The 72089-nt window shown below is 41.5% G+C and overlaps 1 protein-coding gene and 1 long non-coding RNA gene across 2 annotated transcripts; one reads left to right on the forward strand and one right to left on the reverse strand.

Annotated features, from left to right (window-relative positions):
• The first annotated feature begins 8013 nt into the window (after positions 1-8013).
• On the forward strand, positions 8014-52778 carry FAM83B (family with sequence similarity 83 member B). The gene is made up of 5 exons (XM_083730094.1): positions 8014-8186; positions 21203-21706; positions 43227-43391; positions 46938-47062; positions 50026-52778. Exons 2-5 carry the CDS (start codon positions 21263-21265, stop codon positions 52451-52453), a joined length of 3162 nt encoding a protein of 1053 aa, XP_083586220.1. The 5' UTR covers positions 8014-8186; positions 21203-21262; the 3' UTR covers positions 52454-52778.
• On the reverse strand, positions 47642-49588 carry LOC310840714. The gene is made up of 2 exons (XR_014562032.1): positions 49217-49588; positions 47642-48973 (listed from the first exon to the last, which is right to left on the reverse strand). It is a non-coding gene; the product is annotated as an uncharacterized lncRNA (long non-coding RNA).
• Positions 52779-72089: the final 19311 nt, after the last annotated feature.

The following is a 72089-nucleotide window of genomic DNA, read 5'->3' on the forward strand; positions in this document are numbered from 1 at the left end:
TTAAAGGATTTATGTACCACCTTTCAGAAAAACTTCCAGGGAAGTTACCAAAAAACCCACCATGATAAAATACAAAATCTTCATGTTTACAGATTAATAAAAATCTAGGAACAGTTACGGTTTTATTTCAGATGAATAGTCCAACATGTTTTTTATTCAGTCGATTCTATATCTTGCATATTTTAATGGCCTTCGATTTTCAGGCAGTTTTGAAAGATACAGTTGCATGGTATTTAAATCCTTTCTACCAACTTGACATTTTCGTATGGTCTTGGTGTTCTAGATTTATTGATGTAACGCTGTTTAAGCCCTACAGCAGAACTGTAGCTGCTGCATTGTATAATACCCCTTTTAAAATGTCTGTTTCTTTGCTTATCTATCTTATTTAAAAAAACTAACAACTGGATCTTATGATTCACTTATTATCCTGTTTCTCTGTGGCCACTTATTTACCATGCATTGAATAACTGGTGGAACATACCAATATAGTTTTCTGAATGAACAGAATGTTGATCCAGCGAAGGATCTTTTTTTTTTTTTTTTTTTGCCTTTTCCAAGGACCAATGGAAACATTACAGGCTCATAAAGTGCTCTTGTGTAGTGTCTCAGAGCCACTTAAATCATTTAGGGCTTTTTAGTTTAATAATAATAATAATAATAATAATAATAATAATAATAATAATAATAAATAATTTACATCTCGCCCTTCCCGGTTTAAAAACCAGGCTCAGGGCGGCTAACAGCAAATATAAAACATTGATTAAAATGTGACTTAAAAACAGCATAGAATACAACATAAAATGCAGCATCAATATCAATAAATTCAAAAATTCAGGGGTCATTTTTTGAAAGAAAAAAAACCCCAGTCAGTAGACATCGAATGATCACCAGGGCTAACTGGCCAAGTTGGTCCTACTAGGGCCAGCGAGGAGGTGTGTGAATAAGAATTTAAATGTGGGGTCCCAGAAAGGGTTTCTTCATAGAAGAGGAAAGGGAAAAGGGAATAGAGGATCAGTCTAATTCAAATCGAAGGCCAGGCAGAATAGCTCTGTCTTACAGGCCCTGAGGAAGGAGATCAAGTCCTGCAGGGCCCTAGTCTCAGGGGACAGAGCATTCCACCAGGTTGGAGCCGTCACTGAAAAAGCCCTGGCCCTGGTGGAGGATAGTCTGGCTTCCTTAGGGCTAGTTTAGAGAAAAGGTAAGTGGTGATGGGTACAAAATTATTCATGGCAGGAAAAAAGAACGTTTTCCTCCATCTCTCATAACTGTAGGAGCTAATGCACCTCCAAGGAAGCTGAATGTCGGAAGATTCGGGACAGACAAACGAAAATACTTATTCACAGAGGGCATAAATTATGGAACATATTTGCACAGGAGGCAATGATAAGCACCGACTTGGATGACTTTAGAACCAATACTTTGCCTTCATGGTTACAGGCAGCATGCTTCTGAATACAAGTTGCCAGAAACTACAGGAGAGGGTAGTGCTGTTATGCTCCAGTCCTGCTTGCAGGCTTCCTATAGGCATCTGGTTGGCCGCTGAGAACAGGATACTGGGTTAGTTGGGCCACTCGCCTGATCCAGAAGGACTGCTATTATGTTCTTCTGTTGTCCCAGATGTCAATTAGATCATATGTCTTTTTGTAGTTTTTTTTAGTGATTGAATTAAATGGGGGAATTGTAGAGTTGGACCACGAGGGCTGTCTAGTCCAACCCTGTCCAACGGGGTATTTTAACCACCATGGGGCTGGAAGCCAAGACCATGAGATTAAGTCTCATGCTCTACCAACTGAGCTATCCTTGAATACATAGGAACCAACTTCTAGGGCCCAAGGGGACTTCGCCCCCCCCCCCGAAAACATTTGAGGGGGTCACCCAGCCTAAAGTTGATGGGCATTGCCATTCCAGTGGTGTGCATGCACTGCATTATGTGATCAACTAGGGAGGGCAGGACCTACCTCCCCCCCCCCGCCGCCGCCACAAATATTTTATTCAAGTTGGCACCCCTGCTTGAATGCATGATATTATATTAATTTTAGTTCTTTCTTGGGGAGGCAATAAAATCAGACATCCATCGCTATTGACCTTATTCACTGTGGATTGTACAACTCAAACTCTGTTATAAAAACTTTGTGCTAACATTTTTGATTCTTTGATGATCATCTTGATCAGTGCTTTTCAAGGGTATGCAGTACTGGCACCTCTTTCTCTCTCCCCCCCCCCCCCAATTTTAGAAGTGTGGCACTTACTGTAACAACTTCATGAGGAGTACAGGCTTCTTTATAAATGCTTGGTATGTAAAAACCGACTATATGGCGAATTATTCTTCAGATGCATGGGGTTGTAAATGTTGTATCTAAGAAAAACAAACTGTTGCATGTATAGATTAGCACAGGGGTCAGCAAACTTTTCCAGCAGGGGGCCGGTCCACTGTCCCTCAGACCTTGTGGGGGGCCGGACTATATTTTGGGAGGGAGGGGGGGATGAACGAATTCCTATGCCCCACAAATAACCCAGAGATGCATTTTAAATAAAAGCACACATTCTACTCATGTAAAAACACAAATTCCCAGACTGTCCGTGGGCTGGATTGAGAAGGTGATTGTGCTGGATCCGCCCCCCGAACCTTAGTTTGCCTACCCATGGGTTAGCAGTTTCAGACCCCTATAGCTACGTCCGCCTGACCAAATAAATAAATAAGCATAAATGGCAAATCCATACTCAGAATATGGGAGGAGTAATTCGTTTCTCTGACGCATTATAGAAATTCATTAACTCAGCTTCAGGCAAAAGTAAAAAGGAATTGTAAAATGTTTGGAATTTAGTAAAACATGTCTGGGCCAATATATTGTGTTGTCAAGAAGGAGGTATATGTAAGTGAAGAAAGCCAAGCAAAACTAATTATGCCGCCTATGAGGACAGCAGAAAAACAACCCTGAATGTAACATGAAGAAACCTTCAACTTCATTAACTGTGTTTAAAATAGAAGTGAAAAGGCAGCTTTCTCAGCAACTGCTGAACAAGAATGGATTATGAAATTTTATGCAGCCTAAAGGCATTTTTTAAATACAGGGAGGTTTCAGAATTCCGAAGGTTTAAAAAAACACTTTGGAGAAGTTTGTTTGCAAAAGATCAAACAAAACTGCCATGCCCTGAATGATGATAATGGCACCGAATTCTGAACCTAGGCAGGCTTGCTGTACGTCAGGAAAATTCCTGACATGTCCTGGTTTTCAGGTGCAAAAATGGCATGGGGGGGATTTTGCTGAATCTGCAAAATGTCAGGGGAAACCCAGATTTATGGCAACATTATGGAAAAAGCAGCGGAAACAGTTCCCAAAGCTCAGAATCACTGTTTTGAGGGTGTCAGGAATTTTACTTTTTGAAATATGACAATTCTATATAAACCTGACCTCACTAGGAGGCTAGCAACCATCTTATATGCATATAAAATATTTAGCCTAAACTAGCACACAGTGATCTCATCAATGAAGAGTGAAGCCCTACCGAAACAATAAAAATATCAAGAAATGAAGGGAAAACAGATGTCATCCACAAGCAACAGACTCAATATATAGTTTAAAATATCTGAATTTAACTAGAAACCAATTGAAATGTCATCGCTTGTAGTATTCTGTAACAAGCTCCCAGCTCATAATAATAATAATAATAATTTTTTTATACCCTGCCCATCTGGGCGACTTCTAACAAAATATTTAAATACAATAGTCTGTCAAACATTAAAAGCTTTCCTAAACAGGGCTGCCTTCAGATGTCTTCTAACACATATTACATTTGATGATTCATTTAGAATGGCTTTTTTTTAAAAAAAAAAATCCCTGCCCTGTTTGTTGTGGCATATTTCAGTGTATGAGAGTTCCCAAGATGGCGGTGGGGATCTTTGCCTATGTTTGGCCACCAGACACCAATTTAACTTAAGATGGAAGATCAAATGTGACTTTGGCGTGACAGTTAAAAACAAGGCTTCCTGAGTTGGAGGAAATGGCTTTTATGTATGTTTGGATGTCATCAGGTACTATGCGTCAGTTTGTGCGTGTGTGCACAGCTCCAAGCCTCACAAATTACATTTCCCATTTACACATTTATTTTATGTTTCTTTAAATTCTTGTATTTTTTTGAATTAAGCACACCCTGCTTAAAGTGCAATATTTCAGGAGGCACTAAAGTGGCAGGAAGCAACATTTTCTATCAAAGGATAACTGCTAGAATAAGAACGTTCCCATACAAAACCAATCTGAAGGAGACTACTAATTGTGACCTCCTAGCCTAGAGATCAAGCAGAATGGAGGGATCCTATTGTGTCCATTTTGGAATTGGCCATGCTGTGCCTGCAGAGACCTCTAGTTGCCTGTACCACTATACGTTTATGATGACATCTGCCAATAGCAATACACCCTGATATTATGAGCTTTTGATAGACAGTATGCTAGAACTGATGGACCTGCAAAGGACCTTGAGCCCCTACATAGGCTGTTTTATATTGTCGTCCAATTTTACTTTGTAAAATGCTTTGAAAACATTTTTTTACGGATATTCTTCCTAAATTCATGTTATGTGATTTACATTTTAGCCTTTAATATTTACTGTGTTTTGCACACATGTTTGAAGTTCCAGTGAAGAGGGAGAAAATTGTCAGTGTAGGCTGCTGCCGAGTTAGCCCAGATGCCACTATTGGTGGAAATATTGTTATTTATATGACTTTGTAATGTCTATTTTATCTGCTTTCTTTTCCGTTTGTCATGCCTCTGCCATGTGCTTCATTCTCTAAAATGTGGTCTGTTCATCACTGTTACTGTTTAGCTTGGTGTTTCCTTCACTGACTGTGAAATGGGCTTTTGAGACTGTTGATAACACAAACTTTTACCATACCCTAGGATTGCTTTGAGGCTACTATTTTATACCCATGTTCCTGAGAAGAAGCCTTACCAAACTAAAAGGGATTTGCTCCTGAATGAATGCATAGCAGTGCACCGTTACAAATTCTCGTTTGCTTGTTTTTTAATTAAGAGAAGCGTTTGCTCATCGTGGACCAAGAGACATAGAAACTGTAATTTATGGCTTGTGTGTCATCTTCTGTGGCGTGTAAGCTGAACACAGAACAAAGAGAGAAGGCATATATCATTAGAAAAAGGAGGAGATGGAATATAAAAGGTGTTCAGGAAAGTAAGCTTATTAGTCCACTGTGTTTTGAAAGACTCTTTGTAGAGCAAATAACATAATAGAACTCTGCTTCTAGTTGAATAATAAACAACCCCTTTGTGTGCTGGCCATCCTTCCTAAAGCAGAGCAGAAGAATGTCGATCAGATAACCAGGTAAACTGTATCATCTCACAAAGGGTTTTATAAACAGAAATCCTCCAGAAGCATATCCATAGTTTTTACCTGCCACTGCAAATTCTGAATATTCATCCCTTAAAACTGTTAAAAAATCATCTGCTAGAAGCTTCTTAGAAAACCAGTAACACAGCTGAAAACCTAAGAATGACTGCCTTGCCTCCTGCTCATTGAATTGTTAAGCACCACTTCCTGAAATTGGCATTGGAAATGTTACATATGCATTTAATTTAATTAAATGGTGCTAGTGTTTTTAATTGGATTGCTATAGATTAAATGTTCCTCTTCACATAAGAATTAGACTGTTAGTAGAAAGTTGCTTTTCATTTCAACATCCTCAGAACTACTGAACTCTTCAACCAAATAAACTTTAAAAAAAATCAAATTAAATATTTTCCCTATTTCCTCCCCCTCTTCTTATTCCCCCACCTACCCATTGTTAGCTTTCACTTCTTTTTCTGGTGTGAGAGGCATCAAGTACGCTTGTAGAATGTAACTGTTCTAGAGTAAGAAGGAAGTCCTTTAAAATAAATCAGTTTGATGGAAGTGTCTCCGACTTCCTTAATCCAAAACATAAAAGCTTCTATTGAGAGTCCATTTCCCTTGATATATGGTTTTAGGAATGTCATTATCTTTCAGCTTCAGTTTCCCTTTTGTAAAATGGAAATAATAATAATAATAATAGCCACAAGTGGTTACAGTTCTCTAATAAATAGAAATAATATGGGCAGCCTAAATTTCAGACAGTTAAAATCCACATACCAACAAAGTGCTTTCTAAGGTCGCTTTTTTTGCATAAACTTTAACTCCGGGTGTGCAAATCACTTTCACGTTTTGTGTACACATTTCAGGATTTTCACATGAAAGAGGTTTTTGAGCAGTACTTACATGTGTGCATCATGAGCACAAACATAACCTGGGAAGACAACTTGTGCATGTTTCTCCATTGTTAGTAGACACGAAAGAATTCTTGTGAGACTTCATTCATTCTTGTATGCAAATATACGAGAACTCAAGCTTGGTGCAATCATTGCCAAAACCATGATCACAGATGAGCCAGTGCCAAGGCCCCAGTGCCTTGAGAGGACCCACAACTGCCAACTTATGACTAGTTGTAACTGAAAAATGCACCATTGCTAGTGTGAGAGAACCCATTGGGAGATTTGTGCCCTCACAGCTAGTTAGTCTTCACTCCACCTCAGAGGCAGGAGGCAGGCAGTGCAGTCACCATTCACTTTGTTCACTCTTTGTTATCAGTCTCTTTCACCACAAGTCTTGGAGACACCAGATGATGAAGCAGCAGAGGTGACTTTATTTTGCCATTGGCAAATAAATTGCCATTTGAACTGAATCAATATAAACCAGCGGAATTTACAGATCACCCTGAAGTGACCAGTGGTGGCCTGACCCATTTTGCCGCCTGAAGCGAAACAGGAAGATGCTGTCTCACCTGGCAACTGCCACCTCTGCCATTCCCTCAAGCCTGAACCCAAGGCTGTGCACAGGACTTGTTTTTCAGCCAGAACTCACAGGAACGTGGTTCTGGCACCTGTCAGGTGGGCGCCATAGCCATTATAAGAGAAGAAGGTAGGAGTTCATGGTGAGTTCCGGCATCTCTTGTTTATATATAGAAAAATAGCACTGGTTGCACAGCTTCCAGCGGTGAAGACACCACCAACACAGGAGGAGTGATAGTAGCTTCTCCTTGCTTCTCTTATGACGCTTCTCTTATGGTAGCAAGGAGCATCTCCACCCCCATCTTTCTGCCTGGACACTGAGGTCCAGCTCCGAGGGTCTTCTGGTGGTTCCCTTCATGTGAGAAGCAAGGTTACAGGGAAGCAGGCAGAGGGCCTTCTCGGTAGTGGCACCCACCCTGTGGAACACCCTCCCATCAGATGTCAAGGAAATAAACAACTACCTGACTTTTAGAAGACATCTGAAGACAGCCCTGTTTAGGGAAGTTTTTCATGTTTGATGTTTGTTGTGTTTTTAATATTCTGTTGGGAGCCACCCAGAGTGGTTGGGAAAACCCAGCCAGATGGGTGGGGTATAAATAAATTGTTGTTGGGGAGGGAGGCAGTAGAGGACTTCTCTGGCACCACTATAGGTGCCTCCTGCCCACCCACCCTCACCAGAGAAACAAGGAGAAGCACCTGCAGGTGGCCAGAACCTAGAACTTCTCCAGTGAAGGGGGCACTAGGAGGGTAGCCATACGTCCAGAAATTTGGCAACCCTGGCAGGAGGCACCCATCGTGGTGCCTTAAAAAATAATGAGATGAATGACTGGACGGAAGCCAAATTTTGTGAAAGCTGGCTTCTCTGTGGGAGGGGGGCGCAGCCTGAGGCAGCTGCCTCGGTGGGCCTTACCCTGGTGAGACCTTAAGAAGTCTCCCACTTCCTCTGAGGCCACCTTCTTGCCCTCGGCGCCCTTCCAGCACCCGCCCCTCTGAAGTCGCAGCAGCTGCTGAGCTGACAATGGAAAGGAGGCATGTACTTTGCTCGGGAAAGGGCTGGGTCTTTTGGGTTCAACCAAGCTCTTGCTCCACTTCTGCTGCTGCTGCTTTTCTTTTCTTTCCTTTTTGGCGGCGGCCGCCAGGGCTGGGTTTGCGCTTCTCGAGCATGTTGGAACTGGTTTCCACGCCCATCCCTGCCCACAACGCTCCTGAGAGCGAGCGCGAGGAGGACGGGAAATACCTGCGAGGAGGGGAGCCGTGTTGCAACTTGAAGCTCGCCACTTTTCCCCCGGTGCGCGCAGTTGCCTCCGCGCCAATTCCCATGCTAGGCGAAGCTTCCGAGGGGACGGACGGCCAAGCGCGCGGGGACGCAGCAAAGTAAGTGGTCCCGAGTTTCTTTTCCAGCCTTCCCCTCCGCCCTCTCAGTTTGGGCGAGTTTCTCTTGAAGGTGTACGGCAGGCAACGGAGGGAGTTTCCAGTTTGCCAAAACACCAGCCTAGTCTCTCTCTCCCCCCCCCCTCCACTTCCCCCCCCCACTCTCTTTTTGAACAGAAGCCGATGCGCGCCTGGTCATCTCACATTCCTCTCCACTGACGCCCTCTTTCTGTCGACAGGGGGGAAAGGTCTGACTCCGGTTTCTAGTGCTTTTTTGTTTGCCCAAGTGTGTAGACATTCTCATAGGTCCTAGTTAAAAAGGGATGGGAAAAGGGCTGAGGGGCCTGCTCTTCCAACGTGAGGAGAAAATAAAACCGTGGACTTCAAGGAGGCTTTTCTCACTCCAGCCCATAACGGACGCGGCACAAGCCCTGGAGTTAATGGTCTTGTAAAAAGGAAGGACGTTGCGTTGTAAAGAAAGGATACCCGGTTGTATACCGTAGAGGGACTTGGCAGGACAGGAAAATAAGAGAGCTATGCAACAAAGTTTTGACTAGGGCTGTGTTCTTCAACCTTAAGTTCTCAGGTGTTGGTGTACTACAACTCCCATCATCCCTGACCATTGGCTAAATTGTCTGGGGAACATTGGAGTTATAGTCCAAGATCATCTGGGCACCCATGGTTGGAGAGACCAAGGAGTAAGGATAAGGTGAAGAGCTACCACATGATGGGAAGGACAGAGTTGGCACGATCTCATTGTCTCCTTCTCACCAGATAAAAATCATTCCTGTTTCAAGTGCCGCAGTAATATTTGATGTGTTTCATGTGGAAGAGAACAGGGTTAAGAATTCCAGGCTATTTTCACCTATGAGGCTTACATTTGTCTTTTTTGTTTTGTTTTGTTTAACTGATCTGGAAGGCAAATGCAAAACCTACATGGTTTATGGTGTACATTCAGGTTGTAAGGCTACCTGGGAGTAAGTCATTCAAACATGGTGAGCTTGCTTTCAGCATCTGAGTCTAGCTTTCAATCAGTACTAGTAGAAAGACTGGACTGGTGGAAAGCAACCCTCGCCTGTACATCAGAAATAAGAGCCCAGTGGATCAGGCCAAAAGCCCATCTAGTCCAGCATCCTGTTCTCACAGTGGCCAAACACTGTGCTTTTCTTTGGAAAGCAGGCAGGCCCAACCCGAGCGCAATAACACTGCCCACCTACAATTCTTAGGAACTGGTATTACAGTGCATTTGTTTTTCTCTTAAAATCAAATTCATCCAGCAGCCACACGACAGGAGCAGAAGCAGAATTAGTCGCAGAGTTCAACCTCTGTTAAATCAATAGTCTCACGAAGGCACTTTTATTGAGGTTTAGATAATTAAAAACCACACAATTAATCAACCCAAAAAATCTTTACTTGGTTGCTAGCATGCTAACAGCCATCTAATTTTGCAACACATCATTTGTTCATCTATAACCAGGCCTTTGGCTGATTAACATTGCATGACCTCTTAAATGTGTTGGGGTATTTTTTTTGGGGGGGGGGAGGGTGTTATTGGTTTGTTTTTGTTTTATTATGGATTTCGTGTTCTTGTTTTGTATTTTTATGTTGTGAACCACCCTGGATCTTCAGATGATGGGCAGTATACAGATGAAATAAATAATAATAATTTATTTTCATATTGCGTGATAGTGGATAAATTAACTTCAATAGTAAAACCCTTAAGGTCAAATGGGTAGAGCATTGGAATGCTTAGAATGCGGGGGGGGGGAGCTGGTGTCCTTAAAGTTTTTAGAAAAATAGCAGTAATGTAAAGTTTTTAGAAAAATAGCAGTAATGTAAAACGAAGGCTGTCTGATGAGAGGCATACTGTTCATTCAAACTTGCAGTCCACTTATTTTTCTCAGGGTGCCTTATGTTTTGCATACCTACTTTTAAGCCATTTCTCAAGGCGACTGTATGTCTTACGTGGGCATTTATATACATGCATACTTTTAAATCACATGTCCCAAATGTCATGGATGCTTGGAGGACACAGTCATCTGGAAGCTAAACAAGAACTGTGTTATTTTTCTCAAACACAAAAAACAACACAGCCACAGGAAACACCCAACTCTACCTCCATCCTGTTTCTTTTCCACCCGACTCTACCCCAGTACAATTAAGTCTAGTGCCTCCTAGAGAACAGAGGCAATATGACGCTGTTATGGTTATACAAAAGGGCCTCATTTATTTAAATTTTAAAAAATTGTTTGGAGGCCATCAATATGTACCCCAAATACCCTCTTTTGGTTGTTACATTATACCACACTGGACAAGACACAAAAACTAGGGTAGTGTTAGGCAGTGGCGTAGCGTGGGTTGTCAGCACCCGGGGCAAGGCAAGTAATTTGCACCCCCTAACCCGTGGATTTGCGCCCCCTAACCCTAACCCCCAGATGTTGCACCCAGTGCGGCCGGCCCCCCCTGCACCCCCCACGCTACGCCACTGGTGTTAGGCGCTGTGCTTTTTTTGCTCCTGGGTTCTTTTAATATTTCCCATATACAATATTTGCTTGCACTTTTAACCTGTAGCTAATCGAGCCCGTAACAATGAATTTCTATTATTCATATCAAAGAAGTATATGTATTAATGAGATGAAATCTCTGATTCAAAAGGTAAGTTAATATGGCTTCAGCGGGGAGAAAATGTTTAAGACAGTGATCTTTGTGTGATCTCCATTAAATTCAAATGCCTTGAGCAACTTCTCCATGAGCAGTTTGATTCAATAATACATTCCCATTAGACACCTAAGCTTCAAATAAAACAACGTTGCATATTAAATTTCAGTGCTTTCTTTGACTTTGTTCCCATCTGCTATAAGTGGTCTTTGCAGCTTGATCACCAGGCAGTAGCCTGTTGTGCATGCTTACTTGGAAGTGGGTCATACTGATTTCAGTAGGCCCCACTTCCTACTAAGCATTTAAAGAATTGGAGATTTACAGCACATTCTTGTCCATGTTTATAAAGAAGTCCCTCTGTATCTGCTGTGTTTATTCCCAAGCAAGTCTCCTTAGAACTGAAGTCCTAATATTTTAAGCTTTTAACGTACATGGATACCTGTCCCTAACAAAAATCTGATCACATTTGTTCTCCCTTTTTGTATAAATGGTAGATGGTACAGTGGTACCTTGGGTTAAGTACTTAATTCATTCCAGAGGTCTGTTCTTAACCTGAAACTGTTCTTAACCTGAAGCACCATTTTAGCTAATGGGGCCTCCTGCTGCTGCTGCACCGCCGGAGCACGATTTCTGTTCTCATCCTGAAGCAAAGTTCTTAACCCGAGGTACTATTCGCGGAGTCTGTAACCTGAAGCGTATGTAACCTGAGGTACCACTGTATTAATATATATGTTTAAATATAGGGCAGTAGATCTTTTGCATCAGTGTTTTTGATAGAATAATAATAATAATAATAATAATTTATACCCCGCCCATCTGGCTGAGTTTCCCCAGCCACTCTGGGCGGCTCCCAATCAGTGTTAAAAACAGTACAGCATTACATATTAAAAACTTCCCTGAACAGGGCTGCCTTAAGATGTCTTCTGAATGTCAGGTAATTCTTTATCTCTTTGACATCTGATGGGAGGGCGTTCCACAGGGCGGGCGCCACTACCGAGAAGGCCCTCTGTCTGGTTCCCTGTAGCCTCACTTCTCGCAATGAGGGAACCGCCAGAAGGCCCTCGGCGCTGGATCTCAGTGTCCGGACTGAACGATGGGGGTGGAGACGTTCCTTCAGGTATACAGGACCGAGGCCGTTTAGGGCTTTAAAGGTCAGCACCAACACTTTGAATTGTGCTCGGAAACGTACTGGGAGCCAGTGCAGATCTCTCAGAAACGGTGTTATGTGGTCCCGGCGGCCACTCCCAGTCACCAGTCTAGCTGCCGCATTCTGGATTAATTGCAGTTTCCGGGTCACCTTCAAAGGTAGCCCCACGTAGAGCGCGTTGCAGTAGTCCAAGCGTGAGATAACCAGAGCATGCACCACTCTGGCGAGACAGTCCGCGGGGAGGTAGGGTCTTAGCCTGCGTACCAGGTGGAGCTGGTAGACAGCTGCCCTGGACACAGAGTTAACCTGCGCCTCCATGGACAGCTGTGAGTCCAAAATGACTCCCAGGCTGCGCACCTGGTCCTTCAGGGGCACAGTTGCCCCATTCAGGACCAGGGAATCCTCCACATCTGCCCGCCTCCTGTCCTCCAAAAACAGTACTTCTGTCTTGTCAGGATTCAACCTTTCCTTGCTTTAAACCAGTGGTTTTCAACACTGTGCCGTGGCACCCTGGGGTGCCGCGAGCAACACTGGCCTCTGCCCCTCATTCCTTCCCTCCCTCCTCTGATGTCCTCTCACAACTCTTTCTCCCAAAGGCTTGCATGGCTGTTTGTTGCAGCAGCCCTGGCTCCATGCCCCCCAGGCAAATGGTGCCTCTGGGGCTGGTCAGGGGTTGCTGGTTGCCAGGAGCTGAGGCAGCCTCAGAATAAGCAAGGGAGTGGGCAAGGGAGCCCAGCCAGCCAGCCCTTGCTGTTTGGGAATGGACACACAAGTCCCAGGCCCCTGTGGGGCAGCGTGAGGAGGAGCCTCTCTTTGGGATGGGGGGAGGGGCGGGGCAGCTCAGAGACCAGGGGCAGCAGCAGCAGCTGCCCAGAGGACTCCCAAGGAGAGGGGAGAGGAGAGGAGGCTGAGGGAACACTCCACAAGGGAGGGTGTCTGAAAAAGGGTGAGAGGTTGCCAGCTTTGCATTCAAGGGGTGACATAACTGGGCTCCTGAGCCCCACAGGGGAGCTGCAGAAAGAAGGTAATTGGTCAAGGGAGCCATGGACTCAAAAAGTTAAACCTCTGCTTTAAACAGATATTACTAATCTGTTTGTTTTGTTTTAGAGATATTTTTAATGACCTATATTATAAAGAACTCTTTCTCTTTTTAAAATAACAAATTATGAAGAAAGACAGTAGGGATGAAATAACACTTAATAGTTGTGGTACATTAGTATTGGTGTTATATAGTAATTAACTCAACAGTGCCATAGGTGTGGGTAGGTCTTAGTAGACATTTATTTGTTGTGTTATTAATGGCATTCTTGTGCAACAGTGTCTGGAACAGTTATTGTTGCTTAATGAAGCATTGTTTTAGCAAGACTCATAATGTCCTAATTGGGTGGGGTATTATGTTTCAGAAGGGGATTTGAGAACGTGCTAATCTGCGTGGATCACTTACAACTGCTGCTTTTCTTGTTTGGTCTTTCGTGAAGAATAGGAGGGGATTTTCTGAGGTGTGGGTTTTGGAACAAAACAGGTGTGCTGTAAATCAGTTTTAACAGGGATGCATACATTTGTTTTCTGATCAAAACAATGGTGTTGGTCTCTGACCCTGTGAAAAAGTCCAAGTTTATTTACTATGACCATTGATCCAGCTATAAAAGTACTTATTGGTTCCGTTCAGCTTCTTCCAGGGATCAGCTACAATGCCAAAAGTTAGAAGACACTGCAATTTAACATTTTGATTTTCTATAGAGGATTTGTGGGTGGGTGGGTTTAATTATTATTATTCCCGAAAAGCAGATGGAATACTAGCCTGAGACCTAGTAACTTGCCTAAGGCCACTAATGAGCTGTTGCTTCCAGCTGTTCCACACACCTCCCAGAACCCAAAGAGGTGGCAAATGTTTTTATTGAACTGTTTTATAATGCAGCTGTGCTCTGTAGTTTCCATTTCATTCATTATTGACACTTCTGGAGCCTGTACTGATGAGTGCCTTAGAAATGACTGGTAGATTGGGTCTAAGCATAACTTGATTTTGTTGGATTTTTGTTGTACTGTATACTGTTTTGGGCAGTAGAATCTTCAGCTAATTTAGTTAATGATCCACAAATAACCAACACCAATCTATGAGGAAACTGTTGGATTTAATTCAGTGATTTTAATAACTGTCATGTAATTAATTTTTCTTCACATCCCAGTTTTTAACCACATGCAGTATAATGTGGGTAACACATCTGCCTAACAGATAATGTGTGTGGGATTGCTGCCTTAAACGTATACAAATGAGATTCATTTACATCTATATTAATATCTGCTTGCTTTTTGTATTCTGTGCACATCGCTTATTCTGGGGTGTGAGGCACAAAATACAGCCATCAGTTTGCACTGATCTGTTCATAGGCTAAAACATTTGTGTATTCAATTGCTAATAGATAAGCTGATGTTTTGAAGGATCTGTTTGATGTCAGTAATGGTCTCTATAGAGTCTATACCAAATCAAAGTGAGGTGAAATTTAAGTTTGCTAGAACTGTATTCTGTGTAAGAAACATTTACTTCTCAAACTTATAGCACAACTTTCCCCCAAGATAAGAGTGGCATTTTCACCTGTCAAGTAGGATAGTCTTGAATGTGTGTAACTGACCAAGGATTACTTTAGCAAGCTTCATGGCTGAGCAGAGATTTAAATTAGTTCCACTTAGTGCATGTCTGTCTAGGCACTATATTACACTGGCTCTAACCACTGAAAAACCACACTGGTATTAAATCTGAATTTTCAGCCTGGGTAAAGTAATAATTCTATTTTCCTACACTTTCTCACTAGGTTCTGTCTAGGGCTGGGCAATATATTGATATATCATCCAAAACTGGTTTGAAGTCCATAAGGTGTTATTGGTTTCGGAGTTTTGGACCTGGCAATATATCACAAATCATGATATTCGGCTGGGCGATATTATTGTCCAAATCTGGTTTCAAGCCCATATCATGATAATTGGTTTCATGATGTTCGTGTGTGTGTGTGTGTTATGTAAAAATCACAATGTGAGAAAAAATGTGAAGCCAACCAATGCCTTTACGTAGCTCCATCCATATTTCAGACATTGTGATATATATCGCAATGTTTAGCTGGTGATATATCACGATGTTGAAAACCAGAATAGTTCTAGTTCTATCGTAGAGACTACTAGTAGCTCTTCTCTCCTACAAATGCACACTTAAGGACAGTGGTGGGGTACCTGTGGCCTGCCAAATGTTGCCAAGCTCGCTTCCCATCATCCTTGACCCACTGGCCATGTTGGCTGAGGCTGATGAGATTTGGAGCCCAGCAGCACCTGGGGGGGGGGCACAGATTATTACTCATGGTTGTAGATGGATCTGTACTAAACTGAGCTGAGTGTTCTTATAGTTGATTGCGCCATTGACCAAGAACATAAGAAGAGCCTGATGGATCAGGCCAGTGGTTCATCCAATCTAGCATCCTGTTCTCGCATTGGCCAAACAAATGCCTATGAGAGGCCAGCTGGGAAGACCTGAGTCCAACAGCACTCTTCCCACTTGTGATTCCCAGATTATTAATAGATAAACATGTTGGTAGGTGGGAGCAGGATTGGGGAAAAGGTAAATTCCAACTAATCTACAAGTGTCCTCAAGGAATCTGTGAAAAACTGGAATAATGACCAAAAGAAACTCTCCATTTCATGTTTTGTATTTTGTTTTTGAAAAAGGACTGTCTCACTGTGGTTAGAGATTTTGTGGCTGGTGAACAAATTGAAAGTTAATCCAGAGAAAACTGATGATGTGATACTACAGTGCCTGCCATGTTAGGCTGTGTTTATTTAAGATAACTTTGTGCTGTCTTTCAGAGCCAAAGGTACTCTCAGGGTAATTTAAATAATAAAAAAGTTAAAAGTTAAAGCAATTAACCATGCAACATAATGCCGTAGTGAAAGCACCAGTTTTATTCAGTTAGAAGCAACTTGGAACAGCCAGGTATACCAGGTCCATTGGAAGATAATCAAAGAAGGAGCCACACAATAGAATTCCACAAGGATGGGGCCATTACTGAAAAGGCCCACTCTCTTGTACTTCACCTCTCAAAGCTACTGGGTTGTAATGGTGAGCAGGGCACCTGTGGCCAGTTTTATGGCCCAGAAAGGCTGGTTTTTAACCAATTAACTGAATTATTATTATTTTTTTTCATTTCTAGTTATGTATTACAAATCCTTTGAAGATCCTGAAAGAATGAAACAGTTTGTCTTACATGTAAGAACTCCTGATGTAACAATTAAAAAGTTGTTGCACATGCCTTTAAAGAAAGGCACTATTTAATACCGGCATCCCCAAACTTGGCCCTCCAGATGTTTTGCGACTACAATTCCCATCATCCCTGACCACTGGTCTTGTTAGCTAGGGATGATGGGAGTTGTAGTCCCAAAAAACATCTGAAGGGCCAAGTTTGGGGATGCCTGATTTAATATATCAACAGTGAAATTAAGTACCCAATACTAAATACATTTTAAGATGACATTAGTGTAAAATATGTGCTGACATTGGCTTTGAGGAATAAATATCTTCATTTGCTTTTGGGATTTATTGCTAGAAGAGACTTTAGAAGAGTTTCATGTTAAAGTCAAAAATATTTCCCAGCTTCCCAGCTTTGTAAAAAAACAAAACAAAAGCAAGACGGAAGAGAGAGAAAATCATTAAACTCCATCAAATTTGGCTTGGGGAGAAGAGAGATGGCTCTTCTTGTGTGGCCTTTACAGAAACCAGCACTTCTGTAATTGAAAGTGCTGAAGTCTTAGCTTGTTGCTAGTCTCTCCGGTTAATTGGGATGCAGATCTTAAATCTACAGCTAAAGCTTTTCCCTGGGTGAGTTATCTTCATAAACTGCCATTCTGAACCTAGCCCACCCAAGATGTCAAACAAAATAAAGGCTAAAAGCAAATAATAATAAATTTCAAAAGCTGAATGAACAAACAGTTGATTAAACCTGTATAATTATAGTAATAAGTAAAAAAAAAAAAAGCAATTGTCATATACAATACAATGTCATCAGATCATTCTAACCAGTCAATGCATATTAATAAAAAATACCTTTACCCCATCTCTTATAGAAGAGGGTCTTTAGTATTTAAGCACTCAATTTGCCACGCATGTGCCAATTTGGTTTCTTCGACCTGCAGAACTTGCACTTCTGCAAGTACCCCACATAAGGTCTATTTCTGAGGAATCTATTGCTATGTTCTGGAACTCCCTACCAATTTAAATCAGCCAGAAATCCTGGCTATATTGTTTTAGGTGCCTTTTGAACACTCTCTTTTTTATTTATTTTTGTTCCGGCAAGTCTACCCAGACACAAATATTATTGGATATTTGCTTTTTATTGGTTTGTGGAATTTCTTTACAGTTTTATTTGTGCCCTTCTTGGAGTGACCCTTTGATCAAGTGGTATAGAGATTCTCTACAGGAGTAGGGGTTGGCTAGGCTTTGACTGCAGGCTGCGTGTATCTCAGAAGGGAGGAAAGTGATGGCCATTAAGAAAATGCTTTCAGGGCAAGAGGGTTCATAAGAGAATGATTCATAAGGGAATTCTGCTGGGGCCTTTCAATATGGGAATACGAAGATTATAGTTTGAGTTATATATATGCAAAAGAGTTCCTAGTATTAGAATCAGTCAAAGCTTGCTCTTGGGTCCCATGGGTGTTTCCCAGAGGAAATGTTCTAAGCCAGTGGTTGCTGCAGTGACTATTCGACTTGAGCTCTCCTTCTTGGCTACTTGTATGTTGGCAGAAGGAAGTGCTATCTTGAGAGTGTCCTGCATGTACAGTGGTACCTCGGGTTACAGACGCTTCAGGTTACAGACTCCGCTAACCCAGAAATAGTACCTTGGGTTAAGAACTTTGCTTCAGGATGAGAACAGAAACTGTGTGGCGGCGGCATGGCAGCAGTGGGAGGCCCCATTAAAGTGGTACCTCAGATTAAGAACAGTTCCAGGTTAAGAACGGACCTCCAGAACAAATTAAGTTCTTAACCCGAGGTACCACTGTATCTTGGTATTCCACTGAAAGATGGCAGCTCTGTTAAATTACCAAAGCTAATTGGTCTTCCACAAGCACTGGATCTCATTCTCAATGGGTGCACAAGACTAGCCAATCAGATAATGCCCAATGGCCAAGGTATGCATTTACTAATGTGCCAGATCATTAGCAGAAGGATTTAAAAGCTCAGCCAAATGGACCTCACAGGACTGTTGTGAGGATAAAATGGGGGAGAGGCTGAACCATGTACACTAACTTGAGCAAAAGGTATATACAAGATTTATACAGGAAATAAATCAAAAGAGAGCAGTGTTATCAGCGATTTGTATATGTTTAGTAACAAATGTAGCACGGTGTTATTTTCTATGCATTTCTTTTTCTCAGCAATTAATATATCAAGTGTATTGTCATCATAAGGGGTGGGTGTGGGTATGTGTGGAGTGAGAGATGATAGATAGATAGATGATAGATAGATAGACAGATAGATAGATAGATAGATAGATAGATAGATAGATAGATAGATAGTTGTAGCCAACAAAGTTGCCTTGTTGGCACTTGTTCAACAGAACTTCCTCTCCCTGCTGCAAAGGCAAATCACACGAATGTAGACAATTTCTTAAACTCTATAAAAGATTAGCAACGAATGTAGGTTTTACATTTAACCCTAACTGGTATCTCTTCCTGAGCGGCTTTTGCTTGTAATGCAAGACTTAATGAACAAGTTTTGATATCGCTACAGATATATGTTGCTGCTTTCGAGAGCAATCAGGGTGGATACCTATAACCACCTTGCTGATTCAGTGTCTGATACAAGGTGTGGGAGAAAAGCAGTTCTTAAGCGTTTCTCTGCTAATTAGTCATGGACGAGATGCAGGGTTGTTGTGGAGGCAAGCAGAAAATGGATTAGATCAGCATGGGAAAAGAAAGAGGAATGTAGTAAACTCAAGGGCACGTTCTAGGGAGCAGTGATAAGTTGTATCTCCTTTCTATAAACTGTGTACAGGAGGCATGAGAGGTGGAAAGTGTTTGAAAAGGAGAAGGCAAGGATGGGTTTTTACAATGCTATTCTGTGCAAATGTATGTAGAAGTTCTGTTGAGTTCAATGTGAATTGCTCGCAGATAAATGTGTGTAGAGCTGCAACCATTGAAGAAGAAGAAGAAGAGTTTGGATTTGATATCCCGCCTTTCACTCCCTTTAAGGAGTCTCAAAGCGGCTAACATTCTCCTTTCCCTTCTTCCCCCACAACAAACACTCTAAGAGGTGAGTGGGGCTGAGAGACTTCAAAGAAGTGTGACTAGCCCAAGGTCACCCAGCAGCTGCATGTGGAGGAGCGGAGACCCGAACCTGGTTCCCCAGATTACGAGACTACCGCTCTTAACCACTACACCACACTGGCTCTCAGAGAAGGTTTTCCTTCTCACTGTTCATGACATTCAACAACAGTAATATGTGTTGTTGTTGTTTAAAAAACAGCCAATTATGTATAAAATCACAGAGACGTATACATTCAGGTGCTCTTAAATCCAGCCCATAAGGCAAGATGAGTCAGTCACCTCAAGCAGCAGATGTGGTGACTGAGGAGCATGTCACCTGCAGCTCTCTGATCTTCTTTTATTGGTGGTGTCAAATGGCAAAATGTCCTGGATGGCCCTGTCTATGTCTAATGTTTAGGGACCAGCAATAACCCTGAGGGACTTCACAGGGAATATCATGGATTGACGACAAGCACCCTCCTGTCTTAATTTTCTGGAATCTCTGCACCAAATGTTTCTTAACATACCTGTGAAGTCTCATGACACTGTCATGAACATTTCAGCCACATTAAATGCCACAACTGGGTCAAAAGGGTACAGTTATACTTCCTTATCAGTCTCTAGGTTAAGATTGACAGCCACTGCCATCTCAGACCACACCACTCCCCAAACCAGGCTGGCAGAGGTCTGGAAAGTTTGATGAGACCTGGGTGTGTCAGTAGCTGGAAGGCAATTGCTCATTCTGCAGGCTCGCAGGTGGTGATATAGTTCTCCTTGTTCCCAGCCATCCTACCCATTCCCTTGTAATAAAGTATCTCTTTCTCTATTAACCATTTCTAAAATGCCTTGTCTATTTTGTGTCCTGCCTTTTAGAAGGACACTGGTGTTTTTTTTAAAAAAAGCATTGCCCATCAGAGGGGCAACAAGTGCCACCTCAGTTCCAGACATTAACTGGATGCTATATACTACAACTTCAGCCTTCGCCAACTGTTTGAATGCCTTCAAGCTAGTCTTCTAAGAAGCAGGTGCTTAGGGTGATGGGAAATGAGGCAGGACAGGACAGTAATGGAACCAACTTAGATCTGTGAAGTGGCCTTGATGGACATTATAATCAAACAATGATAAACTCGTAATAAGACCACAATGATGGTTGCAATGTGCATGTGTTAAAAGAGCCATCAGTGAGAGACTAAAATGGTCAGTCTGTCCATGATAAGTTCTCAGTCACTGTGCAAAGAAGAAAATATTTAAAATGACATTTGTAAAACAAAACAAAACAAAACCCAGAAGCATTTTTGTTAGGGATTGTAGGACAAGACCTGCCAAGCAAAACAAAGAACTTATTTATGTATGCTACAACAGCGGCAAGAGTCTTAATAGCAGAAGGATGGAAGAATGAGGAAACCCCGACAAAAGAACAATGGCAAGAGAATTTGATGAACTATGCAGAACTGGCTAAATTGACATAAAAACAGTGAGACAAGGACAACTGTGACTTTAAGGAAGAATGGGAACTTTTCACAAATTATTTTAAAAGACAACAAAATGAATTGGACTCCTTAGCAGGTTTTGAATAAACATACACAAATTTATTGGTTGATAACATGGTAGATAGATAATGTAAGGATCTATATAATTTTATAACATGCAGAGAATAATATGTGCTGAAAAATCAGAGAGAGGAGCTGAGGGAAGTCTCAGGGGGAGGGTTTGATGGGCGGGGAAGGGGGAAATAATGAATATGATATGTTTTGATATTTTGGTATGTTGAAATTGCTACTAAAAACATTTTAAAAGAAAAAGAAATGTGATGATAAAACAAGGGAGGTCTTTTCTCTCTCTTGGCTTCATATTATATCTGCACAGTGCTTAAAATAATGTAAATATTGTTGCACACACTATTAACTGTTGTTTGTTTCTGTTTTGTTCTCAGATACATCCCATAGTGCATGAATGGACATTTAAGAAGCCTTGCTCCTAAATTACTGTGAAAATGGAAACCTCATCTCTGCTGTCATCCTTACATGATGATTGTAGATCAGACAACTACCTTGAACCGCACTACAAGGAATGTTACAGGCTTGCCATTGATGTGTTAATTGAAAGTGGTTCAGAGGCTTACCAAGAATTTCTTTCCAAGGAGAGATGTGCAGAGTTTCTAGCAGATGATGAAATCAATTATATACTGAACACAGTTCAGAAAATCCCTCAAAACACAGTTTGTGCTACTGACAATGCTGCTGATGATACCTCTTCCTCAGGAACTTATTGGCCGATGGAATCAGATGTGGAAGCTCCTAATCTTGATTTGGGTTGGCCTTATGTAATGCCTGGAATTAATGGTGGTACAAATATTGAGTTGCTCTTCCATCCCCCTCGAATACAGCCTTTTACAATAAAGGAAACTATTAGGAAGATGGTAAAAGAAGCAAGAAAGGTAAACTTTTATAGTTTCTTTTTTAAGCATCTAATTTATAATAGATAAGTGACATTTTTATTTCATTATTTCATTATTCATATCAATGTGAAACTGAAGTTCATTACAATGCAAAGGGACACTTTTATCTGTCAGATTACTTAAAGTGCTTCCACCCAGATGTTGAACTACTTGTGAAAGAATCATAAAAATGTAGCCATTGTGGCAGCATGGTCAATGAGACTCTCTTTCTTTTGCAATTGCAGCCGGGCTTTTAAATTTAATTCTGATTTAATAGTTGAAACTCATTTTTATTGTTATTGTACTGGACCTCCTGTACTTTGTTTTGAGATGACAATGATTAAGCAGCATATGAATAGTTGAAATCAATAAAATAAATTAGGAATGTAGTAGTAAATATATAGCAAACCAAGAAACAGAGAAGCAAGCAGAAAAATAAACTCTGGGGCAAGACACCACCAACTCTAGTGTTAAAACTTTCAAAGCAATTTCCTTTTTGAAAAAGCAGCTGCTGATATAGATTGGTGTATGTGTGATCTAAATGTTTAAGCCCACAAGTTTTCCCCTCCATAGGTAAGCTGTGACTAACTGCAGCTGAATGTGGTTGCAGACTATCTAGATAACATAGCAGAGGAATGGTTAGACTGTTCCATGTACTGTTCCCCCAGTCTAAAGTGAGGGGCCCATGGGTGCCTTTACAAAGAGAAAATTAGTTGCGGAGCTCCAAAAATGGATCTCCAGTATAGCTTGGCATTTGGCCCTAGTTTCTTTATTTTCTCAAACTATTAAACACATTTTTAATGCTGGTGGATTTCAGTGAAGGAAGTTTACCACTTCTGTAGCAAAATCAATGGGATTTAATTGTGATTTCCTTTGCATGGGTTGCAGAAGTTTGGAACATGAGAACAACCAGTTGTACAAAGCAGGAAAGCAATACGGCTCATGCATATTTGTAATCACTCTACATTTTTGTTCCTTGATTGTGGTATGTTTACATTCTGTGTGAACTAATTTTGGAAGAGACGAATGTTTGTGTATTTAGATCAATCATCATCATCATTTTTATTTGTATGCGACCAGCCTCCCCTCTGCAGTAGTATTAGTAGCAGATAACCTTGCAGGCAACACAGATGCATTGGCAATGGCTGCCCAGGTTTCGCTTTGCAACATAAACTTGAAATACCAGAATATAACTAGCTAAAAGTGTAATGTCTCTCTCAAAAGTATTACTAACTCACTCGCACTCATTTATAGCTCCTTCCCACCATAAGCACCCAAAGTATTGACAGATGTGTGCAAAATTTATGTGTGTTCCCCTCCCCACTGTATGTCATCTTTTTGCATTTTTGTTTCTCCCTCCCTTTTTCCTCCTGGTGATTTAAAATTTAAGGGTATATTCATTCCTTCTGTGCTGCTTTGTGCCTACATAGCATTCCTGTGCCTTCTAGGGAACTTTTATTTGTTTTGGGAGAGGTGAGGAAGTGATTTTCTAGTTGTGCCGGATACCTTGGGATGCAAACCATAGTTCCCAAACATTTTCAGGCCACAACCACCTTTGTTCCATATATTCATGCCTGGTGCCCCATATTCTATTCTGTAAAAAGCATTATTAAGAATAGCAGGTTGCCCAACCCACTAAGGTAACACAACAGCCATTTTTAAAATAGCAATTAATTGCCACATTTATTCAAAATCCAGTTGAAACCATTTAGCTTAATAAATTCAACATTGATTCACTTGATCCAGTGATACCAGCTTTTCAAAGTTTGATAGCCATTGACACCCCATTACTCCCCTCCTGCCCCCTTCCCTCTTAGTGGAATGCGAAGTAATCCCAGTGCCTCTGAGAAGGTACTACCACCCACCTTGGGAACCACTGGGCTAGATCTCTCCTGTGAAATAAATGGCACTTGCAACATTTTTGAACTCAGATGGAACTCAGGATTGAGTCATTGTTTTATTAAGCCGCTTCTGTAGGATTTAAGAGGACAATTTATTTAATGACATCATTACTAGCTGACAAGTGACTACAGATGAGACAGCACAAAGGTTATTTGGCTACTACAGTATACCTCAGTCACTACAACACAAAGTGAAAAACATTGTCTTTAAGACCATTGTCAATGTTGTGTGGATGGACTGACCAACTGAGTTAATCACTCAGACTTGAAAGTGGAGAAAGAGGTTTATTTGAGTCTTGTATTATAGAACTTTCCTATGAAATTATCAGTTGCTCTGATTTACAGTTTCTTTTGGGTTCTGTGTCAGTGCAGTTTATAAACTGTGTAAAGAAAACTTCCCTTTGAAGTTCAAATGAGTGAATGGTTATAGGCGAACTAAAACAGTGAAGTCTGTTTTTTTAAAATCCAGCTCAGAAGAGCACCTGTGTCACCTTAAATGAGAATTGAAATAAGATCAGCCCCCTCCAATGACTATTCTACATTCTACATTCTACATTCTAGCTTTATTCAATAATTTAAGAAACTGTAACTTGGGCTGAATTAGATACATGTAGGATTACATTTATGCAACTATGTGTTTTGTAAATAGCTACTGCAGGGAAGGCTGAGTTGTCTCAAGATAATGGAGAGGGAATTTTAACTCTCACCCTGCCAGGGTTTCAAGTAAAATTGCCCCTCAGAAGCTGCTATTGGCATTTCATTTAAAATTATTTAGAAAGCTTTTTGTAAAAGCAATAATAAACATCAGCTTGAGTACAATCACGCAATTATCCTCTTTCTCAATACCCCTAGTTCATGTTGTAGAGCTTCACTTACCCCTTCCTCCCTGGCAGGGAGAGGGGAACCATTTTGGGGGTTACCTTAGGTGCCAAAATGTCTTGGGCTGACCCTGCTTTATCAACGCTGCTAGAGCTTCTGCATGGCCCCAAGATCTATACCTTAAGATGTCCATCAATACAATACTGACCTTTAAAAATGCCTTTAACTTACACTTGTTACAATTGGCTTTTGCGTGAGGTAATTTCTAGGTCACTGCTGTTTTGGAATATAGGCTTTCATCTGCTGGTTTTAAGTTTGTTTGTTTTTTCAGATGAGGTTATTTTATGCTGGCCTATCATGTTCTTGTGGGATGCGGGTGGCGCTGTGGGTAAAAGCCTCAGCGCCTAGGGCTTGCCGATCGAAAGGTCGGCGGTTCGAATCCCCGCAGCGGGGTGCGCTCCCGTTGCTCGGTCCCAGCGCCTGCCAACCTAGCAGTTCGAAAGCACCCCCGGGTGCAAGTAGATAAATAGGGACCGCTTAGTAGCGGGAAGGTAAACGGCGTTTCCGTGTGCAGCTCTGGCTCGCCAGAGCAGCGATGTCATGCTGGCCACGTGACCCGGAAGTGTCTCCGGACAGCGCTGGCCTCTGGCCTCTTAAGTGAGATGGGCGCACAACCCCAGAGTCTGTCAAGACTGGCCCATACGGGCAGGGGTACCTTTACCTTTACCTTTTATCATGTTCTTGTAATCCATCCTTGCTGCTCATTGACCTATAGACTGCCCTAGAAATCTTTTAAATACTTTTTTTAAAAAAAAATCTTTGAAATGCAGATAGCAGTTTCTTGACCCATTCTATAAACATAGGCTTTGTGCCAGCACAGAGGCATGTTTGGAACTTTTAGACGCTAAAGCCTTTGAATTTTGTGTAAAGAACTCATTTCCTTAAGGGGAATTTGTGTCTTCACCCGCATACCTAAGGGAGCAGGGCAAGCACCATCCTGCTTTGTTTTCTTTCAGCTGACACAGCAGCAGCAGTAGCAGGATGCAGGCCTGCTCTTAGCAGGCTTTTAGTTCTTCTCTCTTCAGCAACCTAAAGGCTTATTTTAAGACCCTTTCTACCCTCTTCATTTATTCTATTCCCCCATTGTGTATCATTGCATTTTCTTTTCCCAGTTTTCCTCCAAACCTCATTCCTATTGTGTATATGCATATAGCATTTTTGATAATAAAAAAACAAACCTAAGGTATTCAAGAAAGGGTTGAACCCATCCATTTCCTTTGATGAAGCTATGAGAGACTTTGGTTTAAATTGGTTACTTTTCTCCATATAAAGATTGACCAAAAGAGATGGCATCTATCAAGAAAAAAAAGGGGGGATTAATACAAAGCAGTCTCTTCAGGGTACTTTGTATAAAAAAAGCAAGTTTATAATTTTAGACTTCCTAACTTGAAACAAATTACATATTTTTGTTCTTTCATGTTTGGAAAAGGACACACAATAACAAATAATAAGTTGAAAAACTGACCTTGAAGCAATATAACAAATAAATTGAAAACCAATGAGCACAGTTATACCAGAGACCACTCTGAAAAGGCCAGTACTGTCTGCCTCCAGGTAAACCTTTCCTTAAACCTTTTCAACAGCAGTGTTAATCGCTGATCTGGGAAAATAACAATTTATACCAGTGCAGGCAATTTCATCACCCCTTTGCTTGGAAATGCCATGAAGATGACAGCTACTAAAATACTGTACTGACTGGTGGAGAGTTTTATACTACAAAGGTTGTTTGGGGGTTTTTTGGTGCATTGGTTATATCATAGCACAGATCTAAGGGATTGTGGAGGAGATATACATTCCTGAGAGTTCTTGACTGAATTTATTGAAATACATTTTCAAGAAGAATTAGACAATATGTTGCCATCAGCGCTTCTCTTTGTTGCCTATCCATGCTGGAACTCCATTGTGGTAATGATTCACAAGTAGGGTCCTCCTGATGTTGGACGAGTGAAATGGATTGCAACATGTTTTCAATAAAGTAACATCAAAGGATGCAACTACTGACCAGGATTCCACTGGACAACACCCAAATAATTTTTTTATGACAGAAAAGCAAATTTAATGAAGGTTAGAGCAGCAATATTTGGCTTCTTACATGGACATCATAGGCATATTGTAAAACTGGCCCTACAAATGTTGCTGGACTACAACTCCCATTATCCCTGATGACTACTTATTTTATAAAGATATTTTTATATCACCCTTCACAACTGTCACAGGGTGTTAGGTACCATCCAAAGAAAAGTTTCATGGTGAATTCCCTTCTTTTGGTTGGGGTGGATTTAAAGAGAGGTTTAGAACATAGTTCCATTGGGTAGGGTTTATTTCGTAGCCTATGCTATGCTCCTATTGTTTTTAGATTGAGATGAGGGGTTTGGTGGGATTCTGGAGCAGTGTTTTTTATATTGTGGATCCTGTCCCCAAGCCAAGTCTCTCTGATGTCAGAAGAAGCCGCCCCTCCTCTCAGTTGCAATGATAACTAATAAAGAATAGAAAGGGAACCTTTCCCACGTGAAGCCAACACAAAAACCTGGCACATATACCATGTAAAAGAATGAAAGTTTACTACCCCTTTCTCTCTCCCCACACCACGTTGTCTCCCCAACTCTCTTCTCCCCCAACCTTATACTGAATAAAACATCAAAGTCTCATATTGAATATAACTGATCTGTAGAAAGGACTTTACGATCTGAAAATAGTGACTATGTATGTACTTTTGTAACCCCATAAAACCTTTAATAAGAAAGCAATTTTAAAAAAACAGTCACAGGATAGAGTAGAACAAGATGAAACACAGCAAAACATTAAAAAAAGATTCACATAAAATTGTCAAGTAATAACAGAGTAAGTTGCATTATACGTAAAACTGACTTCACCTATCACAGCTCTCCATCTCTAAAAGCCTAATGTAAGAGGTTTCTTAACATGTTGAAGTGAATATATTGTGGGTTCAAGGCACACCTAGGGAGATTATTCCCCAGCCATGGAGCATCTACTGAAACATGCTAGCTTATTCTATAAACGTATTTTTGACTGGGGCTGATGAGAGTTGGGGTCCCAGAACATCAGGAGGGTCAGCACAGGTTACCATTCCTTCTCATAAAGGTTGAATTCATAGGACTATGAAAACTATATCTGATTGCAATTTCACAAAAGCTGCTGTCTTTCTGCTTGTGGTCACACCAAATGTACAAATCGTTCAGATCCTATCTTCAGAATGTGGGTATGTTTGCTGAAAAGCATTGTGGCATCTATTAATCATTTGAAAATGGAGACATGTCACACTGTGAAAAGAGAGGCATTGGGCTGAGCCCTCTTTCCACCATATAATCGAATTAGAGCTAATGAGAAGTCTGAAAACAGTGGGTGGACAATGAGTAGTAGCATGGTAGCGTTCATTATCAGGGCTGTTATATCCAGTTTGTTCGGTAATTAATATTCTAATGGGGAATATGATGAAGGCATACTGTGAACAACACAAACTGCTGATATAAAGGAACAGTGTGACTCCAAGCTCACAAAAACTGTTCTGATTTTTTTTTTTACAAGATGAATCTCTCGTTTTTAAAGACCAATATCATTTAAGGAACTTGTGATGGCTTTGGCCGCTGTTACTATTGATGCAGCTATGGAAGTTAAACAAAATACTGGAAGCTCTGAGTGAGGAATTCTTTACTCCTAAGTGAAAACATTTACCACATTTATTTAGTTGCCATTTTGGTGTTATGTGCTTAAACTATTGCTTGAAGAGTAAAAATCTCAAGTCCTGAATGTCTCCAATAGATTTTCACCTATCGAACATTGTTTTGTGAGTCCATGACAATTCCAAGCAAGAGAGAGTTCTGTTGGTTTCTTTTGGTTTATTGCAAGTTTCCCCCATATTTCCTCTGTATGCCTTCTATGATAAGTTATTAAATTTGTAGTCTGGTATAGATGGGTGCTATTACAGAGAGTTAGTAGGGTGATACAGTGGTTTTTAGGAGGACTAATGTTTCTTTTTAATATGAAAAACAGAGGCTGTCCCCCCCCCTCTTTATTTTTATTACAACAAAGCTTAATAAAAATCTGCTTTCAGATCGGGGGGGAAAGCATTAATCAACTTCCAACTAATGATAAATATGTTCTATTATAGGAAGAAAACAGTAGAGCAGGTTTTGAGAGCATGTGTGTAATTAATGATCAGTAGTGTTCCCTTTATGTCAAGATGTTTAAAAAGCACCACTGGACATAATAATCATACCCAATAAATGAGAGACTGTGGCTGGAAAATTGTTCCAATAGAACAAAAATGAAAGCCAATATAAGCCCTTGACTCGACTCAGCTCCTGAGATGTAGTATTGCAGGTATTGTCATCTTTATAATATTGACTCCACATTTTCACAAGCCCCTTGGATGTGTACAGCTCTGGAGTGCAATACTGGATGCACTTGCTTTGCAACTTTAATTCTGCCCCCCCTCTTGGAGTAATTATGACAAAGTGTACAAACATCTGCTGTTGCTCCCCTCTGTAGTACCGGTAATTCAGATTCTGGAATAAGGTCACTGTGTCTTCTAACTGGGATTTTCTCTTCTATTTGTTTGAGAACAAATGTTGTAAAATTGCTCATGATTCTGTGCCTGCCCTAAAGACTCTCTTCTTGAGGTCTCTATTAATATCTGCTACAAGGTTACAGCACATTTGGCTTGCAGACCGCGTAGTATTTCCAAAGGCACATCAGTTTAGCTTTCTTGATCCCTCCAGACAACTTCAATTTTCAGTGTGAATCCCTGGCCCTCTCTCCCCCTCTGAGTGATAGACAGTGATTGGTACAAGGGCAGCAGGATCTCCAAGTCTTCTGTGCTCTGCTATGGAAGTGAATTCTGCTTTGCAAACTGGCCACCTCACATGTGATGAAAATTGGCACCATATAGCAATAACAGCATGCCAGGAATGATGCACCTCCTCCATTTGGGCATAGCATACCTACACACATGTACATCTTGCCTACAAGCCTTCAAAGAGACGTGCAACATTAAATAGTTAAATATTCCTTAGCCACTTATTAGAGACTGGGTCTATCCTTGGAGGATAAGCTTATCAGTGAGCATCAGACATTATGAGCATAGGGAACATTCATATTCAGTATGCTTCTGAATAGTAGTAGCTGGGGAACCACACTGAGAAAGGGCTATTATTTTTGTATCTGTCTTGTGGACTTCTAAGAGGCATCTGGTTGGCCACTGTGGGAAAGAAGGATGCTGGACTAGATGCTGGCTTGATCCAATAGGGTTCCTCTTATGCACTTAAATATCCCATCTGCTCCTTAGGAGTGGAAAAGTGGGTGAAAACATTTCACCATATCTTGATTAAAAGTAGGCCTGGTTCTCTGGGCACTCAGGAAAAAACTATCTCAAGGACCAGATCCAGCCTTCATTTCTCCACTCACATACCCTACTTTGCTAGAAGCAGCTTTTTGATTCTCCTTGCGATAGAGACCACAAATCCTAAAGATACCCAACTGCCTTCTCCATTGTTTCCCCCTCTTTGGATGGGAAAAGCTCTAAGTTCTGCCAAGCCTAGCCTGTCTTATGATCCTAGCCTTAATCAGCCTCCTGCCCCCCTGCTGGCTGGGACTGATGAGAGTTGTATTCCAAAGCAGCTGAAGGTCACCAGTAGGGCTGAGCGATATCTGCTTTTCAACATCGTGGCATATCACCAGCTAAACATCACAATATAATGATATGCCACAATGTCTGAAATAAGGATAGAGGCATTGGCTGGCTTCCCAGTTTTTCCCACATCATGATTTTTGTATATATCACCCAGTCCTAACACACATCATGATTCACGATACATTGCCAGGTCAAAAATTATGAAAATGATAACGTTCTATGGACTTCAAACCAGTTTTGGATGATATATTGATACATCTCCCAGCCCTAGTCACCAAGTTAGCAAGGTCTGCTTCATCCTATGAACGTTTTTTTCAGAGCAAGTTCCATTAGGTTCAGTGGAATTTAACTCCAGGGTAAGTGTTTAGGATTGTAGCCTAAATTAGACAGCCAGCTTAACAGTATCTGAAAATGCTGTTTCTTGTTTCAAATGCTGTTGCGCATGATGAAATTGCTAATGGGTTGCTAACATTTTATCTGGCCTTTAGCTATCCTTTTTAAACAGTGACACTGTGATCAGCATTTACCTCCGTTCTGTGAAAACCTTCATCTGTTCATTTCTACACACCAAGCTGCTGAGAAAAGCAAGATAGGTCAATTTTTCTCTCTAGCAATCTCACTGATTGCTAGTGAAGATTGCGAATAGGCTGGACCTGCATTGAACTTGTCTGTAAAAATAAATACGTGTGTGTGTGCTTTTGGAGTCATGACAGAACTTGTGTACTGTCAGTTTGATATGACTTGAAAGAAATGCAAGCCCTTGCAAAAACACAGCTACTTATGCGTGCTTTAATTTAGCTGGATTTAATTAGCCAGATCTAAGTTTCAGCATAACAAGCCAGTAAAACAAAACCTGCTTGGGGTTTTTTTTTTCAGGGGGGGAGGGAACTATCTCCTTTTGCATTTCCGAGACCTTGGCATTCAACTTTCTGAAGTCTAGTGCATACTAAATATACTGTTTTAATTTAAGCATTGTAAATTTCTGCATCTGTATTAAAAGGAAATGTTTTGTATGTAGAAGGAAATGTATTGCAGGAGATGGGTGTGGAAGACTGGATTGAGAAACTGCTTTTTTCATCATCTCAACAGGATTATTTGCCAGCTCTCTTGAATATCACTTAAGTGTAGACCCAAAACTGTGAGAATACACCTTAGCCTAGTTTATTTACTGATGCCCTACTTAATATGTGTGAGAGAAAAGAGTGCAGGAAGATTTGGTCTGGAGGACCTCCCCCAACCCTGACAAACAACACACACATGTGGAATCCAGACACATATATTTAAAAAACCACTGAAAATGCTTTAAAAAAAAGTTTTTAAAATATATTGAATTTGCCATAAGCTCACCATCACCATCTAGTGCCACATTTGTATAGTGCACTTAAAACGCACTTAAAACGTTCTATTTGCAGCTGTATAGCTGAGTCCATATTCTGCTGGTGGTGTGGTGAACAAGGAGCTAGTAGGTGACTCTCCCAAAACTGAAAGGTAGCAGTAATAGTGGGAGTTCATTACCTTTCCAAGGCAAATCTTCTTTCGCATCCCCCCCCCTCAAAGTTATTTCTCCAAGTTTGTAAACATTTTTTAAAAATTGCTTTGCTAGCACCAATGCGGATAAAGTCCATCATTATTATCTCATATTGCAAGGGATAGGCTTGCGGCTGAGAGAGGCTATATCAGCCCTGTGGAGTATTTAACTGGGTGGAGGGGGAAATTAAAATAGTGTATGTCAACAATGAAGTCCAGTCCAGCGTTGTTTATCTTGGTGTGTGGATGTGTGTGGATGCTGGGTAAATGCAGTGTGGGTGTTAAGTTTATTTTAGCAGCAGGGCAATTAATTAAGGACTGGAGGGTGTCAGGAGGTAGGTCAATTCATAGGTGAATAGCAGTTCTACCCAATGAAAACAACAAAGGACTGGGAGATGGGGCTAACCTGGAATACTAGTTTCTCAGAGGCCAGGTCTACTCAGACCTCACTGCAGCTCAGTCATCACTTCTTCCAGCAGTGGTAGGCCAGTTCTCTGATGCTAGTGATGCATGTTTACAGTATTTACCCCTCCCCCCTGGAAAAAAAAATCCTGCAGGTGTCCATGCTAATACCACAATGTATCCTTCTCTTGTCCTCCTGTCCATGCTACTCTGCACGCAGAGCTGCCAAAGGCCTTGCTCCTGCATGTACAGTGCTTTGTATATCCACAGGACTGAACATGTGCATCTGTCACACATAGGGAACAGATTAGACAATCCCCATAGACAAGGATAATAGATAGGAGCTGGTGGTTACATTCTTGGTTAGGTTCAAGTGAGCCTGTATTAAACTGGAGTGCTTAGCTCTTTAAAAAATAAAATAAAAATTGCAATTAGATGAGCCTCCTTGGTACTGAAGACATCTGAGTATGCTAAAATTATAGTCAGAATTCAAAATATTCTTCACACACTATATGAAAATTATGTGCTTGTGCATTCTGGGATTTAATTTAGCGTTTGCTCTATGCACCAGTAATAAACATAATTGAACAAGTTCAGCAATATGGCACATGTCTTCATCTAGTGTAGTTATTTCATATTTGAAAATAAATTAGTGAAGTGTTTTAAGCGTCCCCCCTCCCCCGCAAACAGTGGAATGGATTTGCTTGGGAGGTAATGGACTCTCCTTCATTGCGAGGTTTTTCGCCCCCCAATATAATTTGGGGGGGGGGGTGTTTCCAAATGTTTACAAATTAACTTCAAATTAAATAGTTATATTGCTTTAAGTTTTGAGATTTATACAAGTTACTTTCTTTTCATATATACATTTATAACTGTGTGTGTGTGTGTGTGTGTATTTATAATGTATACACATACATACATTTATAAAGCAAATGAGCCCATTTCAATGCATCATTCCATAGAGAATGATGTATCTGCACTCCCAGGAGTTTGTCAGTGATTGTGTTGATAACACAAGGAAAGAATGCTGCGAGATTTGAACAACCGGTAACCTATGCAGTCTTATTGTCCAAGGAGTCATCCTCTGTTAGTTTTTGGATCAGCTTGCATCACTTTAAGAATATGCAAGTGTTCAGCTTACATACGACCGGACCAGTCACTTAAATCTTGCCTAAACACAAAGCTAAGCTACTAACAAATGGAAAAAGTTTAATTGTTGCTGCTTGACGGGGGCCCAGATACAATATTTAAGTTCTTCAGTCTATTGATCAGTGATGGCTCCATGTTGCTGTGATTACCCCTAAAGCCTGGTATCACTGTTTAGCCAATTGTGTTTTGTTCAGCTGTTGATGATTTTAAATTCCTAGATATGCTTTTTTTTAAAAAAAAATTGCACCAGTTCATTTTTTAATGACAATAAGTGGAAAGCAATGTCACTTAGGATTGGTCAGCTAGACTTCTAGTTAGCCACCTATTCTTCTGGCTGAGTAGATTACAAGACCTGTACTCAAGGCACCTTCTGACTATACAGTGGTACCTCGGTTTAAGAACAGTCCGATTTAAGAACAATTTGGTTTACGAACTCCTCAAAATGTGTAGTAGTTTCCTGGTTTGCGAACTTTACCTCAGTCTAAGAATGGAATCTGAACGGTGGAAGGGCACTGGCAGGGGAGGCCTCATTAGGGAAAGTGCACCTTGGTTTGAGAACGGTTTTGGTTTAAGAATGGACTTTCAGAATGGATTAAGTTCATGGGATGCGGGTGGCGCTGTGGGATGCGGGTGGCACTGTGGTACATGGGTGGCACTGTGGGTTAAACCACAGAACCTAGGACTTGCTGATCAGAAGGTTGATTGTTCACTGATCAGAAGGTCGGCGGTTCAAATGGGGTGAGCTCCCGTTGCTCGGTCCCTGCTCCTGCCAACCTAGCAGTTCGAAAGCATGTCAACGTGCAAATAGATAAATAGGTACCGCTCCGGCGGGAAGGTAAACGGCATCTCCGTGCGCTGCTCTGGTTTGCCAGAAGTGGCTTAGTCATGCTGGCCACATGACCCAGAAGATGTACGCCGGCTCCCTCGGCCAATAAAGTGAGATGAGCGCCGCAACCCCAGAGTCAGCCACGACTGGACCTAATGGTCAGGAGTCCCTTTATCTTTACCCTTGTATGTACCACTGTACATACAAGTAGGCAGTAAAAATGCTGATTAAAAAAAAAGTTACATTTTATTTCGTACTTACCTGTCATGCTGTTAACATTATAGTCTGTTTGTTTTCCAGATACACTGTCCACAAATGTAAGACTTTGATCTTACTTTGGAATCCATGAACATTTTCTTTTAAAAACTAATAACAATCCAAGCAGTTCCACACTGCAACTCTGTGACCTATGAGTATCAAACACTGAGATTTCATGTTAGCAGTAATTTATGCTCAGTGGGGAATAAAACACCATGAGTTATTGAATTTCAATAATTAAGTCCATGCCGGTGGCCCCTGTACTCCATTTACAAATGGTACATGCCCTGGCTGTTTTTCAAATAGCACAGCCCATTTCCAACCCATGCAATTTAGCATCTGTGTGTGTTTTCCTAATCCAGTTTCTGTCACCTTTGTGAATTATTTCCAGAAATGTTTTTCATTTTAAGCACGTATGCTCCTATCCACTCAATTTCCTCTCCCCTCTGGCAATATAGTCCCTCTGAGGACACATATTTATTTAGGGAGGGAAACGCTTTCTGGCAGCTTCTCTTTAAGCTTGGTAGCTAGTCTTTGTTGAAAATACTTTGAGAAATGCACCGTACTTTTCCTTAAAGCCAGCCAGGGGTGAGGTGGCATTGAATACCTGCTAGTTTAGTAACCACCATGCATATTCATGACACCATCTTGAAAAAAATGGCCCTTAGTTTCCATTTTGGAGATGACTGGTGATTTGTATAGATTATGCCTTGCCAAGGAGCTGCGAGCATAAGCAAATTTGTACCTTGCAGTAATGTTTTCTTATTATTATTGTTGTTGCAAATAAGTGGCATTGGTTTCCGTTCTGTCCCCTTGGTCTGTGCAAGATAGACAGCAAATTGACCAGGTTTAGCTGCATGAGCTAAGGCAGCTAAACCATCATGGCAAGACTTCATAGGAGCAAATCTGACTGCTATCAGATTCGTATCCAGTGATATAGATTAGGGCCAAACGGTGGTGCTGTGGGTTAAACCACAGAGCCTAGGACTTGCTGATCAGAAGGTCGGCGGTTCAAATCCCTGCGATGGGGTGAGCTCCCGTGGCTCGGTCCCTGCTCCTGTCCGCCTAGCAGTTCAAAAGCCCGTCAAAGTGCAAGTAGATAAATAGGTACCGCTCCTGCAGGAAGGTAAACGGCTTTCTGTGCGCTACTCTGGTTCGCCAGAAGTAGCTTAGTCATGCTGGCCACATGACCCGGAAGCTGTATGCCGGCTTCCTTGGCCAATAAAGTGAGATGAGCGCCGCAACCCCCAGAGTCGGCCATGACTGGACCTAATGGTTTACCTTTACCTTTAAAAACAGTATTAAATGTTTCTTTGTATTTAAAATTAACATATGTTTAAAAATACAAATAGAAATGTAAGGGTGGGTGGGGGACTTTTTAAGCAAAAGTTGATGTCAGGAATTGTATTTATATCTCTTGTAAAATAAGTGAGTTATAGGAAGCCTGCAGCTCTGAAGGTGCAACAGTGAAGGTGGGGTGGATTGGCAAAATGTTTGTAAAATCAGGGCTAGCACAGGGCAATAGCCAGGGCTTTTTTTTCAGCCGGAACCACCTCTCAGGTGGGCGCTGTTGCCATTCTAAGAGAACATAGTGAGTTCTCTTTTTCTGGGGGGGGGGGAGTACTGGCAATAGCAATGTAACAAGCAATGCCTATTTCAGTAAGCCTAATGCCTATTTTAGAAAGTATTGAGTTTTAAAACCATCTGTAACAACTGAGTTCCCATCAGCATAAATAAATGTGTGTTGAGGTTCAGGATTCCTTTATTGGTTGGTTGGTTGGTTGGTTGGTTGGTTGGTTGGTTGGTTGGTTGGTTGGTTTTTGTTTTAAGTAACTTGACTGACATTCCTGGTGCCGCTTTTCATCTTGATCTTCATGTGTATCTTTCCCACTGGGACTAAACACGTTCTCTGCTGTGTTCCAAGGATCTAACTAAAGCAGCTCTCTGCAGTTATCTTGCAGTCTGTTACTGGAGTAATAGTACATTTATAGTCCAAAATGGAAAGCAATGATAATTTACATTCAACCAGGGATCCAGAACTGGTGGGCTTTGGATCTCCCGAGGATCACAATCTCCTGCCCCACTTAAGGAGGAGTCTGTGGGGGACATGGTGGCACATCCAGGGAGCAATACAGGTGACCTGACCCACCGCTCTGTACCTTGTATTCAAACGATCCCTCCAAACTAAATAGAAGCCTAATGAAGTGGCAAGCAGGACTTAAACACTCAGTGGAAGTGATATAGCAGAACGCATTGCATACCCTCCAACATTTCTCTGATGAAAATAAGGATGTCCTATTCCATTGTAGTAGTAGTAGTAGTAATTTTATTATTTATATCCCATCTGACTGGGTTGCCTCAGCCACTCTGGGCGGCTTCCAACATATATTTAAAAAACTATAATAAAACATTTATTTAGACTTCCCTATACAGCGCTGCCTTCAGATGTCTTCTAAAGGTTGTATAGTTATATATCTCCTTGGCTCGGGGGTTGCATGACTCCATACCCTCCAATATTTCTCTGATGAAAATAGGGACATCCTAAGGAAAAGCAGGACATTCAGGGGTGAAATAAGAAACCTGGGGCAGCTTCTGTGAATCCAGAACTTTCCCTGGAAAATAGGGACACTTAGGGGAAGGGTCTGTCATTGTCTTTGGCAGAATCCCACTGCAGAATTATGTTCTGTTTTTAGAGGGCAGAAACACCAGAACTTTTTTGCTATTTGACAGAAGATTAGTTTCTGGTTTAAAGGTTACAGTCTTTCCTGTTAAATGTTGCAGCTGCTATTGGGAAATCTGCATGGCAAGATCTGTATTTCCTTGGGGTTTTACGCTGTCTCTTTCCCCACTTTGGCTAATCAGTCCACCGTGCTACATGATTGCAGAAGTAATTCCACAATGTTCTTACAAGCACATTTACATGCCTGGAGACCAGGGGCTTTTCCAGCAGCAGACTACATTTCAGGTTTTATCTTATGGATTCTCTAGGTGGAATGTTACTCCATTATGGTAGCTAGAAGACAAGGTCAGCAGCTTTGCTTGACTAAGTGGAATGAGTAAGATAATAGGATTTTGACTGATGTGTGTGTTGTCCCAAGGGCTTAGAGATCATTGGTTTCTTGATGTTGTGAGTCATGACCGACAGTCAGTCATGCAATGAACACTGATTTCAACCCCTGTAAATTGTTTTGTTTTGTTTACAAGTCTTTTTCCTACTGGTTTCCCGAAAATATGAAGCAAATGAATATGGTTAGAACCTACAGTTGGTGATTGCAAATCACACCTTATTGTCGTGAGGTCTGTAAGGTCAAAGAGGGGGAAGAAGGCTGCTCTACAGCTAAGCACAGTAAAGGCAAGAATTATTACTAGTACAAGAACAATTGCATTGATGCTGCATAGTTACAGACACACAGGCAAAGAATTCCAACCTCTTACACATGTTGTTGTTGTTGTTGTTTAGTCGTTTAGTCATGTCCGACTCTTCATGACCCCATGGACCAGAGCACGCCAGGCACTCCTGTCTTCCACTGCCTCTCGCAGTTTGGTCAAACTCATACTGGTAGCTTCGAGAACACTGTCCAACCATCTCATCCTCTGTCGTCCCCTTCTCCTTGTGCCCTCCATCTTTCCCAACATCAGGGTCTTTTCCAGGGAGTCTTCTCTTCTCATGAGGTGGAGTCTTCTCTTCTCATGAAGTATTGGAGCCTCAACTTCATGATCTGTCCTTCCAGTGAGCACTCAGGGCTGATTTCCTTAAGAATGGATGCGTTTGATCTTCTTGCAGTCCATGGGACTCTCAAGAGTCTCCTCCAGCACCATAATTCAAAAGCATCAATTCTTCGGCGATCAGCCTTCTTTATGGTCCAGCTCTCACTTCTATACATCACTACTGGGAAAACCATAGCTTTAACTATATGGACCTTTGTTGGCAGGGTGATGTCTCTGCTTTTTAAGATGCTGTCTAGGTTTGCCATCGCCTTATTATTTGCAATCAGCTGATCATGACCAAAGGTGTTAAAGGTGTAGGAAGGTCCATTCTACCTCGTATCAGACCCTTCTCAAAATAAATATCATAGAGGAAAAGGGCAGGAGAAGCTTTACATGTGCAAGTTCCCAAGTTTAGTCCCTGGCATTTCCAAGGACTGGCTCCCAGGAAGCCTATCTGAGACCACAGACAATTGCTGCCAGTTGGGGTAGGCAATACTGGGATCAATAAACCAATGTTCTGACTCTCAGTATCATCAAATGATGAAATTAGGACACCAAATGACCTTACCCCCCATTGATAATGATTGCCATCATATATGGAAGCTTCGGTTGGTGAGTCCATAATGTGATGAAAATGGATGCATCTTTTCTGGGTCCGATCATACTGCTTCCCTGGGACTAAATGTCATTATACTTTGAATTGTGGGTTCACTGTATAGGCCAGGGGTGAGGAACATTGGACCATCCAGATGTTGCTGAACTACAACTCCCATCATCCCGTGCCATGCTTGATGGGCTGATGAAGGTTATAGTTCAGCAACATCTGGAGGACCAAAGGCTTCCCACACCTGGTACAGGAGGAATATAAAGTGGTTTGTTGTTTGTGTATGATAAAGATATGAGTAAAATGGAACTTTCCTATACGAACTAGAGCTGAACTCTATGAACAGAAGTTGCTGAATATATTTTTCTTGTTTAAGTTCCTTAAGATATAACTATTACTATCAATGAATGTTCTGGTGTTTCTACTCGGGAGAGGGGTGTAATGAAAAATGTTCATCTTAGAAACTTTTAACTAAATACTTTGTATATTTTAGAGCTTGATGCATAAACATTTTGTTCACTCAGACTCAAAGCAATAGCATTGGGGTTTTTGGTTGTTTTTTTACATATTTCCACAAGGAGCTATGAAGAGACAAATCTAGGGTGCTGAGATGTTGTTACTCTGCAAATCAATCAATTTAGTCTTAATTATCCCTAATCTCTCATTTGCTTCCTTCCTGGTTTGTCATGACATGTTTCCTGAGATGCACTATCTATCTATATCTATCTATCATCTATCTATCTATATCTATCTATCTATCTATCTATCTATCTATCTATCTATCTATCTATCTATCATCTATCTATCTATCTATCTAGATCTATCTATCTATCATCTATCTATCTATCTATCTATCTATCTATCTATCTATCTATCTATCTATCATCTATCATCTATCTATCATCTATCTATATGTTGCAAGGCTGCTGATCATATTTGAAGAATGGGGTTTGCTGAACTGCTTCACCCAAGTCATTTTCTCAGTTTATACCTCAGGTTGACATGAAGCTAAAATCTTGCTCTAATACTTGGAGGGATATAATTACACAAATAAATGAATAACGCTTGAATCTTTTGCTTTATTGCTCTCTCACTCCTCCACGCAGACTTAAATTGCAAACTCATGCGAAAGATGCAGGGGAGCCATTCAGATATGCTTCCTGCTGTTTACAAACAACCAGTTGTACAGTCAGAAGTCTGACTAATAATCTATGCTGTGTTAGCTGATTGTGATTTTCAAATGATTAAGAACAAGCTCCATTAGTTCCAAAGAGGTTTCAACAGAGTTTTTAAAGCGGATTTTCCAGCTTCACATTCCCCATTGATCGCCCCACATTGAAAAAACCCCAAAGCCAGTGGCATAGCGTGGGGGGTGCAGGTGGGCCGGCCGCACTGGGCGCAACATCTGGGGGTTAGGGGGCGCAAATCCATGGGTTAGGGGGCGCAGATCCATGGGTTAGGGGCACAAATTACTTGCCCTGCCCCGGGTGCTGACAACCCACGCTACGCCACTGCCCAAAGCCAAATTAACACAAAGTGTCCTTTGCTCCTTGCTTGTACCCTGTATCAGTGGTGTTTCTACACAGGAGTCAGACGTTCTTATTGACTATGCAGTAACAAATAAGACAGTCCAGTGGCTCTTGCAGCAATGAAGATCGAAACTCAGCGACACATCATTACAAGGGGCTTTGGATCATCCTGAAAGCTATCTTACCTATTCCTGCTGATTCATCAAACTAGTGCTGCCAAAATTGATACCTCTCAAACACTTTGCTTTTCCAGTTTTCACCAAGATTGCCTGTTAAGTACAACTCTGCTGGTGGGATATGCCTGTTCATTTTATGCTGCAGTCACTTGGGCCTTCAGTGCAGTCTTTCAGTATTGACTGCCATCAGGGGAGCTCCAGACATCATGTGGTATTATTCTTTGGATATTTGTAGGCTCTGTGGTGGAGGGCATACATATGAGTAAAGAAAGAGCAAGGTAACCACTCCTTCCCCTTCCTGACTAAAAACATCCCTGTATCATTGTGTCAGACACGGACCCTGACTTGTGCTTGTTCTATCCCAGGCTATTGTTCACCTCTGCCACCTGGCATATATTTATGCAACGCCCATGAGGGTCATCTTGCTCAGCCTTGGTTCTGCTATGTTCTTACAGTGATGAGTCACTGCCCATTCTCTCTCAGTTCAGAAAAATATCACAGGACAGGCCCCAACTCTTCCTTCAGGGCTTCCAGGTTCCTCATCTCTCCTCCTCCAACCCGTCTCCTCTCAGTTTACAGCAGCTGGCAAGCACAGCACAAGCTGGGAGAGGCTCCCAGGCTGACATCGACTAGGCCAAACAGACTGAGGCGCACAAGGTTTCCAGGCCGCTTATCTGAAAAATACCTTTGAATGAGATAAGCTTACTGATAAACTGGCCTTGCAGTGGATTTTCAAAAAGCATTCCTCAGCAAAGCAATAAAGTTGCTACTTCAGCCAGGTGACTCAGTGGCGTCAAAGCACAGCCAGAGCCAGGGCAGCAGTAGGGCTCTCCATTTGGCAGGATGGTCTGCTCAGCGTCCTCTGCCAAAGTATTTTGTCTATGTCTGCACAATCAAGTTGCAAGCCACTGAAGTATTCTTTTTCAGAGGATTTCTAGATTGTCTGTTCAGACTTGGTCCATAATTATGATTGGTCTATCTGAAAGGCCTGGCTAGCAGACAGAGCGGGGTTAGTGGGCAATACCATATGGATTAATAAATTAATAGCAGATTTCTCTGCCTCACTTACTGAATATCTTCTGCCTCCTGTACCCAGTAGAGCTTCTCTCTCATATTTATGTGTTGTGGTATGAGTGGGTGCGGAGAAAGGAAAATAGTGTGCATAGCACTCTTCCAAGAAAGCCAAAGGCAAACGGAACCTGTTTTCATTGGTCAAAATTTGGGCATTGAATGTGTTGACAGTGTATTGTACAGTGGTGCCCCAGGTTACAGACGCTTCAGGTTACAGACTCCGCTAACCCAGAAATAGTACCTCAGGTTAAAAACTTTGCTTCAGGATGAGAACAGAAATCGCAAGGCGGCGGTATTGGTTCATTGCGGCAGTGGGAGGCCTCATTTGCTAAAATGGTACCTCAGGTTAAGAACAGTTTCAGGTTAAGAACGGACTTCCAGAATGAATCTTAACCAGAGGTGCCACTGTATGTACACACTATACATTTTAAGCGTATCAAAAGCACACCACCATACCCCAAGAATGAAAACAGGAGTGCCTGGCGTGCTCTGGTCCATGGGGTCATGAAGAGTCGGACATGACTAAACGACTAAACAACAACATACCCCAAGAATCTTGGCAAGTGTAATTAACCTTCACAGAGCTACAAACTACAATTCCTAGGGTTGTTGGGTTTTGGGGGGTGGGAGGGACACTTTAAATGTACAATTATAGGCAACCAATGTCAAATTCTTTGCAGGGCCCCCAACTTATTGTCATGATCCTCACCCATATTTGTTGCCAAGCCCCATTGTTCCAACCTCAATACAGTAATCTACATCCTTAGACACAACCAAGTCTAGACATCTAATTTTTATCTAACTTTGAGAGGTGGGTCACCCAACCTTTGCTAAAGTGGGTTGCCCACTCAGTTCCTGAAAAAAATACCTTGAATAAGATTCGTTCACAGCCAAAGTCCTTGGCTTTTGCCAACGTTAGTCCTTTTTTCAATAGAAACTAATGTTTTTAGGAGCAATCTACCTTCTTGCCTTCTTTGGGTTGTGTATCTTGCAGTAAGTGGAAAACTGACCTCCACTCCAAATCTTCCACCCTCTCCATAGCAACTATACTGTGTATTATTGTTGTATGTGTGAGAGAGAATTCATTAGTGCTTCTTTCTGTAAACTCCTGCATTGACCATTTCCCCACAATCATCACCACCTGGTGGCTGTGAACAGCAAAAACTCCCTAATGTCAAGTTTTCTCAGCTCAGTCTTCCAAAGAAAATTTTACAACACCAGTACAATTTGCTTCAGAAGATTGGCTGCACTATTTTATTGCAGCAAAACAAAACAAAAAAAGAGTCTTGTGAAACCTTAAAACTATTGTTGCCACAATAAATGTGCTAATATTTTAAGGTGCCACAATACATCAACTCGCCAGTTAGGTGTGCAGAGCAATGCTTATGTCTTTCTTTATAAGTCAGCCCTTCTGAGTTATGTGGGACCTGCTTGGAATAAGTATGAGGGGGTTTAAAGTCCTATGACTTAATTAAACGTATACTTTACGGTGCTATTTTTCTAGAAAAGAGGTGCCAGAACTCACCACGAATGCCTCCCTTGTTCTCTTATAATGGCAATGGCACCCACCTGAGAGGTGCCAGAACTGAGTTCCAGCAAGTTCTGGCTGAAAAAAAGCACTGCTTGTGAATGACATTTAAGCACAAGAATTTATAAAATAACCAGTTTCCATTTTCCTGTATGAGGAAGAAAGAAATGTTCAGTACATAGAGCTTATGGTTCATTGCAGATGTTATCAGCAACACTATGTGTAGGGTGCACATTTTAAATTCTGTAATGTTTCATAATGGCTGTCATCATCAGTACATTAAATGCTATCAACACTTTTTACTATCCGCAGGTTGTTGCTATCGTTATGGATATGTTTACAGATGTGGATATTTTTAAAGAAATTGTAGAAGCATCTACTAGGGGAATTTCAGTGTATCTTCTACTTGATGAATCTAACTTCAACCACTTTCTGAAGATGACAGAGAAACAAGGCTGTCAAGTTCAAAGGCTCAGGGTAAGTAATTTGTTCGGTGAGAGAGGAAAATATTTGGCGCACAAGTGCTCCAAAATAATACATTGACATGTTAGTTGCAAAAACTGAATATAGCAATGTCTGTAAGGAAAAACTTTCTCTGGGGCTTGCAAATATCCTACTGCACCTTAAAAAAGCTGCCTTTGCAGTGATACTGACAAGAGCGCGAGATCTTTCTAACAGCACAATCCTATCTGTGTTTACTTGGGAGTAAGTCTCACTGTGTCCAATTTGAGCTTTACCCTCCAATAAGTGGGTTAAGGAGTGTGACCTGACACCCTTTCTCAAGTGCTCATTAGTAAATTCCATTGAAATTAATTGGATTTCTTTCTGAGCAAGCATGGGCAGGATAAAGGTGTGCAGCTGTAATTGCTTGCAATCTGATGGGCTTTATCTGGGACGTGCAGACAGTGCACCCAGGATCTCCAGGGAGCGAGCTGCTTAAAACCGTTGATGCAAGGAAGTGAGCAATGATGGGAGCAAAAAGAAGGAGCCACGGGCCTTCATCTCCTTCTGGAAGTAGTGTGTGTTTATCCCAGAGGGAAAGAGCAAATGAATGGGCAGGAGAAACAGCAATAAAGTGGAGCTGGGGCTGCCATCCTGAAGATATCTTGCCCTATAGCCAAACAAAACTTGGAGTCAGTAGCGTGGGTGAGAATACAGTGGTACCTCTGGTTACATATGCTTCAAGTTACACACTCCGCTAACCCAGAAATAGTACCTCAGGTTAAGAACTTCAGGATAAGAACAGAAATCGGGTTCTGGTGGTGCGGCAGCAGCAGGAGGCGCCATTAGCTAAAGTGGTCTCCAAGTTAAGAACAGTTTCAGGTTAAGAACAGACCTCTGAAACGAATTAAGTACTTAACCCGAGGTACCACTGTAGTGAGGAGAATGGGAGGTGGGGGGTTTTTTTGCGTCCTTCCATCCATTTGCATCCATTCTTTTGAAGACACACAGAAGGTATTTCCTTAAAGAACTTTGGCAACCAGAATCCAGTGCTGTGTGATTAGAACAGCAATTGCATGTTCTGTTGGCTCTCTGATTTAAAAAAGAAATGTTTTATGATCTTCAAATGGAGCAATCCCTAGGATTCCAGCTTCAAGCTGCCACAAGGACATTTCACAAATACAGGTTTTATACTGGCAAAGCGATAAACAGGCTGTATCTCCATGCGTGCAAATTTTAATTGGCTACTGTGGTATCATTGCACTGATCTGACCCAACTGCCCTTAACTGAGGGTGTTCCTGTTTTTTGTTTTTAATAGGTTCCTGTTTTCCCCACACACACTGCTGTGTTGGTTTTACTCCTATAAGTCACTTGTGTTGCACCTCTTATAGCAAATTGTACACAATTATAATGTATCAGGGTGAGTTAGGCTGGCTTGTAGTTGACCAATTATTTGGGTGGAACCCATGAAGCAACACCAGCTACTGCGTGAAGCTCCTTAGTAGTGATGCAAATCTTAGTAAAATAATATTTTTATTTTTATTTTATGCTGCAAAAAAATTACATACCACAGTTCCAGGGTGGTTACAAAGAAAATAAAAATATGAAATGGGGGAAAAATTATTATCCCTTTGCACTCTCTGAAAATCTACCTCAGAAGATTAAGAGACTCTCTGGGACAGTGTCAGAGGTGCTCTCTGGAGCTGCTGAGGAAGGGAGGAATTGGCAAGTCCTCTTCCATTAGCAAGAACCCTTCATTTTATCAAAAGACTATGGTAACCAAAAGAGCAAATACGTTTTGCCTATCAAAAATATGCTGTATAATGGGGTGATTAACCAGGAAAAGCATATATGAGGGTTGCTCATTGAAAATGTTGGTTTAGTATGTGGCAGTGAGAAATTCCTCTCCCTAGGAGAGGAATTGAAAATAAGGCTGGTGATATAATGCCATTATATAAATCGATGATGTGACCACAGTTGGAATTATGAGTAATAGCTGACTAAATCAAGGCAGAAGTAAATGGATTTACTTATCTGCATTGATTTCAGTGTGTCTGCTCTGAGTACGGCTTTTCTGAATATCACTAACTATGGCCAGTTCTGGTCACCACACCGAAAAAAATGATATTGTAGAGCTGGGGAAATGGCAGCAATGGGCAACCAAAATTATCTGGAGGCTGGAGCAACACTTATGACAAAAGTTATAATATTTAAGGATATTTAGTTTGGGGGGTGGGAGGCAGGTAAGGAAGCCGTGGCGAAGTATGTACAATGATATGCAATGTGGAGAAAGGGGATGGAGCAGTTTTTCTCCTCGTAATACCCAGTGGGACTGACACTACTTCTTCACGTAGTGACTAGTTAAACTGCGGAATTTGTTTCCACAAGATGTGCTTGCCACCAATAGATGGCTCTGAAAAGAAATTGAACAGATTAATGGAGGGTAAAGCTATCAGTCTGCCTACAAGGCATGATCATTCCAGAAATAGATGCAATATGCTATTGCTTCATGCCTCAATTACGGGATACCATAGGCATCTGGTTGACCACTGTGGGAAATGGGTTTCTGGCCTAGAGAAGCCTTTAATTCAGTAGGACTCTTCTAATGTGCTTCTATTCATATGTGTAGTACCAGAGCACTATGGGCTTATCTACACTTACCTTTTCCCCTACTCTTTCCAGGCAGAGATCTGTGTTTTAATGCTCAGTCTGTGAGCATTGTCTTTTTGTTGTTGTTGTTTCCCTAAGCTTTCTCTGCAGAAACCCACTCTCTAAAGCTGAATCGGAGCAAAAGTCCGATTGATGCTTCCTCTGATAGAACTTTAAAGAGCATTGGGTTTTTTTGTGAGGAAAACTCTAGGGCCAAAAAAAGGAGGCACTTGGCTGGGAGCTTTAAGTTGCAGCCTGGAAAGACCAGAGGAAAGATAAGCATTGATAAACCTTGTGATCAGCCTCAGCTATAGGTAGAAACAGTGGTTATTTCTAAAAAAAAATGTTTAGGGGTAGTCTCATTTTGACTCAAGAAAAATCACCATTTTATAGTTCAAATCGGGGAAAATAAATGCAGTTAATGGACAAAAGTAAAAAGATTCACAAAATATTTAGGGGTAGGTGTACCCCTGTGTACCCCCAGAAAAAAAGCACTGGGTAGACAGACACACTCTCTCGTTCTCACTTTCTGTCTCCCAATCTTTCTCTCTCACACACTATTTTATGGTTCTGTCTTAACTAATATGGATATGAAAACCTCTTTCTGTGGTGTTGTCTGGATTAAAGAGATTAGGGTTCCTTCTACATGTAATAAGAACTGTGAAGTGTTTTAAATCCAATTACTAGATAGTTAATCCAATTAAACAAACTAGGGTTTTTTCCCCTGCATTAACATGCTTTGAATTTCTCAGCACCGGTAGTGTTTAAAGCTGCAACTCTCTGTACCCTTGCTTGGGGCTAAACCTCCATTTGATTTTACTCAAAACTGGAAAATAGGCATAAGACTGGGTTGTAAATTGTTCTGCATTTGTTTATATTAATGCATTCCGACTTTTTCATACAATTTCTCATCTTTTTTTTTTTTTTTTTAGAACATGAGGGTGCGCACAGTAAAAGGACAAGATTATTACTCCAAGTCAGGGGCGAAATTCCATGGGAAAATGGAACAAAAATTTCTTCTTGTTGACTGTAAGAAAGTCATGTATGGTACCTATAGGTAAGAAGCTATGCACATGTTATATATAATTTATATATCTTCAGTGTAATGTTGCTGTGTGTTCTTGTCCACAGGAGGAACATGTGCTAGGGTCGTCTTGGGCCAAGAGACATGGTGTGCCATGGGGACAACTGAACCTTTCTAGTAAGAGGGTTAGCAATGGAATGAAGAGCCAGGATCAGGGTTATTACAGGAGTGAAAGATTATTTACAGAGACCAGCAACTGTGAGACTAACTCTATAGAGGGGATGGAGATAGATGAGTCAAGCACAGGCATAGGCAAACTTGACCCTCCAGGTGTATTGGGACTACAACTCCTATCATCCCTAGCTAACAGGACCAGTGGTCAGGGATGATGGGAGTTGTAGTCCCAAAACATCTGGAGGGCCGAATTTGCCTATGCCTTGTCAAGCATAATCAATGTCCTTGCCCTTTGTAAGAAGGCTGGAGAGTACCTATTGTGTTACAAATATGAAGAGATGAAGGTTGTGTGTGGCAGATAAGAGGAACTAACATTTGGCTGAGAGAAAACATAGGTAATCTAAAAGAAGGGAGAGAAGTCAGGGTTGTTTTTTTAAAAAAAAAGACATTAAGGCACAAATTTTTACATAGCTCAAATGGAGCAAGAACAAGGGCTGTTTTCCTGGGGGAATCTATGAATCCCAAGAACATCCTCAATACAGCGGCTGATTTACCTTTGGAAATCTGTGGTTCTTTGTTTTGTGAGGAAAAAAGCCCTTCGGGTCCCGTTGGTTTAAGAACAAGAGGAATGTTGTCAGAGCAGACCAAAGCCTCTGATGTACGTTGTTAGAAGGATGTACATTTTGTTGCCATGGGTACTTTGCGTGAAATGTGTGACTCATAAGGGTATCCATGTGCATAATTGGGACGGTGGTTTCTGAACTTACAGCTTCTACGCGGGAGCACCAGAAACAGAAGCATTTTTGATAGCACACTGAGAGGAGGAGACATTTGAAGCTACCCATTGGTATATGTCACTTTAAGACTGAGCTCTTAAACCATAGATTGCTTGGATGAAGTAGCCAGAGAAATTTATGTCTTCACACAAAGATTTCAGTCCCTCTTTTTCCTTTTGGTTCCAGCTTACATTATACTGTCAACATGGGTGCTTTAGGGGAGCATGCATGATTATTATGAGAACCAAATAAACATCAGTAACAGCAGCATCTTCTGAGAAAACTCATAGTGGCTAACCTAGAACTTTCCACAGTCTCTTATGCAGAAATGGATTAAGTCCGCATCTGTTTTGCCTAAACAGCATTGTAGATTGGGTGCTCCCAGCTCATTCACCAGACCTATTGGATAATGCCATGCCTGCCATCTGGAGTGATTTTGGAAGAAATAATAATAATTATTGTTATTGAAAATAATGATATTCAGTGCCATCCCACGGTTTATAAGAATAGTTCATTCTCATTGAATCTAGTTTATTGTTGGAATAATTACTTAATGGACAGATTTAAAAATAAATAAATGTGTTACATCATAATATTCACAATAGCCCATGATTCTTAATTTGCTTCTTCTTTTTGTTACATTCAGATGTGACAGAGGAGGTAAGGTAAATTACGTTTTCTTACCCTCAGATTCTTCTGCAGATTGTACTTTGGCATAAGATGGATTGTAAACATATGACCATTTGGGGAGGCAATGCATACTTTACTGAAGATTTCTGGCAAAGCAGTGATTTATAGGGTTGTGTTTTCCAAATAAGTTGTTTCTAAAAGTGCTTGACCAATATATGTACTTGTTAAATTATGTGAATGCAAGGGATTGTCTTTGGTTAGACACATCCCAGCAAAACATACAATATTTTAAAACATGATAGTCAGAACTGCTATGTTTGAGCAGCATGGCTATGTGAAAATATTAGTAAGGTGATGTTGATATCTGTAAATACCTATCCTACAGTCAAAACAAAACAAATTTCCTTCCAGTAGCACCTTAAAGACCAACTAAGTTATTTCTTGGTATGAGCTTTCGTGTGCATGCACACTTCTTCAGATACACTGTGTATCTGAAGAAGTGTGCATGCACACGAAAGCTCATACCAAGAAATAATTTAGTTGGTCTTTAAGGTGCTACTGGAAGGAAATTTGTTTTGTTTTGACTATGGCAGACCAACACGGCTACCTATCTGTAACTATCCTACAGGCGCATGACAAATAACTATGAAAATTAATGTAAAATACATTTGCATAGTTTCAGTTTATGGTACACCAGTAAGTATACAAATATAAAATACTATTCTGGTTAACTGTGTGATTTAAAATTATTTTTTTCCCATTCATTGAATTATTTACTCATGATGATATTGTGTCTGAGATTCATTTCAGCCTCTCTCAATTTATCAGGGATTGTGTTTGGCTACTGGGACTCTCCTTGAAGAAACTTTCCATTGAGTTATTTGGGGAGCTACTTCATAACCCTCAGTTTAGGGCTTTTGCCTCCTGTGTGGTGCTCATTATTCAAGCAGAAAGACACACGTCTGCAAGATATAATGCTTACAATGTCACACACACACACACCACTAGTGAAAAAGTGGTTCCATGACTGCTATTAGCTAACACTGTGTGTGTGTGTGTGTGTGTGTGTGTGTGTGTGTCTGCCTTCCCCAACATGGTGACCTTCAAATGTTGTGGACTCCACCTCCCTTAAGCCTTAGCCAGAGTGGCCAGTTGTCAAAGATGATGGCAGGTGCTACCTACCTCCACTTATAGCTTGTGTTAGAAAAAATAGGTATCATGCTTCTCCAGCTGTAAGCATTGGTCACTCATCACTTTAAAAAATGTGATTGATCATATGATCCCTGTGCACATTTCTGAGGAGAACAGATTTCGTTTCTTATACAGAAACCTATCACTATGTAACTTGACCACTAGTTAACAAGTGTTTGCCTGTTCCTGGTTTGGATTACTAATTGTCATTTCTTCATCTTTCAGCTTTATGTGGTCCTTTGAGAAAGCAAACCTCAGCATGGTCCAGGTTATCACAGGACAACTGGTTGAATCTTTTGATGAAGAGTTTAGGACGCTGTACGCCCGTTCTTCTGTTCCCAGCTCATTTGCTCCAGAATTAGTTAGAATTAATAGCCGCCGAGCACTCTGGGAGAACGATACCTACCAGCATTCACAGTCTTCCTTAGCTTCAGCTTCTAGCCTGCGTAACCCTTTTGGGAGGCCCAACAAAACCCACAACTTAGACACCAGCTTTCTGAAGAAACAAGGCAGATATGGAATAAATGACAATGACACATTCGGTCCTAGAAATCACGTCTTTCAGAAACCACAGTTTGCTCCAGGTTTTCATATGCAGAGTAGAATCCAGCAGTACCAGCCCAACGATGCAAATGAACATTGGAAAAGGCACAGCTATGCAGGGGAGAAACCAGAAAGGACTCCATACATGATGCTCAACAGGGCAATGAACCGGGCAAATAATCAACCGCATGGTTGGCAAGTGCCATCTGACAGTCTCAGCGTTGTATCTTCGTTGCACGGAAGTTACAAAAACCTCAATGTGCCTCAACAGAGTCTGGTTGACCGGCTTCCACAGCCAAAGCTGAATATTGCAGACAGGAACTCAATTGTACGGAGATCTTTCAATGGAACAGACAGTCACATCCGCTACCTACAGCAGAGAATGCCGACCCTTGAACGTACCACAAAATCTTTCCTGCGCAACTGGCGCATTGAATCGTATTTAAATGACCAGTCGGATTTTCCAGCAGACTCAAATGGCTCAGGGATAGGTGATAGGTGTGAGGGCTTTGATGCAGCGGAAAATATCAAGGCCCATGCCCTTTACGCTCACTCTCGCCTGCGCTCCTCCTTTGTCTTTAAGCCAACTTTGCCAGAGCAGAAAGAAGTAAACAGCTGTGCCAGTTCTTCTAATTCGACTATCATTGGTTCAGATGGCAGTGTGACGCCCAAAGGAATGCCCAACCATGTTCCCAAGCCAGAAGATGCAGCTGATGACATTGAGGCAGAACCAAGCACACACGTCCCACTGGAACCTGAGGTAGTCAAAAACAACAACCTGCCGATTTCAGAAGATAAGAAACCTAGTGTAACTCCGCCAGTTAGTCAAGAGAAGCCTACCTACCTATATTCAACTCTGAGCACAAGCAGACCAGTAGAATTTCTCAAGAATGAAAGCATACTGAAAAGGCGAAGTTTTCCAATGTTTGACAATTCAAAATCTGCTTTGGATCTTGGGAATAATAAAGATGCAGCCAGCTACGTCTACAGCACATTAAATAGGAATAGACTTAGACAACCAGCTGCTCTAAAGCCACCGCTAGAGGAGGACCTACAAAACTCTAAAAGCTTGTACGATGTTGCCAATCATCTGTCACCTGACAGTAATAAGGGGAAAAGTGAACAGGCCAGGTCTCCCACCACCCCAAAGTCCATTTCTGTGGCTGCACTAGCTGAATCGAGCAAAGATGACCCTGGGAAAGATGCCTCACCGAAGAAAGAGAACAAGAATTCCCCAAGTTTCCTGAAGAAGGGGTCGCAGAAACTGAGGTCGTTGCTGAACCTCACACCAGAAAAGAAAGAGAGCCTGTCCAAAAACAAAGCGCCTGCTTTTTACAGAATGTGTAGCAGTTCTGACACTCTGGTGTCAGAAGGTGAAGAAAATCAAAGACCCAAAGTGGCGGAAATAAAGGTGGAATGTTCTCCCAGGAAAAAAAGAAACTCCTCATCTAATTCACAGGGGAGCCTACATAAGAGTAAAGAGGACATTACTGTCAGCCCAAAGTCCCCCAAATCTCCAAAATCTCCCAAGTCCCCCAAGTCTCCAAAATCACCAAAGTCTCAAAAATCTCTCAAACCTCCATCAGAAGAAAACATGAAAAGGGGGCCTGTTGTGAAACCAATAGAAAATATGCTGTTAGAAGTACCTCCAGGCGACCCATCTGCTCCCAGATTCAACACCGAGCAAATTCAGTACCAGGATGTCAGGGAGCTGCGTGTCAATGCAGGCCGGGATCGGGTACCCCCACCAACTGGGGCTGCTATTCCTCCGCACAGGGTCAGTGCAGCGGCACCTCGTCTATCGAGCACCAAGCCAAACGATGAGCTAATAAGACCTCGCTTGAGCGATAGGCGCATTTACAGTCGCTTTGAGCCGTTTTGCAAAGTGGAAAGCTCTGCTCAGCCAGCAGGAACTCAGCAAGCAAGCAGCACCCAGAAAAGCAGCGCTCACTATCCGGAGACAAATAGCAAGGCCTCTAGGAATAATTATGGAAGGAGCAACCAGGTGGCGAATTACAACCCTGGTGTCTACCACCCATTGCACCCCAATGAAAACAAGTTGCGAGGAATTATGCAGAAGTTTGGGAATTTTATATACAAAAATAAATGAAACCTACTTATGGATTTATTTTATTTTATTTTTTAAAATATACCTGCTGTAAATACTTAAGTACAGACTGATGGACAGCTTTTGTAAAGCTTTGTAAAGCTACAGGAATTAGAACACTGCTATACATGTATATAACTTTGGTTCAGCATAGGTTTCGGAATCCGACCTGTTGATACGTATTTGCATTTTTTATGTCGTTTGAGGTGTAACTCACCTCAGTGCTGGCAATAAACATTCTTTTATAAACCCTGCCAAAACATGCAAGGTGGAGCCACTCTTTCCATAAAATTGCTTTCATGCACAATAAATGCTCATTGGTTACTAATCTTTTTACATGCAGTCTGCACATCTACTCTCAAGGTTGCGCTTCTGTTGGGGGAATATACTGTTTTCTGAATGCTGGACTTGCTATATTTTTGTAAACGAAAGAAGCAATGCTGCTCCCCTCCAATACAATATCTACTAGGCTTCCATTTTCAGCAGCAGCTACATGTATATTGTCACATGCAGTGATAGTAATATGCATACGCTAAAGTAACACGTGACTGGAGAAGACTGTAATTGCAGTTGTCCATAACACAGGTGCAGTATTTGAGTTGGCGCTATTAAACTGAAAGCCTATCCTTTAAAAAGTGCAAAAGAATGAGCTTAAGTTAACACGACCAATCTAGCGGATAGGTAAATCTGGGTCAAAATCAATAGGATGTAAATATGCTTTATTGGCACAGTTGAAATATCGCAAACCTGATTTTTCCAACAGTGCCTTGAAGCTCGCAAAAATCTGGTAAACTCACCATTCCTCCTTTCTCACACATGAGCCCCCCCCCCCCCCCTAGTTTTCTCTAACCATATTTTGTCATCGCATCCCAATTGGCAACTATTGTTTTATTGTTATGTAAGCTGGTATGAGGAGGTGTTTTTTTTTTAAGCAAACAAACAATCAAGCATTATAATTTTTATGAAATATATAAAAACAAACTCCCTGTTACTGTTTGATCCCACCCAACTCAAACCATGGTTTCAAAATACAGTTTAAAGGCAAGTCATTAGCTATGGCTGGCCAGTTGAGACATCGCATCAAAATGTGGCTAAGGGAAAGAAACAGGAAATTAGAGAGTCAGAGAGTATAAACATCCATAACACAGGAGAGGGGAACCTCAGCTCTAAGGGCCAAATGCAGGCTTCTCTGTCTGGCCTTTGGATCTTTTTCTAATCCATGTGCCTCACCTTCAAAGACAATTGCAACCACTATCTATTCAGTGCAGGAGATGCTCACATACATTATTAGCGTGTTTGGATCTTGCTCCAGGCAACAGTCCCCGGATCAGAAAACCCACATATCACTGTCTTTTTTAATATAGTAGCTGCTTCAAAATGATGATTGTGCTCATTTATGGAAGCAGAAAACAACTGTATTTCAGTCTGCCCATTCTCATACATGCTTTATTATATTCTTATGTTTAACAAACCATTAAGTTATTACTGTTTGCTGTATATATCTAAAGATGAGGGCAGGCAGACTTTAGAGAATGAGAATTTATAGGCAAGAACTTGCTGGTCTTAAAAAGCCCTAACTTGCTTTGTCATAAAATTGTATTTTATGGCCTTCAGCATTTTTTTTTTTAAAGAGATGTGAAAAATAAGACCATCTTGCATAACTATGCAGCAATAAATTTTAAAGCCATGCCATTAAAGTGAAGTTTTGTTCATAGTTTGGTGATATAAAGGTTTTATTAGCAATCATTTGGTTTACATCCTTAATCCACTTGTGATTTTTCAGCTCCAAAAAGGAGGGAAGGGGAGCCTTACATTATGAATGAGACATCAAAGTATTTTTGCCCTAAAGTGAACTTTATTTCTGAGTTTTATTAGATAATATGAACACGTGCTAGCATCCCATAATGTGCACACTAATTAGTGGCTCTTCCTTGTTTCCCTCCATGGGGTAAGCAATAATGGTCATGCTCACACACAGTGCTAAACCATAGTTTGGCATAACCATAGTTTAGCATTAAACTATGAGTGACTTGGGATTGCATACTCCTTCCTGCTCTCCTCCCACTGTGTGACTGCGAGGATTTTGGTACAGCATAGCTTCACTTTAGAAGAATCCCAACTTGGTGTTATGTTCAAACTAGGGATCCTGGTTTGGAACAAACACTGGTTAACAAGCCAGCACCAATAGCTCACGATTAGAAGTTGGCTTCTTCTGAAACCTACTAGAGTTTGTTTAGGCTCATGCACCATGGTTTAGTGTCATGAAGACCAATTTTCAGCCTATGTGGACAAAGTGATTGGTCATGGCTGCCTCCAGACAGGTTAGAAAGGAGGAGATCTCCCTAGTTACCAGGGCTTAACTACCCATTGCACATAAATGTATGCAACAAAAAATGAGCACCTGCCTTTCCTAAGTGGAAAAAATTATCCAGGGTGTGTGTGTGTGTGTGAAGCAGAGTGTGTTTGTTTAACCTTTTCCTGCTTGCCACTTCTTTGATTCCACAAACTAATCAAGAAGCCACTCAGTGGCTGAATTTGCTCACAGGATGTGATTAACTTAAAGCCCTTAAGAGCTCGAACAGTGCTTTGCCTGATCACACTAGACACCCTGTATGTTACATAAAAATATAACTCGGGTGTAGAAAAGTATAGGGGGTTGGACCAGATGCTCCCCACCCCCGGGTACCTTCCAACTTTACAATTCTATGATTCTATGAACATGGAGAATGCAGTGGAATAACAACAATGTTGTTTGGATGTCTGTAAAATGAGGGGAGACAAAGGATGGCATTTCCAGAGAAACGATGAAAGCCACCAAGGAAGGGAGATCATTCTTTGTTTTTAGAGAGAGTGGGTACCATGTTATGTATTTCATTTCATCTTTATTTCAGCCTATATATATATATATGATAATCAGGGGCATTTCTAAGCAGTGTGCAGGAGACTCGGTATAGTTTAGCAAGACTAAAAATGAGTTAAAACTATAAAACCAGAATTTGATTAAAAGCCTGCTGGAATAAAATAAAATTCAGTTAGAAACAAGAAGTTCAACAGGAAAAGGTGCCACAAAATTGGGTCACCAGTACTGGATGCATATCTCCTTGTGACTGCATGCCATGAATCTGAGCCCTAAGGGGATTTTATTTTCTGTATAAGAAAAAAGGGACATGTTTCTCCTAAGATGTCATTTGCCACCTCTATTTTTAAAAAAACATTTTTCTCATTCCACCCCCATTTTTTTAAAAAAAACTGTTACCCAATTAATTAAGACCACTTTTTAATTACTAAAAAGGCTTTCAATTAATTTGTCTGATGAATAGACTAGATGCAGCCCTATCATTGCAGTTCCTGTTTTTGCTGGTCATTTGGTGTATCCAGTAATTGACAGGCCACCCTGGTGAGCTGCATGAGGTTTGGTGGGTGACTCACAAACTGTTCTGTTGCCGTTCTGAAGGAGTTTGTTCCATCCTTTAAATGTCACATTTTAAAAGAACCAATCAAAACATAATTAAGCATCTCGATTGAAATGTGTAATCAAAACATTCCAAAGGCCAATAGTAATGAAAATAAATGAGCGAAATTATTCCAGGTGGTTAAAAGCAAGTTTGCAAGCTAAGTCTAATTGCTTAGACCCAGGAGCAGTCCATTTTATTATTCATTTGAAAGAGCTATCCCTGAAGTAGTAGATCAAAATAAAAGGTTACATTGCTATCAACTTATTCAATGTCTTCCACATCTAAATCCCAAGTGTTCAGGAAAGGTTTTCTGCATATCACTAACCCCAGACGTTTGCAGTGTGTTGCCCAGTCCAGATGGGAGCTTCATGAGTGGGCAAGAGTTCAAATTTGTGATTTGTACTGTACCGTTAATTGAGTTAAAAATTCATTCCTTCAACAAACCTTATATGTTTTGTACGCACCATGTATTTGAAGCACACCACCAAAGAATCATGGGAACTGTAGTTTGCCCCCACTGTTCCTGCCAGCCTTAACAAACTACAATTCCCAGGATTCTTGAGGGGGTGCTTTAAATGTATGGTGCGTATATAGCCAAAGAGATGGCATGGATATTGTAAAGAAAATGGAAAGTTAGTTATGCTTGGATCACATCCATTTGTTTATTCATTATTCAGTTGTAAGCTAGTTTTCAAGGCAAAAACACTTCACAAAGCAGCCTACATAAAATCATAAAAGCATACAACACAATTTCAATGAAATTCAAACAAAGCAAAATCTAATGTTCCAGCTAAACAATCTCTCAAATTGATCATGCTGTGTAAATCAATCGGACTTCAGTTAGTTGTGACTAATTTTCCCTTTGATATGTTTCAATAGGACTTAAGTGCTAATGGCTTTTTCTGAACTAGGACCAATAAGCTCTAGATTATAGAGATGTACAATTGAAAAGAAAATCATTCCATTTGCCGTTTCGCTTCTGACAGCCTGACGTTTAATTTTCATTGTTGTCATATTCAATTCATTTCTCCCTTTTAACCCTCTAATTTGCCGTTTTTCTTCAGTGATCACAGTGGAGACTCTGCTTATAGCTCTGCTGTTTAGAGCTCTGGAGTTTTTCTTCCACATGGCGTTATGATTTTCCCCAGTGCTGGTTTGCCCATTCATTGTTTGTTTCTAATATACATGGATTGCAAATGAATAGGAGAAGGTGCATTCACTTCAATTTTTAAAAAAGAAATAAATGCACACACACTCTACTAGGTTCTTTGAGCACATTGGTCCAGTTTATAGACCAAAGAAAATGTAACACTGAACAGATTTACTCTTCATCTTGCCTCTCTAATGCACTGTTAGTATACTAACTTAAAGATGCAGACAATATGAAAAGATGCAGACAATATTAATAATTTGCAAGGGTGAGGCCTGTGATTTAACTGAGGGTTGAAGCAGCTTCCAGTGATGTAGATCCTCACTGAATTCATAGAATTGGAAAGGATCCCAAAGGTCATCTGGTCCAACCCTCTGCAACACAGGAGCACAGGAGAGCAAGGATGTAAATTCAACTTCATGCTTTTGTCTTCCCTCTCCCTATTGGATGCCGTGTTTCTTTCAATCCCTGCTGCTGAAGCGGGGAAGTGGGCTGTGAAAGAAAACAGTAAACAAATCCAGAGCTCTCCAGATCAAAAGCAAGAAAATGATTCACAGTTTCACTAATCAAATCATGCATTTTCTACCCCAGAGCCTTGCTACACATTACACCGAGTGCCAGGAAACTCAAACCATAGGGGCTGAAAGCAGCCATCCAGCCCTCTCTGTTCAGTCCTCCAGACTCTTCCCCAGGTCACATTGCTCATTGCCCCTGCTCCAAAGCCCTGGGTGGACAGTGACAATGCCTTTTGCTTGCCTGGATGGAGAGATTCAGGGGTACAGAAAACTCTGGATTTTGCATGGCTGGAAGGTAGCCGACTGTACAAAGTTAAGAGTTCTATTTGTAGCCGTGTCCCCTTTTGCATCTGACCATGCCTACTTTTGCCTCTTGTCCTACCCATCACTGGAATGGTTGCTCATGAGGGAATACAGCCATCAGGCTGAAAGATGTTCTCTCCCCCGGCACTGTATCCATCATATAAAAAGTAGCAAAGAGTAAACCAAGCTCTGACTTCTGGAAGAAGGCTTCTTTTCAGGAAGCTGGAGGGGAGCTTGCAAGGCTGGTTGCCTTTTCTTGAAGTCTTTATCTCTGGTTCTCTTGTGTATCATTAGCAGCTAATTGTTTTGCTCCTCCCCTTCCAAGTCCCTGGGGATTTGTGTTTGCGTCTGTCATATCCGCTCTTAAAACATGCATCCTATGCAATGCAAGGCATGACTCTAATGATGACCGAAACTGTTTTCCAACTCCAAATGAAACTATTAAAACAAAGATCAGATATCCATGATTAGGAGGTGTTCACAACCAGCCTGTTGTTCCACTATTCATTCCGCCCTACTTGTACAGGGGACATGTCACCTGCCATGTTGAATGGTGGCAACCTTGACCTCTAGTAGGAAGTGTCTAAGGGCCATGAGTGACTAGATATGATTCAGTAGAACCAGGTTCTTATAGATATAGAACTGACCCTGTTAGGGGAGAGACCACAGTTCAGTAGTTGAACAAATGGTTTTGCATGCAGAAGGTCTAGGGCTCAATCCCTGGGCATCTCCAGCTAAAGTAATCAGGTTGCAGTTGATAGGTAAGAGCTCCACTCAAGGCTCTGCAGACCCCTTGCAAGTCAGAGTAGACAGTGCTGGCCTAGATATACAGTGGTACCTCTGGTTACGAACTTAATTCGTTCTGGAGGTCCGTTCTTAACCTCAAACTGTTCTTAACCTGAAGCACCACTTTAGCTAATGGGGCTTCCTGCTGCTGCCGTGCCACCGCCACGTGATTTCTGTTCTCATCCTGAAGCAAAGTTCTTAACCCGAGGTACTATTTCTGGGTTAGTGGAGTCTGTAACCTGAAGTGTATGTAACCTGAAGCGTATGTAACCCGAGGTACCACTGTACAACTAAATTGACCTGGTATAAGGCAGCTTTCTGTCTTGTAGAGGAAAAGACTGCCATCCACCCCTGCCACTGGGCGGCTCGGATTCTTTTGGTGAAATTGGGGAAATGTTTCACAGATGGTGGCAGCAACTCTTCTCAACAGCTACTGTGCAGTGACTGCCAGTCTCCACCTCTCCCAGGACATCCTCTATGTGGGTCATATGAGGCCACCACCTTGCTGAAGCTAAGCAGGTTTGGTTCTGTAGACGGGTGACTGCCTAGGAACCACATGTATGCTGCCTTGGGTTCCATTGCAGAAGAAATGCAGGGCATAAATGTAATAAAAGTATTTTTTAAAGTGATGTTATGTCCTGAAGAGTTGCTGCCGCCGCCACCAACTGCCCACAAAATCCTGGCAGTGGCTGTGAAGCAAGTGAAAGGGACCCCATGTGGGATAGTGGTTTGAGTGATGGACGAGGACCTGGGAGACCACAGTTCAAATACCTATTCGGCCACGAAGCTCGTTGGGTAATCTTGGTCTTCCAGCCTAGCCTACCTTGAGGATTGTTGTCAGGATTAAATGAGAAAAGGGAGGCCACGTGCTCCAGCTCCGTGTACTTGGAGGAAAAGGTGAGATAGAAATGCAAATAAATAAAGACATCTCAAGGCTGCCTCCAATTCAGACAACTCTAATCCTTGGAGTAGGCAAGCCCTCCCTATATATACAACAGCATCTTAATAATACCAATTTACTAGTTATAAAAGTTGGCTTTAGTTCCTTAGCGTAAACACCCAAAATAATCTAGGAGGCTATTTGTGCAAATGAGAATCTTTCTCAATGCCTTCATGTGCAACCTTCCCTCTCAAGTACAGAGTCACTATGGGAGGCCCAGGAAAGAACGTATTTGTTTATTCCAGTTTGGGTTAGGTGAGCCTTTAGCTATTCATGTGGAAATTGTGCCTGTTTTCCTAAGATGGGTTCAGATGTTAGAAAAGAGCTCCAGGAGATGGGTCTAATGACTGCCCTTGTGCAGCGAAATATAAGAACAGAAGCACAGCCCTTTGGAGTTAGGCCAAAGGCAAATATCTTCTTTCACATGGTGGCCAGGAATCCCACAAGTAGAGCATGAAGGCTACTGTTTTTCCTGATAGTCACAAGAACATAAGAAGAGCCCTGCTGGATCAGACCAAGGGCCCATCTAGTCAAGCTTCCTGTTCTCACAGTGACCAACCAGATGCTCATGGGAAGCCTGAAAACAGAAGCATGAGTGCAACAGCATTTGCCTCTACTGTGGTCTCCAGCAACTTGGATTGAGAAGGCTATTGTCTATGACAGTGGAAGCAGAACATAACCATCATGGTTAGAAGCCAGAGGTAGTCTTATGCTCCCCACAACTGGTGTTCATTGGCAAACTGCCTCTGAAACAGTAGGTTCCCATTTTATTTCACATTTGTTCACAGACAGACTTATCCTCCACTGATGTAATCTAATCCTGCTTCAAAGCCACGTAAGATAGAGACCATCAGAGTATCTAATTTATCTGAAGGCAGCCTGTTTAGGGAAGCTTTTAATGTTTAACAGACCACCGTATTTTAATACTTTGTTGGAAGCCGCCCACAGTAGCTGGGGAAACCAAGCCAGATGGGCAGGGTATAAATGATAAATTATTATTATTATTAGTAGTAGTAGTAGCCAGCAGCACCGAATCCCATACGTTTCATTAGGCCTTGTATGAAACTTTCACTTCCCTGTCCTTAATGCAGTGTCGATCAGTTTCATGGTGTATAACACACACATTCTCCAGGGAAACAGCAATTATATCCAGGATTGCTCCAACCTGTTTTTTTCATCTGTTCTATATAACAAGATGGCTCTAGAAGGGATCCTTCCATTTGCACAGGGATCCAGGATCCAGCAGATGTTTCCCACTGGAAGAAGTGGTGGAGTAGGTAATCTTTACTGATTCCCATTCCCACCCCTCTCCATCCTACAGTGCAACATCCTGTGCTGCTGTGGAGGGTCCCCAAACTCTCCACTGCTGCTTTTCAATGGATCACAGGGAGGGGGGAAATTGCCAAAAATTGTCTTCTCAGCTCACCCTCTTCCTCCAGCATGAGCAGAACTCCTCTTACTACCAGCCTGCAACCCAATGAAATTCCTACTGGGAAATTGCAGGTGTATCGACTGAGGCTCATTTCACATCCTACAGTTCTCCATTTCAACGTGTTCTCTGTGCAAGTAGAGTTACATTTGTGCAGGATCGTAGATTTTCACCCATTTTCATGTAGATGTATTATTGACTAGTATTGGGATTGGCTGAATAAATTCTCACATGGGATGGTGCACCTTTTAGCCTGCTCTAACCTTCTCAAAGGGACCTGGGTGGCGCTGTGGGTTAAACCACAGAGCCTAGGACTTGCTGCTCAGAAGGTTGGCGGTTTGAATCCCGTGACAGGGTGAGCTCCCGTTGCTCAGTCTCTGCTCCTGCCAACCTAGTAGTTCGAAAACACGCCAAAGTGCAAGTAGATAAATAGGTACCACTCTGGCGGGAAGGTAAACGGTGTTTCCGTGTGCTGCTCTGGTTTGCCAGAAGCGGCTTAGTCATGCTGGCCACATGACCCGGAAGCTGTACGCCGGCTCCCTCTGCCAATAAAGCGAGATGAGCACCGCAACCCCAGAGTCGGCCACGACTGGACCTAATAGTCAGGGGTCCCTTTACCTAACCTTCTCAAGTATTACTGTGTGCATGGTACTTCATGTTCTTGAGTTTTTATACAGGTTTTAGTTACTATTTTAACGGTCCTTTAATTGCGCTTGTGTTTTGTGACTGCTGTGTGCTATCCTGGGCTCCTACAGGAGGAAGGGTGGGACAGACATCTGCTGTTGGATAGAAAACCAGTAATAATTAATAATAGTACAAATACACATAGAGATACAGGCAGAGACAGGCAGAACAATCAAACCTTGCTTATTCAGTGTTGGTGTGTGTGTGTTGGATTAGGTGGAGGAGTCCTTCCCCCGACAGTATTTGTTGTTGGTAGGGAACAGCATAAACTCCAAGGGCAGAGAGGGAATGTGGTTCCTGGCAGGGGTGGGTGGGAGTTAGGATTGTTCCCTAAAAGGTAAAGTCAGCTTTCCAGCACTGTTGTGCGTGACTGACCAAATACCGTAAAAAGAGTTAGTATCCTCTGCAAGGTGGTGAAATATAAATCCACATTATCCCCACCCTGTTGAAAAGGGCTTTTGTAACACCACACCCTTTGCAGCTAAGACTCCAATGAACCAAGGCTCCTGTTTACAGGCATGACTACATAAAGCTGAGGAAACTCCCTGCTGAGTCATCGGAGAACGCAACTTGCAAAATCCCAAGAGCTTGCTTGGGTTCCCCAGAATGTTAACCGGTCCTACAGTACAAGCTAAGCTTCCCTTTTCTCATCCCACAGGGAAGTGCAAGGAAGTGGCACAACTATGCCTGGACAACAGGTATAGATTAGGGTAATCCCGGGAGCATACTTTTAGTTTAACCTTCCAACTGAACACATCAGTACAAGACGCAGAGCGCTTCAGAATGACATTCTTTCCTGATACGGGCACTACGATCTTTAAAGTTTTCAGACCTTGCAACACTTAATGGCAGAATTACATGTTACAAGGCAATTCACCTCTTCCTTTCTCTGCCCCCATGTTCTCATTCCATTAGCAAATGCCTTCTGGGAACATGAGTTTGCTGAGGCAACGCAATAAAAATATTGGATTGGAGCCCATTTCATTTTGTTCAGAGGAGGGACCAAGATCTAGCAAAGGTTCCTACTAGAGGGGAGGCAATTTAAGGCGATTTCCCCTACAACCCCATGGGACGTGGGTGGAGCTGTGGGTTAAACAACAGAGCCTAGGACTTGCTGATCAGAAGGTCGGCAGTTCGAATCCCTGCGACGGGGTGAGCTCCCATTGCTCGGTCTCTGCTCCTGCCAACCTAGCAGTGTTTCCGTGTGCTGCTCTGGTTTGCCAGAAGCGGCTTAGTCATGCTGGCCACATGACCCGGAAGCTGTACGCCGGCTCCCTCGGCCAATAAAGCGAGATGAGCGCCGCAACCCCAGAGTCAGTCATGACTGGACCTAATGGTCAGAGGTCCCTTTACCTTTACCCCTACAACCCCACATAACATTATAGAGCTCTCCACAACCTCAGAATTCATTTTTCTTTGTTTCTACTTATATATTATATCCCACCTTTCTTCCAAAGAGCTCAAGGTGGTATATATAGCTCTCCCCCACCCTTCCCCTGTATTTTATCCTCACAATGACCTTGCGAGGCAGGTTAGGCTGAGATATAGTGACTGGTCCAAAAGTCACCCAGTGAGCTTCATGGCTGAGTGTGGATTTGAACCTTTGCCTCCAAGGTCCTAGGTGAGCAATTACTAAGCTTCCTATATTTAGCTTAGTGATTAGAAATGCAAATAATTTAGTCAGTTTAGTCGGCTGAAGCAAAAGACATGGATATTGCTTTATTATTGCAACTCTGATTCTTTGCCTATAGAGCATGCCTGAAGTAAAAGATTCAATCTTCAAAAAAACATAAAATGTCAATATATTATCATGCTCCAGGGCAATCTCTGAATCTGTTAGGAATAAAACATTCTGGATGCATGAATTATCTTTTAACTGTTTCGTACAGCTTCCTTTAGCTCTGTTCTCCTCCCCCTTTGGAATATACCAGGGCCTACTTCACATGAGATGGGTAGAGAAAGGTCCTTTCTCTCATTCTCCAGTCACACATTATCTGAGCTTGTGGTGGTTGGGTAGGGTTGGGGAGTTGACTAGGCATAAAACCGCAAAGGAGAGAACATGAAAGAGAGAATCTCTTTTCATCTCTCCTCTGTTCAGAATGGGAAGGTCATAGACTTGACCATATAGTAATCCTACAGCTACACCTCATTACCAGATAGCTGAATTTTACCAAATGCATAGATTTGAGAAGTAAATAGCCAGTGCAGAAAATTATATATGAGTTACTAAATATCTTGGACATCTTGCATCCTTTTCCTTTCTGCTTTCCACAAAATCTTTTTTCAGTCACCAAGAAACAAAGAAAGAGACCCAAAAGGTGAAATATTTAATGTACAGAGCACTGTTAAATGTAATTTGTTTACAATGAATTATTCCTTAAGTTTTACCTGACCTACTGTATATTATTTTGTTGTGTTTTATTCTTTTATTCCAGAAAGCTCCTGAGAGCTTTAGCTGAACAGCAAGATAATAAATAACTTAAATAACCAACCAAATAAATAAATAAAACAATGTGCTTGCCTTATGTAATACAATTTTCCTCACAAAATTCACAGTCCACCAGGAGTTTGCCTTCTGGTAGACTGCAAATTCACATGGGCTTTGCTAAGGCCAGAGATAAATTGACAGTTATTCCAATCATGGTTATTTTCCAAACTATCTGGGTGTGTTTTTTTACAGAATTTTGTTACCTCTTTCCTTCCTTCCTTCCTTCCTTCCTTCCTTCCTTCCTTCCTTCCTTCCTTCCTTATTTATTTATTTATTTATTTATTTATTTATTTATTATTTTTATTATCTTTTTCCCATGTCTCAAAGTTCACAGTTATTATTACTGTGAAATAGACTATAAGTCTACTGAATGAGTAGATTTCCTAGTTTTCCTTTACTACCAAAACCGTTTTGTAGTTTTAAAAGATTGTTTTCATTATTATTTATTAAATGTGTCGGTGACTTTATCTTGACCAAGGCAACCCAAAGCAACTTGCAACCAACCAAAGAGACAATAAACCCCACATTGATACATTAAAACCAAGTGCAAAGTGAGATACATTAAAAAACACCCTGCCCACATCCAAAAGGTCACAGATAGTAAAAATGTTGCCTTCACCTGTTCTTTGACACTGAGGCTGTGTAGACCAGGCATATGCAAGCCTGGTCCTCCAGAAGTTTTGAGACTACCAATTCCCATCATCCCTGACCACTGGTCCTGTTAGCTATGGATGATGGGAGTTGTAATGTCAAAACATCTGGAGGGCCAAGTTTGCCTATGCCTGGTATAGATTTTTAAAACACACACAAGATAATTGTGATAACCTGCAGTTTTAGAAGAGTATATATTTATAGTAGATAACTAAATGAGCAAGTTAAATGAATTTGGATATGCAGAAGATATTAAAAAAATTAATTTAAGGAACCACAGAAAGAGGGAGAAGGAAGTCAAATTTTGAAATGATAAATGAATTGTAAAACTAATGAAATGTATAAATTTGAAAAGTATAAATAAAAAACTCACACACACACACGCACACACATCCTGGGTACTGTAATTTACCTCTTGCAGAGCTAAAATTCCCATCACCCTGAACAAATTACAGTTCTCAGAGGGTGCTTTAAAAGTCTAGTATGTATGCAGTCTGGAAAAAAGAGACGAAGTGTGGGTGTGTTTTCTGCCTTCTGTGCTCCATCTAACCTTTCTCTGCATCCTTTCCAGATATCATGATGTCTAATAGCAGCTTTTTAATGCAACAATAAGTTATATGGGTTTGTTTCATTACTGGGTGGCCACAACCAAGCAATTCATCTGCTAGGTGTTTGTCTCCCAACAGTTATCAGCCACATGCGATCAGCAGTGCATAATGGATATAGTTCAATTATCACTTTGAACGAGGTGTCACAATCAGATGCTGAGAATGTTTCAATAGCTGGTTGCACTAATTTATTTATTTGCTTATTTCTGAAGCTGAGATTTAAACATTTGGGACCAAATTTCCTGCCAGTATGCATGGGGGCATACTGGCAAAAATGTTGAAGTCAAAGTGGGCCATTTCATTGTGGAATCAATCTTGCGTATGGTTCCGGAAAATCCACAGTAAAACTAATGTTGCAATCACTAATTGGTTTAATTTGAAGGTTAACCACCTGATTAATAAGCCTTTCTTTAACCAACGAGAGCAAAATTGAATTGGCGCGGCTTGGCGCGGCACTGAATTAAGCACTTGTTTAGTTGTTAGGTGGCTATTTTGTTGTATGACTACAACAGACGGTGAACAAAATATTTAAAATGATTCCTTCTGATAAGGTAAGTGGCAACTCTTGGTTATTAGATTTTTCTGTTGTAATTATTTTAGGATGATAGTTTTTACTAAACTTAATCGTGTTTGATTTGGTATGTCTTTTGCTCACATCTCAGCACATTTGGGGAAATCCTAGAAATTGGCTCTCAGGTAAACCCCCTGAGCCATAATATTAAGTGTATTCAAAAGTAATATTAATAGAATAAATCCACAGGAAAAAATCAAGTCATCAAAATATAAAGTTTTTGAATTCTAAAGCTTATTTAACAGGACCAAAGAAACAGGATGAACACATAGTCATAGTAAAACATTCAAAAAGCTGCTGTGTGTGTAAGTGTGTCAGAGAGAAAGAAAGAAAGAAAGAAAGAAAGAAAGAAAGAAAGAAAGAAAGAAAGAAAGAAAGAAAATCCATCTTGGGACCTGGGCATGCATGGAACAGATTACAACCCAGCTGCTAATTCTGCCAGTTGAAAAATGTGTGTGTTGCCCTGATTCCATAGCTTATATCTGTAAAAATTTACAGATAATGGTGTATTTATTCACACACCTCCTTCATTATCTAGGATGGTCCTCAAAGGCTTGATTAAAGTACTAATAATATATTCAAGGAAGCGTACAGAAAGTCAAGGTTGAGACTGATTCCACAACCAATTTTAATTATCAGGGGACTGCTCAGTGCTTGACAGTTCCTTCATGTTTTAAAAGCCTGTCTAGAATTGGCCCTGAACTTTTGTACCCGAGTGTTTGCTCAGTCACTGCATCCCAACATCCTTTCCATTATATGGATTACATGACTCTTCAGGGCGTAGCTTTTATTATGTCCAGCATCGAGAGAGGCTGATGGGAAGACGAAGAGCCTGTGGAAAGACAAACCAGTTATAGCTAGTGAAACAAAGAAGCATTGAGGGCAGAAATGCATCTATGCTTGATGACCTAATAACTCATAATACAAAAAAAAAGAAGAGGGAGCAAACACTGATTTGTTTACAACCTGCCTCCTCCCCCCCTTTAGAATTACCCAGTAGCTTTTTTCAGGCATGGACATACTGAATCCATGTGGGGAGGGTGAGCATCCTTCAGCCTCTGCCTTACACAGTCATTGGAATGTTTGTAGAGGTTCCCTCTCCAAGTGGCCATGTGGATTTGCATAGGTTGGGCAGCTGAGCTTGCCATCCTCCCACTGTAGAGTCAGTCCTCATAGATAATGAAGATCTGAGAAGGGCTGGTGCCCTAGGTTCAAATGAGACAGGATACAGGAAATCCATGATTAGGATCGAGCCAGGGTTTGAAAGACAAACAGATACAAAGAGACTACATAAGAAGCATGACACTGGAAAAGGAAATATTTAATGCTTCCTGAACCTTTTCCCCATTCTTTTGGGGCTTATATGAAATCACTTGACCAGATGATTGCCTGTGGGGAAATCATGTAACCACTATGTTGTGAATGGCCCTGAGATCTGCCGATGAAGGGTGGTATATAAATTAAAGTGGGGAAAAGAAAATATCCCTCAGCCTAGCCATACTTTTCTTCCATTGGGCTCCAGTTCTCTCTCTCTCTCTCTCTCTCTCTCTCTCTCTCTCTCTCTCTCTCTCTCTCTTTCCCCTTCACATCTACTTTTAACGACATCTCCTTCCACCACCACTGTACCATCACTTCTGTCATAGAGCTTCAGTATGCTGATGACAACTCAGACGCACACTCAGATGATGACCTCCAAACCATCCTAAATATCTTGGCAGAAGCTTACGAAAAGTTTGGCCTATTGCTCAACATCCATAAAACCGAAGTGCTGCACCCACAAGCACAAAACAACCCCTCTGCAGCACGACAAATCCAACTCAATGGTGTAGCATTGGAAAGTGTCAATCATTTCATCTACCTGGGCAGTTATCTTTCCACAAGGGCCGACATTGATGCCGAAATCCAGCATCGCCTGAGCTCTGCGAATGCAGCTTTCCTCCCAATTGAAGTGGAGAGTGTTTGAGGACCAGGACATTTGCAGGGAAACCCAAATGCTTGTTTACAAAGCTATTGTACAAAGCTATGTCCAACTCATCGAAAGATTCCATCAACAATGTCTCTGAAAAATTCTATGTATCACTTGAGAAGACAGGTGAATTAATGCCAGTGTACTGGAAGAAGCAAGGTTCACCAGTGTCAAAGCAATGATTCTTCAACATCAACTTCATTGGACCGGTCATGTTGTTCAGATGCCTGATTATTGTCTTCCAAAGCAACTGCTCTAAAATGGAACTTAAAAATGGAAAGTGTAAAGCTGGTGGTCAACAAAAGAGCTTTAAAAACTCCCTCAAGGCAAAACTTTAAAGAGTAGGATAAACACCAACAACTGCGAAACACTGGCCTGCGAGCGCTCCAGTTGGAGAACAGCCTTTACCAAAGATGTCATGGACTTTGAAGACGCTCGAACTCAGGACAAAAGGAAGAAATGTACTAAGAAGAAGGCATGTTTGGCAAACCCATACCATGATCAACTCCCATCCAGAAACTTATGTCTCCACTGTGGAAGGATGTGTGGATCCAGAATTGGCCTCCACAGTCACTTACAGACACACTGTTAAGACCGTGTCCGTGGAAGACAATCTCACTTGGCTATAATTGCCTATGAAAAAGAAAACAACTCATTAGCTTTTCTTCTACCCTTCCCCCACTTCTGTATCCCACCACTATTTGCAGTTCTCCTCTGTACCTTCCCACTTCCTCCTCTTCTTGCTTCTCTTTGCTGCCTCTTGCCATTCTCCCCTAACCCCTTAGCCATGTTATACTTGCTCCTGTGGCCTCCCTGGGCCTCACCAGCCATCCATTCTCTCCACTGCCTAACCCTTCCTCAGCTTCATGCCAACTTCCAGGTCACTACAAATGTCAAACATGAGGGATGGGGACACAGCACTCCATATCACCTCCTCTTTGGCCTACACCTTCATGCTGCCTGTTAAATAGTGGGTAGACATAGCAGACGACACAGCAATTTCTCCAAAGCAGCTCTTTATTTGTAAGCTGGAACAGAACTGAACAGCAAACAGCTCAGCCGGCCTGCTTTTTTAGGCAGCCAGCTGTCAACATTGTAGCAACAACAACCCAGGGTTTCCCGCCTAAAGTAACTGACTTGGACCTGAGGGAAAACTATACACATGATACTCCTAGTGGCCAGGGTGAGAACTTCAATACATAACACTATCAATCTCCTTGCTACATTATCAAGCGTCCTAATGATCTATAACCTTCTGGTTCTCTACTGTAGCTCCAGAAACATGGCTGCTGTCACTAGATATCAATCTAGAAGAAGCACTTGAGTGATCTCTCACTAGAAAATGCAGGTTGTGTGCAGGTTGACCTAGGTGTGTAAACCAAGTGATTTGCTAGAAAAGGAAAAGGGGGAAAAAGACAGAGTATTAGTTGCAGAATATATAATGACACAGGGGGAGCACATTATAGACCACACAGTGGCAGAATGTAGAAAAGTGTGGTACAAGTTGTTACCAAAACCAAATCATAAACCACAATTTCAAACCAAGAGTCCTTATTTGGATGAGAAAATGGTTCTGTAATGGGTACTTCACAACTGACTACAAACCAGCAAGAGAAAGAAAAAGGGCAGGTGGAACGAATGCGATGGTGTGGGATACTCACGTGAATTAACAGAAAACTCAATGGCAGGTGGAAAGGTTACTTTATTTATTGTCGTTGTTGTTTTCCATTTCTATCTTCAAGTTGTGTAAGTGAATATCCCCTACTGAGCAGAGCAGAATGTGAAGGCCATTAAATATAATGTTAGAGAAATGAGTCCAGGAACAGGCTATTAAACGTAACCTTCCTGTCATGAACATAAGACTGAAAAACAGGCAGATTTCAAAATGTGTCTTAAATGCTGACATCCGAACAATTTAGTGCCTTACTTTAGTTCCACTTTATAAGGATAGAGTACAGTGCAGAAAGCACTGGATTTCTGAGAAAACTACACACATTCACACACACAGCACGCATGAGCGAGAGAAACATTTTCTTCTTCTTAGAATTGTCAAGGCCTTTTCTAACTAGCTACATGGCTGAATCTTTGTGCTGTAGCCATATATCAAATAATACAATATATTTGGGTAACTATTTGGTGCCTAGCATTGCTAGGAAAAAAAGTATTTTCAGATATGTTAGTGTCAGCCACAAAAGTTAAACAAAATATGCACAGAAGAAAATAAAGTATCTAGCTGCCCAGTTCTGGGCTGGGCTGGATCCATTGTAATGGTACCAGAAGTAGCAATTGGTTTTCCTGATTCATTTCCAGCAAAGGTCTTGACCCTGAGATTCCCTCTCACACCATCCAATAGTCCAAAACTAATAGTCCAAAACAAATCTGTCTCCCTCCCATGGATCCATCGTTTTGATTGCAAGTTAGAGGAGGAAGTTATTTACATTGATGAGGTTTCCAGGAAGTGAGACAGAGTTGTACAACTCAGCCTTGCGCGTCTAACATGAAATACTGCTGCCTCAGACATGACAGGAAATGTCCTCTCCTTTCACTACCACCACAAAAGCATCAGCATACAATTGGGTTAACAGCAGTCACCATCCAAGACTTTTGTCCCACAATTTACATACATACATAACATACATACATACATACATACATACATACATACATAATTTTATTTGTATGCCACCTTTCCATGGCTAAAATTCAAGGCGGCTTACAACATGAAAAAAAACCACCAGACAATTCAAAAGACAACAAAAGTAGCCATAAACAATAAATAAAACATTAAAAAGTACACAAGCAAATCAAGCAATTTCCAACAACAACAAAAAACCAACCCTAAGCAATACTCCAGCCCAAGATTATGTTCAGCAACCTCAGCTTTTGTAGCTGGTGTCAACCTTGCCTTCCCAGACCAGTTTTTTTTTTTTTTTTTAAAGCCTTCAAGGCAGGGAGCAGGTCTTCCAGGACTCACAGCCTGGAAAGAAAAAAAGAGGAGAGATTTAAATACAGAGAGAAACATATTGTCATGACAACCCTGTGTGGTAGGTTAGGCTAAGAAATATTGACCAGCCCAAGGTCACCCAGGGAGCTTTGTGGCTGAATGGAGATTTCAACCTTGACCTCCTAAGCCCCAGTCTGACACTCTAACTACACTCTAACTACATCTAACAACTCCTCTGTGTTCCAAGTGGCCAGAAATTTCATTCACCCCCACAATAATATGCCCTCCATCTCTGACTAGCAGAATGTTCAAGGGCTTTCCACAGAGACTCTTAATGAACATCCAGCAATGAACACTTTAGCCTACAAGTGGAAACAATGTACTTTGCTGGTATTTAAGAGAACACATTTTCCCCAGAACAGCCAACTGTTAGCCATCAACAAAAAGTGCAGCTGTGTGTCCTTGGATTAAGCCCTTAAGAAATAAAGAAAATCTAACCTGCCATCTAATAGAACATGATATTCCCTCAGCTTTGCTCTGGTTTTCTGTTAAGACTGCCATCACTCGCTTGGGTCACAATAAAACAGTAACAACAAGTTTCCTTGATCCAGGGGTGCTGACATGCCCCCCACGTTGAGGGGGCCCGGCATCACATGACATCATATGCATGATGTCACACACCCCTCTGCCTGCCTGGCATTCAAGCGCTGCCCAGCGGTGGGCTGAGGGGGATGGTGGCCCCTCAGTATTGGGGGGTAGGGCTCAGCCCCCTACCCACAAATATTCAGGGGGCTGAAGCCCCTTCCGCCTCCTAGAGTTGGTGCTGCTGCCTTGATCCATAAGGCTCTGTGCCCGGGTTGCTAGACCTAGCACCTGAGATGTCTCCTGCACATTTAAGAACTACATCACAGGAAGAATTTCATACGGTGCAGCTTTTCTCATGACAGTGATGCAACCTGTTTGATGCAACTACAAAGATTTCGGAGGAAGGGAGGCAGGAACAGGTGAACTGAAAAGAGTTGTGTGGCAAGGCCCCGAACCCTCCCCCTTTGTTGGAATAAAGACACTTGACACCAGTATTTTAGGTTAATGGGCTAAAAGGCCACAACTTTATTGGTGACAGAATGTGAGTGGTATTGGCTTAGGCAC

This window comes from Podarcis gaigeae, assembly GCF_964106915.1.
Source record: "Podarcis gaigeae genome assembly, chromosome: 3".
NCBI classification, from domain to species: domain Eukaryota; kingdom Metazoa; phylum Chordata; class Lepidosauria; order Squamata; family Lacertidae; genus Podarcis; species Podarcis gaigeae.

What these genes read in the sequence shown, in the direction of transcription:
- FAM83B (XM_083730094.1), top strand. Translation starts at nt 21,263, where the DNA reads ATGGAAACCTCATCTCTGCTGTCATCCTTACATGATGATTGTAGATCA. An exon ending in GTCAAGTTCAAAGGCTCAGG is followed by an intron (nt 43,392 to 46,937) that starts GTAAGTAATTTG and finishes TTTTTTTTTTAG; the next exon opens with AACATGAGGGTGCGCACAGT. An exon ending in GTCATGTATGGTACCTATAG is followed by an intron (nt 47,063 to 50,025) that starts GTAAGAAGCTAT and finishes TTCATCTTTCAG; the next exon opens with CTTTATGTGGTCCTTTGAGA.